We start from the raw sequence: 72089 nt of genomic DNA on the forward strand, positions 1-72089 counted from the left end.
CACCAACTATTGAAAATCGACTGAACAGCCAGGTTGGTCATCTATTGCGTCATTCATCCTGGTGCATCTCACTGATCGAAAGAAAAGTGGAAGGGAGACCAAAATGAGGTCGACCAAGAAACAGAATTCCTAGGCGACATCAAAAGAAGGTGCCACTACCAGCTAATTAATACTGGCTCAAGAGCGAAAGTCATGTTGAGAAGATCATGCTGTCCACCAACCTTCGAGTTGAGGAGACAAAGAAGAAGGAAGTCTTAAAAAAGTCATATCATTTCAGTTCAGTGAGGATATTTTGCTTGATTTGTGATAATAAACCAAACCAAAACCTGCGGCACAAGAGCCTTACAAGCGACCGCTGCTCAGCCTGTAGCCCTGCAGATTACGAGTTGTAGTGTCGTCGGCACGACCAATCCTCTCGTCTGTTCTCTTGGCGTTCTAGACCGGTGCCCCCATCTCACCACCACATAGTTCCTCAATAGTAATCATATAGACCTCAGGCTAGCCCTCAGATATAGATAAAAATCCCTGACTGGCCGCCGGAAATCGAACTCGTGGTCTTCGGGTAAGAGACAGGCATGCTACTCCTCACCACATAATACTTTTTTATGCCACTAACTATATTTTTTACGGTTTTTGGAGAAGCCGAATTGCAGGAATGTTGTTCTGCAGCACTTCCTTCAAGCAAGGCCAAATTTACCGGCACGGGGGTAAGATAAAATACCATCGGACTAAACCAGGATCGAATCTGTCAACTTGGGCTCAGAAAACCAGCGTCTCAACCGTCTGCGGCACTCAGCGCGGCGTTAGCCTGTTGTACCAGTACTTAAAAATACGGGTGGGAACAGGTGATCGACTGTCCGGTGAGGTATTGTTGACAATATCTGACGACGGGTTTAGTGAAAAACCCGTTAAATAATCAAATCAATTTCATTTGCAAGACCAGTTAACGTGATTTTTCCTTACGGGTGTTAAGTTATTTACTGCGAAGTAACTGCCTGGTACCTAAGGACAGCTCGGAGCATGCGCGAACCACACCACTCAGTATCACTCCATATCTGTTGGCGCTTGCCCTTATGTCAGCAAATTAACAATGGTCAAATATTGCAGGGGGAAGATACTGACGAATGAGGAAACCTCAACTTCTGGAACCCAGACTTGTATTCATTTGTGGTCGCACTACAAATATGTCGAAGGAAGAAGAAAAGCAAGGTACCAAGGAATAACAATAAGAGATAGAATTTACAATGAGTCAGAAATATCAGCAACAACATACAGGATGACCCAAAAGTCGGTTAACATTTGATGAGGCAATACTTCACGGAATATTTGCGGAAGAATGGTGACAATTGGCACACATAATTGGCATGACATGGGGTTTTATTGATACCAAAATAAAGTACACGAAATGAACCAACGGATGGCGCTTCATACTATACACCAGAAATAATTAGCATAACAACCGAGGTTTGGCAAAGACGATGTTCTTTATAACACGTGCCCATCATGTCGGCCATCATTCACCACCAACAACAGTAGCCGAGGGACAATGTTTTGAACAGCACTCTACAAAGGTATGGGGAGAAAAGGCCGTCGGATGTTGGCTTTTAGCATCCCTAATAAGGTCGGACGATCGTGGTAGACTTGCCACATCAGATAACCCCATAACCAATAATCACACGGATTGAGGTCGGGGAACCGTGGAGGCCAAGCAAAATACGCCGCGATTGCAGCCCTATTGGAGATGGCTGAAAAATAACGTAGCAGTTACTTTGTTCCAGTTACATGTCTGTCACTGTTACAAATGTGACGAGGATAAAAATAACAGGTTACCGCGTAACGACCGCAGAATAACGTACTAGTGAAAACACTAACTGGGAAGTGGGAACTGTCACTAGTAGCAGCAGCTTACAGACACAGAATGTGACCTTCAGAGTTCAGGTAGTACACACTTCTTCCAAGTGAAAGCACTTCCGTAGGAGATTCCTTTAAGTTACTGCTGTCATCTGGGAACAGACTAAAGTGTAAACTCTTATGACACAGTCAACAGCTCAGGAGTAATCGTTGACTCTGACATCGCGCAGGGATATCTACATTATAATATTATTGTAAGTTTCACCCGTATAATTTTTCTTGAACCATAAATAAATTAGTATGCTAGCAGTTAGCAGCTAACTTTCCATAATTTATTGATATTATAGAGAACATAACATTACTTCATTTTACTTAATCGATCCTCTTGTATCGGTTTGAATCGAGGTTTGGCAGACAGATCGTCATATTTTCTTGTCTTCTATCCTTGATCGAGGTACTGTCAAATTCACTCCTCTAGATTTCAGAAAAAACGCCATGTTGTCTTCTCATTTCATCTCTTGTCTGCCTCTCGTTAACTTTATAGCAAATAGGAGTGCGTGTTTTGCTGCACCGACTTTCAACAGCTTCGTGATGCGTGCGCGCATGTGCGAGTGAACGAATGGTACTTTGCAAGCTTGAGACAAGCTTGAAGCCGTGACCAGGTTGTGACCAATAAAAGATGAGTAACGTTGTACGTTATTTTTAACTGTTACTTTTCACAGTTGCTTTATTGTAGCAGTGACAGATGTAGCAGTTACACAAAATAACACCTCTAAACCGTACCTGTCGCCCTTTCTCACAACAGCTTCTTTTATACCGTACACGGGTCTCATGCGGCTTCACTGACGTGTTGTTGTCCAGCGCCACATGTTCGTCATTTTTGTATGGTACATTTTTGTCAATAAAACCTCGTGTCATGCCAATCATGTGTATCAATTATTACTTCTCCACCTCCAAAATACCGTGAAGTATTGCCTCGATAACTGATAGGGAACTCTTGGGTCATCCTGTACATAGCAGAATGATCATTAGAAAGAAATGGGGAGGTCATATCGCAAGGATGCAAGACGGCAGAAGGTCATACAAAGCCGACATGTGGTACTTAGGCTTTGGTAAACGTTACAGAGGCAGACTAAAATGAAGATGGGCAGACTTCTACATAACACAAGTAGGTCCGGAGTGGACAAGAATAGCAAGGAACAGAAGTACTTAGAAAACTAAGGGAAGTCGACTTCAAAAAAGGATGGAACATTTACAGACAACATCAGGTGATCATACTAATTCAGACAGAAAAAACATAAATTGTTATAGAATTAACTGCCACAAACAAGGCCTATATAAAAACTTTACCAACTCAATGTTGAAAACATCCTAGAGATATGAGCTAAGAATTTTAGGTAAATAAAGTATAATAAAAATACGCGAATATATTCTTTATTAATTCATAAAAATTGCAATCATCTTAATTATCTTTATCCGGTCGTTTAGATTGGCTGTTTGCCATTTTCTACATCTACGAGCGCTAATGTGAGTCAAGGCAGAGTTTCACTTACGCCCTTACAACTACATTCGCTGTGAATATTTTTTAAAAGATCAAAATTTGCCTGAGGATATTGAACAAAGGAACACATTGTAGAAATAATTATGCAAGTGAGTTAATTTTGCTAAGTTTTGAATCAAAAAGAAAACAAGTAAAGAAATAAGCAATTTGATCCAGTTTTCCCGGAACTGCATTTAGGTCGGAAGTGATTTTCGAATATTTTTTCAGTATTATTGAGCTCTCCAAGAATCAAAATTTGAAACCTTTCCGGGCACTATAGCTTTTCAAGTTTCGGCACAATTGAGGAAATGGCTTAATTTTACGTTTACTTTGTCTGTTAAGAAATGCCTGCAACATTAAAACATGCTTACGTTTACGAATAAGACAAATCATCATTAAACTGTGATAATGAGGTATGAAGTTACAGGAAATGTGTTAATGCATATATTTCCAAGTGACATTCAGAGAAATTTCTCGTGTAAGAAAGACTCATTTGTTGCATCCACCTCTGACAGCTTAGAGCACGGAAACGCACGCTTTCATCTCGTCATACAATACCAAGACAGAGATAACTGGAAGCCTTCAATTCCTGAATACGAACAATTTAAACAAAGACAAATTACATAGCACTTGCGTGACATGTGATTAATTTCATGAGCAGCACATTCCGGTAGTAGTACAGGCGTGTTCTTTGAACCAGGCTGTATTTAGCGATAGAGCAGCCAATATTTACACTCTGTGTACAATGGGGAACGTCAGTGTGCAGACAGCGAGCCGTTACTCACCAAACACAAGGAGCGTAAAGCAGCTTGTGGAGCAAGGGAGAGAAGATCCTTTGGTCCAATGTAAACCTAGCCATTGAGTAAAGACAAGGGAGCGGAACACGTGGTGGGAGGGCGATAAGACTGCGAGGAGTCGGTGATGAGACGAACTGGCAATGTCTCGCAGGAGACCTGTTATGGGCTCTACACCCCCCAGCTATCTCGCCAGCAAAGCTGTTTCGGAGTACACGCACACAAGCTATACCATTGTTTCGCATGTGAACCTGATAACAACTGACCACCAGAATTTGTCACAATGAAGGGATTACGACTGTAAAGTTTGAGGACACAAAGGGAAAGTACTCCTACATGCACACCCTTTACAAGTTTCCTCTTCAGTTAGTTCAGCTTGTGCTCGAACAGGGGGGAACTCGCAACAGACATTTTTTTTTCGCTATTTGCTTTACGTCGCACCGACACAGATAGATCTCATAGCGACAATGGTATAGGAAAGGCCTAGGAAGTGGAAGGAAGCGGCCGTGGGCTTAATTAGGGTACAGCCCCGGCATTTGCCTGGTGTGAAAATGGAAAAGAACGGAAAACCATCTTCAGGGCTGCCGACAGTGGGGCTCGAACCCACTATCTCCCGATTACTGGATACTGGCCGCACTTAAGCGACTGCAGCTATCGAGCTCGGTAAGTTAACATTATTATTATTATTATTATTATTATTATTATTATTATTATTATTATTATTATTATTATTATTATTATTATTATTATTATTATTGATGTTGTTTCTTCTTCTTTCGAATGAGGCCTGCTAAGGACCATGTGCAAATTTCAATTCAGTTCTTCATACTTTGTTGTTTTTTTCTTCCGTTACTTCCAATATTCTTTCATCCTTTCACTATGCTGTTTCATTCTGTCCTCCGACCACTTCGCGCCAGGTTTCTTGTTCAATCTTCCTTGGAAACCTTCCATACTTACCACCCTCTTTCTAAGAATCTCTCTGTCCACTGTTCCTTCTTCTCTTATCTTATATTATTTCTTTCTTTACTTCTTGAATCCAGCTAGTTGTTGTCTTTTTGTTCCGAAGGTACTTGAAAATCCTTTTTGTTAATCTGGAACCATACATTCTGCAAATATGTCCAAAAATTATTATTGTTTTTGTTATTATTGTTTATTATAATTATTATTATGCTTTATTATTATCATTATTTCTTTCGTTTTCACCCTCTTCGGGGCACGTTGAATCAATCATTTCCCTGCGTGTTGTTCTTTTCTTAGTGCCCAGTATTTCTTCATTCTTTCTGGTCTCCGTTTCCTCTCGTCTTCCGAGATAATAGGTTCAGCTAGATTTGTCTTACAAACTTACATTTTCGTCTTTAGTTATTACTTTAGCTGTTCGATCGAACAGTGAATTTTCTGTAATTTTTTAGTCTACTAGGTCTTTTTCAGTTCCTTAAAACCTGTTCCATTTTGTTTTGTGGTTACTGAAGAAGTCAAAGATTTGTTTGGTTAATCTATTAGAGTTCATTCTGAGAACATGACGGTAAAAATTCATCTTTTGTCGAATAGTATATGACAGTTTTTTTTTCAATTCTCTTGTAGAATGTTTCATTCTTTATATTATCTCATTATCCTGAAGTTTTGGTCTTATGATCTTTCTTAAAACTTTCTTTTACCTCGAGTTTCTCCATATGCCGTTTGAAATTCGTGTTTAGTTTTTCTGCTGTGTACAGCGCTTCCAGTTTAATCACTGTCTTACAATGTTTAATTTTGAACCCCTGTATGTATGTTCGCCGGCCCCGTGGTGTAGGGGTAGCGTGCCTGCCTCTTACCCGGAGGGCCCAGGTTCGATTCCCGGCCAGATCAGGGATTTTCACCTGAATCTGAGGGCTGGTTCAAGGTCCACTCAGCCTAAGTGATTAGAATGAGGAGCTATCTGACAGTGAGATAGCGGCCCCGGTCTAGAAAGCCAAGAATAACTGCCGAGAGGATTCGTCGTGCTGACCACACGACACCTCGTAATCTGCAGGCCTTCAGGCTGATGCAGCGGTCGCTTGGTAGACCAAGGCCCTTAAAGGGCTGTAGTGTCATGGCTGGGTATGTATGTTCAGTCCTCAGCCCCAAGGCTGGTTGGGTCGTCAACAGCTCCACCATCAGCTTTTATAGATGGCCTAGGCATCGTTGAAGAGGCGTACCAGGGAAATGAGGAGTAAGGTAGTTTCCCGTTGCCTTCCTCAACGAGCCAGGAGTTGCGATTACATATCAGTCTGCCAAGCCAACTGAAATGCATGCACCAACTTCACTCTATGAGCAACACTTTCACACCATTCATAGCAGGGACTGGCTGCATAAGGAATGGCATTACTAGCATCGCTCATACCTCAGTCACTTTCATCTTGTCAAAGCCAAGGATGAGACAGAGACAGATCAATGAAAGTAAGAAAATTACTGTAGCCCATACCAGAAGACATAGTGCACTGTAAACACTAGGTCCAGCCATCAAAGGCACCTGAACCCCTATGAAAGGTATGAAAGTTATTTCTTGTTGTATGTACTTTTTGTTAGTTGGAAGGCGAGTTCACTTTTCTTGGATTCCATTGCTTTGCATTTCACAGCATTCCAACTGATCCATTCTCCGAGATATTTGAATTCTTTTACTATTTCAATATTTTATTCTTCTTCCTCTTTTCTTCTTCTTCTTCTTATTACGGTTTCGCGGCGCACGAAAAGGTTTATGGCCTAGCTACCGGCGGGAGTAACAGGCGTATTGACATGATAGCTTTTCAATCAGCTAGCAAGCAAGGACTAATCTTAGATCCCACAATACGCTTAGAGTCGCACGTTGGCCAGGCCGAAGAGGTGGACGCCGACAAGAAGTCGATTTACCAGCCAACCGTGAATCATTATAAAGACAGATATCACCTAGAAAATATCTCTGAAATGGACTCATGATCGGAGCTCGAGGCAAAATCCCTAAATTTCTTGTACAGCTATGCGATACTCTCGGTCTCAACCGGACACGACTTCACAACATCACTGTCACTGCAATACGAAGTTCAGTAACCATTCTCCGCAATCATCTATATAACATTTCAAGAACCATACATCGTGCCAAATTCCAAATTCATTCCTGAGCCTTGTGATGCTTATTTCCATCTGGCACACCAACTTACCAGGGCGGACATCGGTGGGCAAGGGAACCAATTCTGGAAGTAACGTGACAGTGTCAACACCAGCCAACATTGCCCGGGTCGAACAGGCCATCCAAGGAAACAAATGCACTACGTTTACGGAAATGGAGGCAGCCACGGTAATTAGCCGAAACACCCTGCAGCGGATCGTGTACGGTCACTTACAGTTGGTGAAGGTGTCATCCACGTGGGTGCCTAGATTCTTGTCTGCTTACGAAAATCAGAGGCGTGTGAACGTGTGCTGAGAACTTCTGCAACACCATGATCAAGATCCAGCCGATTTCATTGCTAGGCTTGTGACAGGTGATGAGACATGGCTCCATTACCATGAGTCCTGTTTTCCAACCTTCCACCCAAATGCAAACTGTTCACCGTGACGGCGCATGTTCTCCACAGACTGCCACCAAGCGCCGGTGAATTTCTGCAGTGCTCACGCCTAGTCGTATAGCGCTGTTTCTTACGGTTGCTTTCCATTTTGTGTGCCCCTACGCTGACAGTGTTGTTATGAAATGGTTATGACGAGTGCATTCGTTGTCTCCTGTTCGTGTGCTTCTACGAAACGTTGAAACAAGACACTAGTTACACGTCACCACCTTCAAAAGTAAAATGTGGACCATGCCCGGATATACAAAAAATAAAGTGTAAAACTGTAGTACGCCCCTCGTACTTGCAACGCCATTCTTTATGCTGCCAGTTCCTGTTATGAATGATGTGAATGTGCATTTCAGTGAACTTGGAAGAGTGACCTTCAGGCTCGATAAAGAAAGCAACGGGAAACACCACACTCCTTACCTCCCTTCTGTCAGCCTTATCTCTGTCACCATTTCTACTCGATCTCCCTTGATGAACTCTTCTTATTTGTGTACCCCGAGGGTATTAGTCATGCGAAGAGTAGAAAGTCTACCGTTTTCACGCCCTTTCTATTTTTCTATTTCTTTCGCCGACTCCTTCATTCTCCGGAATGTCAATCCATTTCCCTTCTGACTAGAGTTAAGAATACTTCCCGTTTAAATAATATTGGTGGGAGAAATATAAATAACCTTAGATATGCTGATGACACCGCTCTGACGGCAAAAAGTTAAGAACTAAAGTATCTCCTAAGAATGTGCAAAAGCTCGACTACGTTTGAATGTCAAGAAAAAAAAGATCATGGCAACTAAACCTATCACCTCTTGTCATAGAAATCGTGAAACAATGGAGGTTGTTCCTAGTTTCATCTACATAGGCTCCAAATTAACTGCTGACGGTGATTTCAGTCATGAAATTAACAGACGCTTTTCCTTGGGCGGAAGGCAATGGCCAAACTTGACAACTTTTCAAGAGTAGAGATGTAACTTTAAGAACGAAAATTCGTATAGTGAAAGCTATGGTCTTCCCAGAAACAATGTACGGAAGCGAGACTTGGACAGTAAGAAAGGATGAACGTCGAAGAATAAACGCATTTGAACTACGGTGTTGGAGAGAACTCCTTAAAGTTCCGTGGACTGCGAAGAGATCTAATATGTCTATATTACAAGAAATCAACCCAGGCTGTTCACTGGAAGGTCAAATATTCAGACAAAAGCTAAAGCATTGCGGATGTATTCTGAGAAACCATGAATCACTAAAAAAGACCTTAATGCTGGAGAAGACTGATAGTAACAGAAGAAGAGAGCGACAACGGATGAGGTGGATTGATGGCATCAAGGAAGCCACGACTCTCAATTAACGAGGTCTGCGGAAAATAGTACACGGCAGAAAGAAATGGTGCACATTGGTCTATGGGGTCACAGAGAGTCGGAAGCGACTTAACAACTAACAACAACAACCGGCATTACTACGCAGAGAGTGTAAATACTGAAGATTTAAATTATGTTGTTTAGATCCAGATCATCACAATCCTTTCACAATCCTTCAATATGCAGCACGGCAAGGCCTACCGCCAATTCTGTTCAACTGTACCCTAGAGAAAATTATATGTATTTGAAATGAAAAATTAAAATAAAATAATATTTCACCAAACGTTTGGGGAGAAGAAACAAAGGCGTTGAAATTAATTGCCTAGCATTTGCAGACGATTTTGCTATACTTTCAGAGAGCCTGACAGATGAAACAACACAAATCCATCTCTTGGAAGAAATAGCCAACAAAACAGAATTTAGAATCCCTGTAACCAAAACAAACCCCACGGCACTTAACGCCCTTGAAAGGGCTTTGGCTTGCCAAGCGACCGCTGCTCAGCCCGAAGGCCTACAGATTACGAGGGGCCGTGTGGTCAGCTGTGCATGACGTGGGAGGGTAAGCAAATGGAACATTGTTTTACAGCAAGGTACCTGGGTGTTACCTTATATCCGAATTTAACATACAAGAAACACTGTGTTAACTCTGGACATAAAGTCTCAGCCCGAAATAACATCCTCCGTAAACTTGGCTCAAGCAAATGCGGAGCCCATCCAACTGTGTTAGGAACCTCAGCTCTTGCTCTGAGTTTCTCTGCGGCTGAGTATGCATGTCCTGACTGGTTCAGCTCAGCCCATACGAAGAGGATGGATACAGCCGTTAATGAAACATGCAGAATAGTTACTGGGTGTCTGAAACCTACTCCCACTGACAAACTTTACTGCTTATCTGGTATTGCTACTGCAGACATTCGGCGAAAGGGTCGAAGGTGGATCTCACAAACATCCACCACGCATTTGGTTATCGAACTCCACCGAGAATACTGAAGTCCAGGAAAAGTTTCTTCAGTGTCTCCAAGGCTCTGAATAAACCAACAAGAACAGCACGTTGTGATATGTGGCGAGCAAAAATGGAGCATCCTTCTGACAGGGTGGTGTCTTCTGAAATTCCAACCCCTCGTCATCATTTGGAATGGACAAACGGAATCGTTTGAGGAGTGGAGTAGGAAAAACCATGGATAACCTAAAAAATTGGGTTATTTGAAAGATAAGTCAGACTTCTGCGATTGTGGGGAACAACAAACCACCTAACACCTTTATGACTGTCAGTCATGCCCTGTTCGTTGTACACTTCAAGACTTGACTCAAGCCCCTGTAGAGGGAATTGCTCTTGCCCATTTCTGGACAGACCTTGTGTGAAACATGTTTGTGACATAAGATGAACTTTGTTTTTATATAATACCTTATTTATATTTTAAGTTTTTTCAACACTCTGACTCTAAATAAATAAATAATTTGCTTTATATATAAGCAATTCACAATGATCTTGTTTCTCAGCTTTCCTCTGAAAGGGCTGGTGTATATTCAAAAGATCTCCAGATGATACATTGTTTAGCACAAATAGCCACATTGATTTACTTTATTCATTGCGTTTCCCCTACTTTTCATAAGGGCTGCTTAGTTGACTGTGCAACGTTGAGTGAAGGCCTTCATCCATTCGAATCTTCACGCGAGTATTATTAAGATCCAGGGAAGAATAAACGACTAAGAGGGATAAATGATATAGACCAACTAAATGGATGTAATTGGTTCTGGACTAGGTGGAGAGACAGATTAGTTAATATCTGTAACTCCTTTAGGTTCTACAAGGAGGACAGTAGGGAAGAGTGCCCGGTTATCGGATGGTTCCCAAATACGGGATAATAAGGTTCTTCTTCCAACACCTGCTACACTTTATTAGTAAAGGCAGGGACCGCTTTGTTTTCTTTTGTCTTCTAGCCAGAAAGAGTTCCTTCGCAACGAGTGATGTATTTCGTAGTGATGTGGCAGTCTTTATGAGAACACAGTTGAAAATATTTTTCTGCACTCAGTACGTTTGCATATATAAGCTGAATGTGACTATTCGTGGTTTCTTGTTGCGTTCAGTTGTAATGCTTACTTTTAAAATATGTATACGTAAGACATTTCTCGCTTATAAGTAAATACATTTGACTTTATCAGTCATTAATAATATTAAAGCGTAGTTTCCCATTAACGAATAGTCAGCGGTTTCTTGAGTTTTTGGTATCCAATATTAGGCTTTAGTCATTTCTTTCACTGAGACGTCATTGTCGGAAAGCGAAAGCAATGGGATCAACGAAAACTGATGGAGGCAATAAATGCAGTTAGAGAGAAGAATAAGATTTCTTAGAACCTATCAAACATTTTTAATGTTCCAAAACGAACTTTTGAAAATTAGACAAAAATATATCGGAACACATTATGTGATAAGAATTTCATTTTCGTCCGTGTGATGACGTGTCAATATCAACAAGGATGACAAGGTCCACCTATTCAATACTGTTTAATATGTTAATATTACAGTCGATCCTCGATATATCGAATTCCATTACTCGAACTTTCAGTATAGAGATACTTCGGTTACACGAATTTCTCGATTTCTCGAAGCAAACATTTCCTACCTTAAAGCAAAACATTCCCTTCAACTCGAATTATGTGCAACATAAACTGTGCAATACGGCATTTGTGGTTTGTGAGGAACAGGAAAGGGTTACAGTGATGATGGGAGGTAATACGACGGGAACTGAAAAAGAAACTCCTAGTGATCGGAAAATCGGCCAAGCCTCATTTTTTTCCGGTGTGAATTCATTAGAGGTCACGTACGAAAGCAACCCCGGAAGTCGTGGATGACAAGCTCCATTTACGAATCTCAGAAGAAGAGAAGTTTCAAAGTGAAAGGAGGAAAGGTTAACAATAACAAACAGACGAGACTAACGGAATTTTTCCATAGGTGTTAATGGAGGTATGTTTCTTGTTTCGTTACTGTATGTACTGTATCCTGTGTTCTAAAAAGTTACTATAATAAGGGTTGTAATGAAATTGATGCCCTAAAATAGAGCTTGTGTATATTTTAAAATACTATTGAAATAATCTATTCAGTGTAAGCCCGTGGATACATACTGTACAATTCAATTATGTGCTACACATGCTCAAAAAATGGCATTCTCTATATATCGAAATTTCGATATCTCGAAATAAAATTTAGCTTCCGATGTGATTCGAGATATCGAGGTTGCACTGTATTTATTACATCGGGATGTTTAGGTCATCTTCAGCCTTAAATCGTGTCTTTATTGGAATCGCACGTTGAAGAAAATATATGAGTACGAGTGTTAGGGCATAAGTCATTACAACTGTTTTTTATTGGCACGGATGTGATATCTACCAGGTAAATGGATAATATAAGATGGGAGTGGCGAGCGAAAAATGCTGGGGAATGTATCAAAAATGCCGAATAAATTTACCAGTTGTAGAATACAAAGCAAGGAAACTATCAGCCAGGAAATCCTTGTGCTACATAATGTTCAATCTCAGAGAGTACAGTAACCTTTACTATAAACGCTCAGAGTAGTTCTCTAGATTGCCCACTACTCGTTGCCTATGATGGGGTAGATGTCGGATAAAAGTCGTCTCGCCATATGCGAGTTTTGCAATCTCATGTTTTACAGCGTTGTCAGTGTCCTCTGTTGTCCCAAACCGTCTCCCACGCACTGGTTCTTTCACTTTGGGAATGAGATCAAAATCGCACCGAGACAAGTCCGGTAAGCATGGAGGATGTTATTCATTATGTACGGAGCCTGATTGACTACTAGAGTCCCATCGCGCTGTGCGTGGTACCTGTTCAACATACCGCCATTTCGTTCTGTACCCATGTACTATAAGTGTTGGGCTCTTCCCTTTCGGCCCCACGGGTAGGGCCGGGCATGTCATCCCTGGGAGAACGGCTCCTTTAATCAGCAGGAGAGGGGATGACACGGCCGAACAGTAGTTGTAGTAGTGGCGCCTTGCACGTGAACTGCTTTCTCGCCCGTATAGAGGGCCAACAAGTTAATTTTAGAATTATAGGGTTAATTTAGATGTAGGGTGCCCTAACACGTGGACTGGTTATACGCCCACGTTAGTGGAAGCTTACTAGATTTAGTTTAGGGCTGGTGCCTTGCATGGAGACTGGTATCCCGCCCGTGTGGGTGGCCACCAAGTTAGTTGTAAAATTATAGGGTTGTAGGGTTGGCCATTATATGTGGACTGGTCATCCGCCCTTGTAAGGGGCTGCTTAGTAGATTTAGTTGGTGTGCTTTTAGTTTATAATTGTTCAATTTCGTTGGTTTGAATGGTCCTTTCTGCTTTATGTAATCTGGCATTGTGAACATGTATCTGGGCGAAAAGCTGTAATGTTCAATAAATGACTATACTATACTACACTACACTATTCTATACTATGAGTGTCATGCTTTCCAGAACATATGACCACTGTAGGGTTGCACCGTGAAAATGTGAGAAGAAAAGTTTCTATGACTTAAACACTAATCGTCATATTTTAGACAATTGATCGGATACTGTACCGTCATAGAGAGTACATATTTTGGGCTGCGGTCATCGGATTTAAGAGTGCTTGCTTAGGTTGGATAAAAGTGAAAAACGCAGATAAGTGTCAAATTCTTTCAAAAGTTACTATAGCCGTGTTCTGGTGTTGATAAAATTGAATTGGAAACTTTTGCTTATGAAGTTCATCAATAACTTTAAATTCGAAAGAATATTATTTTGTGACACTTCAGCTTGTTAAAAAAATACATCACATACACACTGTTACGATATAAACTATTTTTGGAATTGCCAGTTTAGAACATATTCTCCTATTCGATATCAGGAACCCCTTTATAGAACATAATTTAAACTTATTATCTCCAGACAAGACCGTTTATTTAATTTAGAAATGACTGCAAATGTTTATTAAAACATTTAATAGGCTAATTATGTAATATAAAATGTATCTTTTTCGTGTGCAAAAATAAAATAATGGCCTAAAATTAGGTTGTAAAACAGTAATCAATATTCGAACACTTTCCGTATTTCAACTTTTGTCTACAGTGGCTGGGTATAACAATATATCTTGTGTAGATTGGGCAGCTCTGTGTAACGTGTAACCAAATTACACAGCAGGCCAGGCGCAATACTAAATCTCTTCACATGGTAACTGACGAACTATGCTACTAATGATATTGTAACACAGTACTTCATTAGAGAAACGTAAGTCATTAACAGATTACACACGCGCTGGAAAATTTCTCCACATTGTTTAGCTGTATGTGACTTTCAAATTATCCAATGGATCTCTACCAAATTGGTCTGTTAATCTGTGTAATTATTTGCTTCCATCGAATCGTCAGTTCTTTTACCTGCTGATTTGATAATTGAGAGCTGTTCGCAGGTAGTAGTGGAACTCGTTTATGATATCAAGCATTGACCTCATTAGTTCGTCGTTCTACAGGTTATGTAAATTCTCAATCTCGATCGCCCTTTTTGTCTAAAAAATAATCAGAATATTATTGACGGAGGTTAAATGTAAGGAAATTCTACGTTCGTGGTAGCTCTGAAAAATAAAAATTGTACTCTCAAACTGAAAAAGCTGTTTTATTTCGAACATTTTTTTCAATTTTTATAAGAAAGATAACACATGTTTACTGTTCAGTACGTAAAAACCTTAGACAATACTTTCACTCAAGAGGCATGTTGTAATGAATTAGATGCCTGGTCATCTCTGAAGTGCTATTATGAAGTATGTCACACATACAGCGATGCTGCAGAGTAGAAGAAGCAACACAACTGTATTAAAAGATGGCAAGAATTGAGAACAAGTGCATAAGGTGTTTATTACCCACGATTCTGGTATATTTTACTAAATGAAATCAAAATATCTTATCATCATCATCAACCATAATGAAGACTCTGTACAAAGTCTTGAAGGAATGTTTGGCTCAGTCGTCCTCGGCCTTTCCTGCCCGTGATTTTCCCTTCTGTAAGATTGGTAAGAAAGGTATTTTATCACAGGATGTGGCTAGTAAATTTAGCTCTTCTTTTCTGTATTGTTAGCATCAGTTCTTTCTTCCCTTGCATTTCTTTCAGAATGCTTATGTTTGTTCTCTTTTCAATACATCAAAACAAGGTGTAGAAAATAAAATGTAATGATCTTGCATTGGCGATTTAACAGGATTCTTTAAGAAAGAAGTGAGTTATCTAGCGAAGAAATCTACACATAGTTCTATGTTCAAACAAACTGTGCTGCACATGAGTGAAAGCAGGGTGTATGTAGAACATCCTAGTCAATGAGTTTGAAGTAACATATATAAAAGTAGTGAGAGAAACTGGTGGTTCCAGCTGGAATCAATGGCATGAAGATATTTTGAATGAGAAGATAAATAAACGTTTGGGTGAAATGTCTGAATGAAGCTGCACATTAGAAGAGACATGTGATGCAAATGGGCATGAACAGGTTATTTATAGTCGTAACAATGAAACATGCGTCTTGACTGTTGTTACAGGGAGGTCCGTTTACTGTCTGTCTGGGCGAGAAGAAGGGAGTAGGCGGTATGGTTGCCATGGAAACATGGGCAGATCCATTGCGGTTGCTATGGAGATGAGCCTGCTGGCCGGTACGTGCTGCTTGGAGTTGCCATAACTCTCACTTGTGAGTTGCGTAAAAGAGAACACAGCGGTCTGAACAAATGAGAGGGAAGCGAAGGGAAGGAGAAAGGAATGCACGGGTGTATCAAATCCGTGCATGCTCCTTCCTCCCCCGCCCCCCCCCCCCCCAATCTGTCAAAACGCTTCTTTTAACATTACGGGTGCAGGAGAATAGTGGACTCGGGGATAGACCAAGGCAGCGATGGTTAGACTCAATTTAATGACAACAAATGTGGAATTAAACAGAGCTAGTTGGAAATGGAAGATTATGGAGGCGCTTATTTAACTCATCGAAGCAGGCAGTCTGTACGCTGAAGGGCACAACATTTCGCAACTAAGGTGCATGTATCTGTACGTTGAAACGTAAGGTAATTCAATGTGTCGAGAAGCTGGTGGAAAATAATTACATGACTAGCAATCATTGAAACCGTTTCAGATAATAGGTAAATTCCACATCAACTGATGTGTGGCATATTTCTAATATCCAGTATTTCTACTCCAAACATAACACCAATAATCGCAAGTCATAAAACCAAATTCACCCACGAATGGATCACGCGAGATTGATGACTATGATATACCATGGGAAGATATATAATAACTACTAAAAATTTGGCCCAGAAATAGTCCAGAAACAGAAAATGAGTTCTTGGCTATAATAGGTACTCCAAATCCGGTTATATATTCTTTATTTGACGTGTGACAATTTTTAATGGTCTCCGGATACATTTCGAAAGCTGTCAATTTTTTTTTATACGAGTAACCATACAATCTAATTAAAATCTTTTCTAGAAATAATTGATGGAGGATGCAATTCTTTCTCTCCATTCTTGCCTCTCCCCAATTATGTTGGGCACGAACGTTGCATGGATTTAGCCTATTTTGCAACCGGATTCCCTTCCTGACACCAATTCAGTATTTCATCCACATGCATTACAGTAGTTGAATATTATCGTTTGCCGTTAGCAATCCAGACCAGTAAGATGTAATTCCTTAAATGTTGTACCAAACCTGATAAAGGATACGTTCCATATGCATTTTAATTTTATATTTCTTCTGCTTTCCTCACAACTTTAGTAATGTGGAAATAGCACCTTTTTGAACAAACACTCCTGAATTCTTAGGATACTCTTTAATATTAGTTGGTGACTTTCACAAATATGTTATGCTGAAGTATGAATAGAACAAATTTGCATTACTCAACGTTACATACTAAAAAAAGGTTATGTTTGTACTGAAGCCACAAATTACACCAAAATAGTTTCTAAACCTTCTCTGATCAAAATAACTAAGTTTCAAAACAACGAACCAAACAATTCTTGCATCTGGAATATTTTGAGAAATGGACCTAATTGTTTATAACAAACAACATAGTTAATGAATATTGAATTTTCACGACCGCATTGTAATCGAAAGAGACTTTCAACGTATTAGGTCGTGTTACGTACATGTAGTACAACATAGTTTCCAAAATATTGGCTATATTTAGGCAAAATTTTAAAATTTTCTTAAATCGAGTCTTATTGAACAAATCCTACGTTTTTTAACAAGGAGCAAAATTATAAAAAATGCACATTTCTTGGTGGTCTCTCCTTAATTTTTGTTAGTGTCATCAGTCAGTAAGTCAGGAGGTAATTATGTAGGACATCTACTTTTACTCTTCCAGCGTTTGATGTTTGGATCAGTAATGTATTCCCCACTGTCGGCAGCCCTGAAGATGGTTTTCCGTGGTTTCCCATTTTCACACCAGGCAAATGCTGGGGCTGTACCTTAATTAAGGCCACGGCCACTTCCTTCATATTCCTAGGTCTTTCCCGCCTCATCGTCGCCATAAGACATATCTGTGTCGGTGCGACGTAAATCAAATAGCAAAACAAGTAATGTATTAAAATGTATTAAAATTGAATGAAAAAACTTTAACAAAGGCTCTTTTCCAAGTCAAGGAAACGTTAGAAACAATGTTGCTGTATTTATGTTAGTTTCTTTATTTCAGAGTGATATGTAGGAGTTATAATATGCAGCATTGTTATCCATGAAACTATCAGAAGTAAAGTCTTTTTCATCAAAGAAGGGTGAGAGTTCTATTCTTGTTAACAATCAATAACAATAACAAAAGACAAAAGCGCATAGCGCAAGAGCCCCGAAGGGCCTTGGCCTGTCAAGTGACCGTTGATCAGCCCGAAGGCCTGTAGATAACGAGGTGTCGTGTGGTTAGTAAGAGTCATCTCGGCCGTTATTCTTGGCTTTCTAGACCGGAGACGCTATCTCACGGTCAGATAGCTCTGCGAGGCCGGCAAATAATCAATAGGCGGTTGCAAATATGTTAGGTACTAATATCACTGTTAGTGGTAAATACAGCCATTCGTGGTATATTTAAAAGCGTCTGTGTACATTAATGCACTTATTATTCACGTCGAAGGAAAGACAAGCGTAACATCGACCTCTAAAAGCTGAATCAACACCAAAAAGATTATAACAAAATGATTACTGTACTTTCAAGGAGAGCACGTTTCGCTTGGATGTCACGTACACTTAACAGTGGTGGTGATCTTTCATTTAAGAGGAAGGGCAAATGGACAACCATTCTCCCTAAACCCCAATTAGAGGAAACATGTAAGAGGTCTAACCCTTTGAAAGGTGACGGTATCGGCAAATGAAATACAAAGTACACGAAGGCCATGAAAATAAAAGACTACCTAGGTCTCAAAAACCTCATTTGGACGGGGAAGGAAGAGAACAATTGTTGACCAATGGAGGTCGGATAGGATTAATGGACGAGGGGAGACTGGCATAAGTAATGTGAAGAAATGTCGGCCTCAAGTACCGGCCTCGTGGTTTCCACTCCATGCTCCGAAGTCGTTTAGTTGTACTTTACCACAAGCAGGGAACGCAGTGGGTGTATTCTACCCCCCATCACAATATAGTATATCCTACTGCCAAGAAAATAGCACAATGGTAATTCACATCAAAATATTCTTCAAATGAGATCAGGCATTGGTTACCTAATAAACGAGCCCCCTTCCCCTCCCCCACTCATATACGCCCACTCTTTCCGGGCTGAGCGATTCAGAGATGGTGGAAGAGCCCAATATGGTGGGATCGATTTTGTGGCAGTCGCATGGTATTTGAAGGTACTCAGATATGCCAGCGTCATGTCGGAAGACTTATGGGAACGTATAAGAACTTCTGCAGTTTAAAATTACGGTACCTCGATGGCTTTGAAAACCGTATGTAGTTAGTGGACCCAAAAACAACACATTTGCTTTACGTCTGACCGATACAGATAGGTGTTATGGCTGTGATGCGATAGGAAACGGCTAGGAGTGGGAAGGAATCGGCCGTGGCCTTAATTAAGGTACAGCCCCAGCATTTTCCTGGTGTGAAAATGAGAAACCAGAGAAAACCATCTTCAGGATCCAAAAACAATAACATGATTATTACCATTATCCACTGCAGGAACACACCAAAGGAGGAAGAGAAGCGAGAGAGACTGAAATTTCCTAGAGCGAAAAATTATGTTATTACTCTCTCATCTGTCATTATTTCTCTTATTTCCTTCAAACTCTATAATATTCTAATAGCTATAGAAAAAGTACAATCAATAATTGATTACGTTCAAATTGTGCTGTTAACATCAGATTCATGTTAGAAATTGATATTATGAATAAACCTCGTCCCTAATTATGCGTGATTACGTATGATCTCTCTACCTTTTGCAACTTTCCTTATTCATTTACCGATTCAATCTGTACGGAAAATAAATAAAACCCGATAAATTCTTGGTAGAAATAAGTGTAAATATTTTAATAATGTATATTTTAAATGTCTTTTTTTCTAAATTTCGTAATATTTTTCGAATTAATCTTAGCTCAGCAAACAATGACATCTGTTCTCGACAGAAGTGCTCAAGGAGAAGAGCCGTCACTGAGATGTCTCTATATCTCGTCTGTCAGCTTACCGCGAGTGAGCCGTGTATGTGTGTGTGTGTCTGTGTGCTGATTACGCTGACGTGTTTGCTCTGCCTGGCTGCTGTCGTCATTTGTTAAAACATGCCACACCACGTCGTCATGACAACCGCTTCGCACCATGGAATCTAGAAACCACTACCCCTCACTCACAGTTTCCTCTCTACAGGTGTACATACTCGTAGTACAACGAAATAGGTAATAGATAACATATATCGTGTGTATTTGATTCTGGGTTGATCTTTCACAAAAGTGGATTCAGTAAACAAATGAAGAATCGGCGTATAATCATACCATTTCATAGATAGGGTCCATACTTTCCTATCTTCATGCCTTTTCTTCTTTAACACGACATTTAAATCAGTGCTTTTATTTTTCAAATTTTTCATATTTTGTTCATGTTAAAAAGGTATGGTTTTCGAGTTGTAATTCCCCTTAAAACAATAGTCGCCACCGCCATTCTCATCATTTGGTAGTTAGTATTCGGTATAAAATAAACCCTTTATAGTTTTACAGCCCTATTGAGTCTTGGCCTACCAAGTGGCCGCTGCTCAACCCGAAGGCATGCAGATTACAAATGCCTCAGGGGCTCTCAACTTGGAAGCTGAAGGGTTAAATAAAGAGGAGGTAAGTCATTACTTCCAAAATTTGGAAAATATTTTGGAAGAAAATGACATGTTTGATAAACCTGAGCGCATATACAATATGGACGAGACCGGCTTTCCTCTCAACAACAGACCTCCTAAAATAGTCAGTCGGAAGGGCAAACGCGAGGTTGTTTCATTAACAAATGTGGAAAGAGGAGAAAATGTGACAGTGGTTGCGTGTATGAGTGCATCAGGTTCGTACATTCCACCAATGGTCATTTTTAAGGGAGTTAGGAAGCGCCCTGAATTCCATGATGGATTACCTCCTGGTTCCATCATGGAGATGAGCGATTCGGGGTACATTAACGAAGAACTTTTCATGACCTGGCTTCGACACTTCAAGAAATATAAAATGACAGGAAAGGTTCTAATCATTCTCGACAATCACGGGAGCCATACGAGCCTGCAAGCTATAGAATACTGTCGGGAGAACGAGATAGAACTTTTGGGATTGCCCCCACACAGTACACATGCTCTACAGCCGTTAGACAGAACATTCTTTAAGTCCCTGAAGGCTCATTACCACAGAAATGTAACCGAGTGGATTCATCGTAACCCCAATGAGAATCTTACTAAATCAAGATTCTGCCCTATTTTCTCTACTGCCTGGTATCAATCGGCGTCAGCTGGATCTGCTATCAAAGGTTTTCAGTGTACAGGAATAATGCCATTTTCTAAGGACACTGTTCCAGAAGAAAAGTTTGCTCCTGCTGCGTTATTTCAGTCCCCTATTACCTTATCTGTTGCAGCTACTTTCAGCAGTGCGAGCAGTTAATTTGAAACTCCAGCTTCTTCATCCCCTAGCATTCCAACTACTGCCAGCAGTATGAGCACTTCGGAAACGGGACTAGTCACAACATCAAACGAAGTAAATGAAGACAAGATCGACACCATAACGCCAGCATCAAACAAGAACTCACCCCAAGATGCTGTCAGAGTAATTCTGCCAACGCCAGAGAAGAAAGTGTCATTACGTAAACGGAAAACGCAGACATCAGTGCGACTGACTTCAGACGAAAATCTGGAAAAAATCAGAAGCAAGAGACGTCTTTTTCAACAGGCACAGAAGAAAAGTAACGATAAGGGTAAACACGGGTCTGCCAGTGTAGACGAAGCAGAAGATTGCCAGCAAACGACGATGAGTGTGGATTTTGTTTGATGAACTATTACTGTGTACAATCAATGAAAAAAGGTGACTGGATTCGTTGCCAGAAATGTAATGTTTGGTATCATGAAATATGTGTTGGTGCAATAGGAAAAAAACACTTCGTATGTGGAGGATGCCAGTGATCGAAGTTGTACCAGTAGGTGATCATAATTGTACCCGGCGAGGTACATTTTCGATCAATTACATTAAACTATGTTTTTTAATCTTGTATCTAAACTAACCACTGTAATATAGTAATACATATAGGAATACATTCACTACATTTCAGAGTATTTGTAACACTATTTAAATTCACTCTAGCTTATGTATCTTTTCCGTGGCAGCGAAATTTGCCTTTAGTGATCGAAATTGTACCACCTTACCCTATCGAAAAAGAAAGGAAAGTCCACGAAGGACGTGAAAATGACGGGCATTTCATTGTAGGCAAACTTAATACGTTCGGGCTCAGATTAGAACAAGGAAGGTTGAAAGTGACACCCCTGACACAGATCAGTAGAAAAAAATACTGAGCTAGGTGACCCATGGTGCCCATCCCACGCTCGCAAGTAGGAAGTCTCTCTTTGCCGACTCTTACGACAGACAGGAAATACCTTGGTCGTGTTCTACTGCACCCATCCAAAAGGTAATTTCTTTGTGTCTTGCACTAAAATGTTCTACAGTCCACTCAGCAATGATGGGAAGAACGTTATTTTTGCCCATCCTCTCCGGTAAACTTTTACCACATTCCCACATTAGTAGGTATGTTCAGTCTATGGAAGAAATTGTACTATTACTTTGTTGGTTGCTTTAGGAACCGAATTACTTACTTCCCTAGTAAAGTAATTAAAGAAGAAACTACTTTTCCCTTTGGGAAAATCAAACGATCATAAATATTTCTTCACTAAAGGCCATCTAACAACGGCTGCTAATTTCAGATGGCAACCAGCCATAAGATATGTTTATGTCAAAAGTTGGTTTAACTCAAATATAACAGGCCATGGAATATCCCGCCTCGTGGCCGTGATCGTTAAGGCGCTGAAACCTAAACGGTCTGGCACCGAGGTTAGCCGGTTCGAGTCCAGTTGGTCCAAAAAAATTCACCATCAGAATGTTGGCCGACATGGTAGGGGAGGTGATGATATAATATTTCTAATCATTAGATTGCGTGCCAAAAGCCTGGATTAAATTCCAAATTTCTCCGCAGTGCCCATATGGAGTGAGGGCATAAGACGCTGTTGATGGTGGTTCGTCCGTCGGATGGAGACGTTAAGCCTTGAGCAGACCCCTTGGTGTTATTCGGCATGAGCAGGCTATGTGCCAGCGCCGGGTTTCACCCTCTCCCTACTATCATACATCACGTAATTCATTTCATCTCATTAATTCCTCTGATGAGGTTGACGTCAGGGAGGGCATCCGGTCATAAAAACTCGCCATGACAGATTCATCTCACCTCATACCCGACCCCGTAGAAAAACGGGACAAGGGTTGGACAAACAAACAAACAAACAAACAAACAAACAAACGAACGAACATAACATGCCATGGAATAACACTTAGATTTAATATACTAGATTTACCGAGCTCGATAGCTGCAGTCGCTTACGTGCGGCCAGTATCCAGTATTCGGGAGATCGTGGGTTCGAACCCCACTGTCGGCAGCCCTGAATATGGTTTTCCGTGGTTTCCCATTTTCACACCAGGCAAATACTGGGGCTGTACCTTAATTAAGGCCACGGCCGCTTCCTTCCCACTCCTAGCCCCTTCCTGCCTCATCGTTGTCGGTGCGACGTACAGCAAATAACAAAAAAAAAAAAAAAAAGTACTAGATCGGCAGAAATGGAGGGAACTTGTTAAGGCAGCACGTGGTCTTCTGGGATAATGAAGATGTTGTTCATTATGATGATGATAATTATGATCGTGATGGTGATGGTGACTGATTTAATTATTTATTTATTTATTTATTTCGTATCTTTTCCTTCTTTTCTTTCTGAAACCGTTAGACTCCAGGGTAGGAATTTTCCCGCGAACTCTGCGAGGGATCCCACCTCTACCACCTCAAGGGCAGTGTCCTGGAGCGTGACACTTTGTGTCGGGGATATAACTGTGGAGAAGAACCAGTACATTGCCCAGGAACCGTCACCTGCTATGCTGAACATGGACCTTGTGGGAGAATGGGGAGAATGGAAGGGATAGACAAGGAAGATGGAAGGAAGTGGTCTTGGCTTTAAGTTAGGTACCATCCCGGTATTTACCTGGAGGAGAAGTGGGAAACCGTGAAAAACCACATCGAGGATGGCTAAGGTGGGAATCGAACTCACCTCTACTCAGCTGGCCTCCCGAGGCTGAGTGTACCCCGTTCCAGCCCTCATACCACTTTTCAAATTTTGTGGCAAAGCCGGGAATCGAACACGGACCTCCTGGGGTGGCAGCTGATCGCGCTATCGTATGTTAAGCAGTAACATAATTTACACTCCATCAATTTGCGTGATGGACACCTAAGCTAAAGTAAGAGCTTCCTGTACGCCTCATGCTAGCGCATCTTGAAGAGCACTGAATCACAATTCAAGGGTTGCTGCTAAGGACACTCCCGATGTCCACTTGACCAGTCATCACTAACCACTACACATGCATTGCAATGGTGCTGCAATCAATTCTCAAACTATAGTGTTGTTTAGAGTGAAAGTGACTTTTGAAGAAACACGTAGTATTGCAGCCCCAGGACATTATCTGGGAAAATGAACCAGACCAATGTCAGTCAGTCAGTCAGTCACTTCGAGGTGCAGGTTTCTCTGCACCTTATTGACTTGCTGCTCTCTGGATAGCTCTTATTGGCGTTATTAGTAAGTTATATTATACCCTGTAACTGTTTCATTTTACTGCATATAAATGAACTGTAAATTTACTCGTAACGATATATATATATATATATATACGTGTTGATTCGTTACCTACTTTTGCAATGTCAAGCTATGTCAAACATACACAATCCATACTTACAGCTCTCTCGACATCATAGTTGGATGCACACTGACCTGAAAAAGAAAAGAATGTATACAGTAATTAAAAAAAAAGAACAATAAGATATCGATATGTACATGAAAGAAAGGAGCGAAAAATAGATCTAACTCATAGAACTGAAAATTCGACAATAGGTTGACCATTCTATCTGAGACGGCTACTGAGAGTTAATTGTTAGTCTAACGATACAATAGACAAATAAAAGTACAGTCTGTATCAGAGTAAATACAAATATGTTATTCTGTATGAAATAATAAAATTATTACCTGTCACAAGTTTTATTAAATTATTTTCAATCCTACAGGTTTCACAGATTTTGTTCCCTGTCATCTTTCACGCTAGCAACACTCTCCAATATCATTTCATTTCATCTTTCAGCCGTTAATCATTGCCCCAGAGGAGTGTGACAAGCTTCAGCAACCGGAACAGTCCCTATTCAGTTCCTGACCCCATTGAAACTGGAAATAGGCTGTGCATTTTTAATAATAATAATAATAATAATAATAATAATAATAATAATAATAATAATAATAATAATAAATACACAAGATGGAAAGAGCATATGGTATAACCAGGAATATCTACAACAAAAAGTGTTCATTTTTATTTTTTTGCTAGGGGCTTTACGTCGCACCGACACAGATAGGACTTATGGCGACGATGGGATAGGAAAGGCCTAGGAGTTGGAAGGAAGCGGCCGTGGCGTTAATTAAGGTACAGCCCCAGCATTTGCCTGGTGTGAAAATGGGGACCACGGAAAACCATCTTCAGTGCTGCCGATAGTGGGATTCGAACCTACTATCTCCCGGATGCAAGCTAACAGCAAGTGTTTATTTAAAATCCTCAAAATACAACACTACAACACAGTAGCCATACGGGAATACCTATACCCGAGTGAATGTCTTTTACTGAATTACAAATTCAAATTAGAAGTATTGAAAAGAAAAATGATGCGGGAAATACTCGGTACGCGAAGAGCTGCAATACTCTGGACATCAAGAAGTAATGATGAAATACAGCGGGACACAGAAAACATAACAGATGAAATGAGGAAGAGGCGATTGATAATTTTTGGACGTTTATGCAGAATGGATGACAACAGGTTAACCAAACAGATCTTCAAATAACTCTGGAACAAGAAGTCAACAACAACCTGGATTCATGAAGTCGAGAAAGATTTGGAAAGAAACAATATACGAGAATAAGGAGCAACAGAGAGAGCGAGAGAAATTTTCAGAAATAAAGTGTTAAAGTTGGAAAGATTCCAAGGTCGAGAGGGAAAGAAAATAGTCTCAAAATGGTCCAAGGAGAGGAAAAGGAGGCATAGTGAGCAGATGAAGGAGAATTGGAGGAAGAAGAAGGAAAAACAGAGGATGAAGCATTGAAATTGTCACGTGGTCCCTAATATTATTATTATTATTATTATTATTATTATTATTATTATTATTATTATTATTATTATTATTATTATTATTATTATTACTATTATTATTATTATTATTATTATTATTATTATTATTATTATTATTATTATTATTATTCTCGTCTGCTTAAGTCCTACACACCAGAAGACGAGAACCTACTGGCTGGTGAACCTGTCATATATACCCTGAGCATCAATAAGTGAATGTTTATGAAGTACTAGCAAAATACCCGTGCTTCGCTACGGTATTATACTGAAATTTATAATTGAATGCTTATTGTTTTAGATATATAATCCTCCGAAATTCGCGATCTGACTCGTTTTCTGCGAGAATCCACCAAAATTCCCGATCTGACTCGTTTTCTATTATTTTACGGCACGTTTCCTCCCATTTTTCAATCTTCCTTTTCAGCAATCGATTTCGTACTTCCCGGGTTAGGCTCAGGTATTCCTCCCGGTCAGTTGGGTCCGTAAATCTGTGCCATCTTTTCCTATAATCATTTTTAATATGGATAAAATCCTTCAGGAGATCCAGCGTGGTGTCATATTGGGTGCCTTGGCGGGACTGAACCCGCGGCCAGGCTGCATTCTTAGTCATTACCCGTCCAGGAGCCGTTTCCAGCGCGGTCCGCACATTTGACGACGATCCGGAACATTATTATTATTATTATTATTATTATTATTATTATTATTATTATTATTATTATTATTTGTTGCTGGAATGGCTGATGACAGGGAAAACCGGAGTATCCGGAGAAAAACCTGTCTCGCCTCCGTTTTGTCCTGCACGAATGACACATTGAGCGAACGGGATTTGAACCACGGAACCCAGCTGTGAGAGGCCGGCACGCTTGCGTCTGAGCAACGGAGGATCCTTATAAGTACATTAATAACAGTGAAATCAATTGGTCTCACCTCCTTCTACACCCCACAGCCGTTACGTTTATTTACCGCCACCTCCCCACCCCCCCCACGAAAAATTAAAAGAAGGCTTGTTTCTTTATGTTTAAGGGAGATTCCAAACACCAATGTTCACGTCTATTACCTTCAGCTTTGAGATATAAGTATCCCCATAAAAATAATTTACTTTTTGCACTTCATTTCACACTATTCCCCCCCCTCCCCAAGTGAATTTTCCCGCAAAAAATACTTGTTTCTTTAATAGTAAAGGATCTTCTAAATACCAATTATCACGACTCAAAATTCTTCAGTTTTTGATTTATGTGTCCTCATTAAAGGAATTCAACTCCATTACACTCCCGCCCTCCAAGATGGTCCCCCCCCCCCAAACGCGTTTTTCTTTGTTTTTAAAGGAGATCCAAATACGAATTATCACGTCTGTAACAACTTTAGTTTTTATTAGATGTATGTATTCTCATACAATTACGTCAATTAATTTTTCAATTCTTTCACCCCGCCCCCTTCATTGGATTTTCCGACAATACGTGTTTCTTTACTTTTAAAGCAGATTCCAAATATCAAATTTCAAGTCTGTAACACCTTCATATTTGAGATATCAGTAGCCTAATTAAAAGAATTCAACACCATTTTCAGTCACTTTTACCCCCCCCCCGCTTCACCCAAGTGGTATTTCCGAAAACTAAAAATACACGTTTCTTTATGTTTAATAGAGATAAAAAATACAATTTTTCACTTCTGTAACATGTTAAGTTTTTTGAGATATACTGTAAAAATTCTCATTTTAAAATTTCACCCCTTTTGAGTTCCCCTTAAGTGGAGTTTCCCAAAACAAATCACCTATGTTTCTTTACATTTACAGGAGATTCCAAACACCCACTTTTTACGTCTGTAACATTTTACGTTTCCAAGATATTCTGTAGATATAGTCTTTCAAAAAATTCACCCCATTTTGTCACTCCTGTTTAACCGCCATTAATTGGATTTTCAAAAAACTAAAAAATACGTGTTTCTTTATTTTTAAAGGAGATCCCGTATACAAATTTTCAGTTCTGTAATATATTTCGTTTCTGAGGTATATGTATCCTTATTAAAGGCATTCAACCCATTTTTCACCCTTTTAAACCCCTCCTATTGGGATTTAAGGAAACAAAAAAAGACGTGTTCCTTTATATTTAGAGGAGAATCTAAGTACCAATTTTACATCTGTAAATTTTAAAGTTTTAAGATGTAGACACACTCATTTTAAAAATTCACCCCCCTTTTCACCCCCCAATATTTGGATTTTCCAAAAACGAAAAAATACGTGTTTCTTTACTTTTAAAGTAGATCCCAAATACAAATTTTCAGGTCTGTAATATCTTCAGGTTCTGAAATATAAGTAGCCTCATTAAAGACATTCAACCCATTACTCACCCTTTTTCACCCTTCCTATTGGGATTTTCCGAAAACAAAAGAATACGTGTTTCTTTATTTTTAAAGGTGATTCTAAATACCAATTTTTACGTCTATAAACTATAAAGTTTTGAGATATAGATACACTCATTTTAAAAAATCACCCCCTTTTCACCCCCCATTAATTGGATTTTCCAAAACACAAAAAATACGTTTTTCTTTATTTTTAAAAGAGATCCCAAACACCAATTTTCAGATCTTTAATATCTTCAGGTTCTGAGATATAAGTAGCCTCATTAAAGGATTCAACCGCTTTTTCACCCCTTTTCACTCCTCCTATTGCGATTTTCCGAAAACAAAAAAATACGTGTTTCTTTATTTTTAATGAAGATTCTAAATACCAATTTTTACATCTGCAAACTTTAAAAGTTTGGAGATAGATTCACTATAGATTCACTCATTTTAAAAATTCACCCCCTTTTCACCCCCCGATTAATTGGATTTTCCAAAAACAAAAAATACGTGTTTCTTTATTTTTAAAGGACATTCTAAATACCAATGTTTACATCTATAAACTTTAAAAGTTTTGAGGTATAGATACACTCATATTAAAAAATCATCCCCCTTTTACCCCCACCATTAATTGGATTTTCTAAAAACAAAAAAAATACGCGTTTCTTTATTTTTAAAGGAGATCCCAAATACCAATTTTCAGGTCTGTAATATCTTCAGTTTCTAAGATATAAGTATTCTCTTTAAAGGCATTCTACCCCTTTTTCACCCCTTTTCTCCCCTCTTATTGGGATTTTCCGAAAACAAAAAAATACGTGTTCCTTTATTATTAATGAAGATTCTAAATACCAATTTTTACATCTCTAAACTTTAAAACTTTTGAGATATAGATGCACTCAATTTAAAAATTCACCCCCCTTTTCACCCTCGTAATAATTGGATTTTCCGAAAACAAAAAAATATGTGTTTCTTTATTTTTGAAAGAGATCAAAAGTACCAATTTTGAAGTCTGTAATATCTTCAGTTTCTGAGATATAGGTACCGGTATCCTGTTTAAAGGCATTCAACCCCTTTTTCACCCTTTTTCACCCCTCCTATTGGGATTTTCTGAAAACAAAAAAATACGTGTTTCCTTATTTTTAAAGAAGATTCTAAATACCAATTTTTACATCTGTAAACTTTTAAAGTTTTGAGATATAGAGCAACTCATTTTAAAATTTCACCCCCGTTTTCACCCCCTTATCGAAGGAATATCCAAAAATCCTCTCTTAGCGAGCACCTACGTCATAATATGAATATATCCCCAAAATTTCTTCTCTTTATGTCCAGTAGTTTAAGCTCGGCGATGATGAATCAGTCAGTCAGTCAGGACAAGCTACTTTATATATATAGAGATTATTGGATTAAAATAACATATAACGACTACATCGATTAGCAAATATAACAAATATAGTATTAAGACAGAATATGTAAGATTAATTACCTGTTGTTCCTTGTCAAGGCCAAGCACAACAATAGCTAGTGTTCCATGATATCTGAATGATGCAGTGACCCCATTCAAATGGTATGCCTCACTTGAAGTGTGTTGTGCACTATAAAATGTCGAAGTTATATAAAGAGCAATGATCCCATTTATATTCTGTGTTGCATTCGAGTCATTGTTTTACTAAGGTAGTTACAGCTTTTTAACAAGTTTGTTTTAATACTCGGAGTGAAACTGCTGGGCTTATCATTTCTCACAGGGTTCGTGCGCTTATATTTGTAGCAGAAGTTGTTACGAAGTAAAACTTTGCCAGAATTTAATAACGCTCGTTGTCTTCAGTTCTACCAACAGCACTCTCGAGTGACCTGCTTGTTTACCGCTGGGAATTGTCTTCAGTTGTTAAATGAATAATGGATGCGGCGTCTTTAACTAATACTATCCTGTGTACAGTATACTCAAATATCCGTTGTGAAACAGCGCATCAAGTCAACGAATATTGAAGGGATTAGGAAGGGATGCCTGAAAATCTTTCACTTGAAATGTTCCTTAAGTAATAAATGTACACATAGAGCGTCAGAAAAATGAAGTCCCGAACATTATTAATCCATTTCCTGTACCCTCCAGGGTTGGGTTTTTCCTCGTCTCAGAGAGGGATCCCAGCTCTACCTCCTGAAGGGCAGTGTCCTGAAGCGTGAGACTTTCGGTTGGGGTATACAACTGGGGAGGAGCGCCAGTACCTCGTTCAGGCGTCCTCATCTGTTTCGCTGAAAAGGGGCCTAGTGGGGGGGGGGTAGATTGGAAGGGATAGACAAGGAGGCGTGAAGGAAGTGGCCGTGGCCTTAAGTTAGGTACCATCCAGGGATTTGTCTGGAGGGGAAGTGGGAAACAAGAGAAAACCACTTCGACGATTGCTTGTAAGGTTAATACTTTATGTTTAATCTCCTTCAAACATGTCCTTAAATTGTTAGCAGAGGTATACATATCTTTGTCTGTGTACCTCTGTATCATGCTGCTCTCATTGTGGCTCTTTTCCTCCTTCCCCCTCCACTCGCTCCCTATTACTAGCGATAACGGCGGGGCCTTGACTAGTGTTGTGGAAGCCATTTTTTTGCTTTTTGTTTCTTGTCCTTGTACGGGACGGACGTGCCATGTGAGGGTTTATATTAATCCAGGGTTTTCCCTGGTTTTTCCCCCTTTTGGGGGGTAATTTTGGTAGGTTCTGACCATTTTTAACTATTCTTATTTTGTTTACGTAAATTCAACTTGTGTTATATTATTCTGTTCTGATTCTCCTTCGGACCCGTCATTCTCGCTAGTCCATAACTGACCCCTTTCCAAAAACTCATTTTCTTCTGGTTCTCGGTTTTATTTTTCAGTGGTCAGCTATGCTAATTTAACCTTCCCTTTATGAAAGGTATCAAAGTTGTTCTATTGAATGAATGTAATTCTGTATAGGGTTATACCCATTTCAAACTTGGCAAGCTAAATATGCCTAACAGATCTGTAAGTTTTAACCTTTAACACCAACCATCCTGGGTGGTAAATTGTTATTTCTTAACGGAGCTGAGAAAAATGAATTCCAATCCGTTCAACGGTGTTTGGTTACTCGTTGACCGTCTGATTTTAATTTTTGTTCGCGGTTGTCTTGGTGACATTTATTGTCATTGAGATTGATTGACATTGTTCGATTGAATGAGATGACTGATGTTTTTGCTGGAGACTGACACGGCTACGTTTACTGTTGGTTCTTGTGAACTTGACTTGGAATTTTGGGGAATTATTATTATTATTATTATTATTATTATTATTATTATTATTATTATTATTATTATTATTATTATTATTATTATTATTGATTTCTTTATTTCTCCCCGGTAACTGATTTCTTATGGTGAGATCCGTGCGATCTCTATGGTTGATTTGGTACGTGAAGTGTTGAATTTGGGAGTAACTTCTCCGTTCCCTGTAAGGCTCTGGTTGAGTCGGTGTGGAATTTATTTGTAATTACTCCTCTGCGCTTGTGATGCCCTTCTGATTATGGGCATATGATCTAACCTATGAAATATTATATCGAGCGGTTATTCCTGCTCACGCCGATAAGCTCCTGAAGTATTGGTAAATGTATTAGCGTGTTTCTCCTTTTCTGGTCTCCACTGGCCCTGTGGTGTCACACATTGAATTTATTCTTAAAACTGTATTCTGCTATTTCTCGAGTTAACCAATTTGTATTGTGCCTGTGCTGTACTTCTGGTTTGTGAGGTTTCACATGTTTCGCGTTTTTGGGCCTTCCCTGTTTTCTGTGTCCTGTTAATTTATGCAGGTATTTCCAGATTAACATCGTGGTAAGGATAGAATTCATTACTCTCCTTGTGATTGTGAATTCATGTAAATTATTATTAGCTCCACCCTTTGAAACTTTAATTTTGCAAACCTCTTGGTTAATCTTCGTTTAGTTCAACCTGGTGTAGTATTTCATGTTGTGTTTTAATTAAATTTCTATATTCCTAAAACCTCGGCTTATCCTTTCGTGTTTATGAAAGTGCACTAATTGCTAAATTACTATGGTACTGTAATACTATTGGTCACGGTTGCAAAGATCCAAAAGCACCTTCTACACACCATCCTCGAGGTAAGTTGATGTTTTGGTTTTTAAAAAAAACTTGCATTTACTTATTGCTTTAACTGTTTCTATGTGGTGACTCTGTGTGATAAATTACTTGGACCTTCTGGGTGCATTATCTTCGGTAATCGCTGTGCACCGGGGTACTTACTGCCATTGAACTGTCACGTGACTATCGCCTACTACGTCACTGTGTCTCGAGACTTACCAGTTACCTTGGTACAAAAGGATTATTAACTAGTGAGTCGCTCTGAGCTTCTAGTGTTATGTTTGGTGACCTAGCTCCTTATTGTGCTAAAAGTATTTTCATATTGTTGTACCAAACTCGTTCTAGTTAATGTACTGACCTAACCCGTCCATCACTGCGTGTCTATAGTCAGCCTTAGTGTAGCAGTACTACGGATACTGTCTGAGTTTCTAATTGGTCCTCACCGTATACTTGTAATCAACCTAACTGTAACTGAGTATATCTCTTGGTATTTTAACTAATTATCGTGACATCTCTAAGTGTAACCCAAACCTAACCTTTAAATAATTGCATCGTCACTGTTCTTATTAACGCACGTTACAGCACGTCACAGTGTCATTGTATTTAAGTGTAGCACGTCACATGCTGAGGAGGGAATCGAACACCATCTACTCAGTTGACCTCCCGAGGCTGAATGCATCCCGTTCCAGCATTCGCACCACTTTTCAAATTTCGTAGCAGAGCCGGGAATCGAATCCGACCCCTTGGCGGTGGCAGCTAATCACACTAACCACTACACAACAAAGTCGGACGTTTAGAATTTACACCCGAAATATCATGCTGATTTAGAAATGCCATCCGGCTTTCATTGCCCGGCTAACATCGAAAAGCAGACCGTCCGGTGATCAAAGTCATTAAAGCGTCAAGTCTCCATCGTCTGACACAGTGGTAAGCTAGTTCGAGACACATTGGTGGAAAACAAATTCTACTGGAATTTCTTTGTCCTTCTTTTTTTTACAAATGGCTTTACGTTGCACCGGCACATATAGATCGTATGGCGACGATGGGATAGGAAAGGGCTGGGAATGGACTTAATGTACAGCCCCAGCATTTGCCTGACATGAGAATGCGAAACCACGGAAAACCATCTTCAGGCCTGTCGAAACAGGTTCGAACCTAGTATCCTCCGAATGCAACTCATAGCTGCGCGACACTAACCGTACGGCCAACTCGCTCGATCAGAGATCTTGAATACGGCAACAACAATCTAGATCGACAGAAGTATGCCATCTTCTGATTATCTCCTCTTCCTTAGGCTACCATCATCATCATTATTTTCATCAACATCGTCGTCGTTGTTGCCGTCGCCGCCTGCCCAGAAGACGCGCAGTTCGCCCATGGCCATGAAATAAAAATACCTACACCAGGCGAGCCGAACATGTCCTCGGACATTGCTGTCATTAATAGCAAATAAATAAATAAATAAATAAATAAATAAATAAATAAATAAATAAATAAATAAATAAATAAATAGGAGTTTCTTTAGCAATCATTTAGTATTACTTGAGTCACTACAAGGACCAATGTTTTCGCGTAGAATAGTCTATAAACAGCGGGTTGCATAAAACTACATTATAAGGGGGAGTTGGTTTAAATGGAATATATCTTATTTTGTTGTGTTTACACGATAAATCAAAGCTGTTCTCCTGAACGAAATAGGATGACATCTTGTTAAATATATCTAGCTCACGTCCATCTGTGTTGTACGTTGCTAGAAACGAAATATCTCCCTTTCACTTTGATCTTTAAAGTGGATGTATGACAGAAGAACGACAAAAGATGGTATTTTAGTTAGAGTGAATGGCAAGGCGGCCGTAACAGAGTGCCACTGCACGTCCATCCCTTCCCTGGATCCCACCAATGACAAGCCTTGCGGCCATAAAGCAGATTTATTGCCTTTAATAACCGACAGACCAGCAGTATTTGAACAGTGCCATAAGCTTTTAAGAGCCTCAGGGGCGAACTTGACAAGAGAATTCACAAAGAAAGCACATTCTAAATGTATAAACGACGTATACACCGACAAAAGAGAACGCACAGAATGAAAGTTATTAAATCACAGTCCAACGTTGTGTAGAGAGATTCCGGCTTAGTTTCATATTTATTCAACAAGAAAAAATACTGAAAAATGAACGTATTTCAACGATTATGTTTCTGAAAGCTGCTGTATCATATTTTTACCTGTCATTGACCGGTCAGTAGTGTACAAGATTGTGGCTGTATTATCGGCCAGTGGATATAACTATCAGGAACATCAAATTTACACTGCGCAGTTACTTTTCTTTTTCGACATCGTTTAGTATACAGGCTCAATTTCTAATTGTGTATTTCGAATTATACTTGTTTATTGCTCTTTATTACCTACGTCATTTTGAAAATAACATCGTTATCCCATGTTTATACCATTTTTCGCTACATTAACAGATCATAATTTGGAGATCTATAATAATAATAATAATAATAATAATAATAATAATTGTACCGGTTGGTACACCAATACGCCGCACATTTGAATTTTCCACCTTAAAGTACTCCTCTACAGGTGAAACTCTGGACTTTAAAACTGAATTAATTCAACCGTTTACCTGAAGATGTCACTGAGTTAAATTCGAACTGTTTTTGTTTACTAATTATCAAGAAGTGTGGACATTCTCTCTCAGATGTCTCTACCAAAAACTATGATCATGCACCCTGGTGCGAAGTGATGGAACTTTTCTTGAAGATATTATCCACTCATAAGTTTTTCTATAACTAAATTTCGTTCTTTTATTTGTGGGTTGGCAATATAAATCTTTTCTTTCCGCCAGTTTTGAAGTTAGCCAATCAATAATTTCTGTCATTAATTTTCAGCCAATGGTATCTTTCTTCCCCAATTTTTGATGTGTACTAGTTATCCAATAAACGACTGTGGGTGTGTCTTTATCATTCATGAAAGGTCTCGAATCTTCCACGGGGGAATAAAAGCTGCTGATTTTCTGGTCTCTCGGCCACTCGTACAACATCTAGCTTAGTGTATGGAAGAATAGCAGGAGGCTGGAAGCGCCTCTTTCATCAGTCAGCCGCCCTTCAAAAGGTAATGGTCGTTTAACATGTTTATTTTCTTGCTAGCTCAGCAGTTTAATCCTCGGGGAAGGTCCGAAACCGCTTTGATGTAACCTATACCATTTCGATGTAAAATTTTCATGTTACTTTAACTGTAAATCGGAGATAGAGAGCGCATTACCCTCTCGATCTCCCCTGCATTTTGATTTGAGGTGACTACGTTTTCATAACCGATTTTCTTCTCTTTCCTAATGTATTAAAATTTTCTTATACGTGTCACATCCCTAGTGTGGGAATAGCCCCTGTTGAATCGGCCTAGAGCCACTTAGGTTTTAACAAGTTTCATGTAGGAGTGCAAGTTCTCGCCTCCATTCCTTTTGTATTTAGGGCCATTTAAATTAACCTATTATTTGTATTTAAGTCTCAGTAGAATGGGTAGAAGGTACCCCTGTTCATTTGTAAGTGTGCCTTGAGAGGCAGGTAATGCGAATGTTGTTGTGGCCTTTAATAGGCTTGAAAGATTGAGAGTGGTCAGCTCTTTATGGTGTTTTAAAAGGTGCCTCTAGGAGGCTTGATATTACTAGATGGGAGCAAGTGCTCCATGTAATGAGGGGTTTTCTGCCCTTTGGTAATTTTTGGTTGTGAGCTGAGAGCTCAGAGATTGTGAAAGGTGGGGCTTGAAGCCCGGATCATTAATTTGCCTCTAAATCTTTGCTTTTCTGGTCTTGTACCTGATTATTGGATAGCTGTTGACTTGTACTCGTTAAGGTTTCAAATTCTATGTAAAAATTTGTTAAATTTTGTTGTCTCTTGAAAATATAACCTTTATTTCAATTTTAATTTATCTTTCGGCCTTGTAGTTAGACCCATTCCAGCCCGCACCTTCTTTCACCTCTGCTGATCCACCAAAACATGGTAATAATAATAATAATAATAATAATAATAATAATAATAATAATAATAATAATAATAATAATAATGGTTTAACGTCCGATTAAGTACATTTTCTTTTCACCGGACTGAGTTGGTCAGACGGTTAAGGCGTTGGTTTTCTGAGCCCTAGTCGGCAGGTTCGATCGTGGCTCAGCACTAATGGTATTTGAAGATGCCCAAATACGTCATAGTGGATTTCTTCTTAACGTGAGTTTTGTCATTGGTCAGTTTGAAAACAGATTAGTGTTGCAGGTAACTACTGTAAGGGCTTTAGATATTGTGACGGTATTCGTTCTCGATTATGTCCACATTATATCTGCTCTCATAACATTTATTACTTTATATAGCAATAAATTGATATATTTCTTCATCTTTTATATTTTATTGACATTAGTTTTCGTAGCTTTATAATTTCTATTTATTTAAAGTCAGTGTTAACTAAGTTTTAAAATTCTTTCTGAATTCACAGGGACAACGAATGTGATTTTTTGTGGTAAGTTGAAGAAGTTAAAGTCTAGTAATATGGCTTCCGATATTTTGACCTTTCATTAAAGAGGAGCTAAACACTGAATTTGAATAAATGTATTATCTGTAAGGTAATTTATCATTATAAAGGCATTTAAATTTTGAATTTGAAGAATGCCATCGGACTGCACTTCAAAAAAATGCTTTCCTTCTTATTCTTCTCCTTCTTATTCGCCGTCTTCTTCTCCTCCTCCTTCTTCTTCTTCTTCTTCTTCTTCTTCTTGTGTTGGAAACCATCCTCGCTGTGCTGTTTTTATCACCTGCGGCTCGGATTATCTCTGTAGACGTTTTGCAGGTCCTAGTTCTGATATTTTGTAATTAGGATTCTTCACTCACCAACACTTCTCTTTCCCGGTGATTTTCCGTGAGGAACAGACTGTAGGAGATGGTATCTACTTTTATTCCTCACGATATGTCCAAGGTATTGAATCTTTCATGATTTAACGGTGGTCAATACCTCCGTGCCTTTCTTCAATTTCTGGAGAATCTGAGCATTTGTGACATGATCTGTTCACGGCACCCTCAATATCCATCTGTACAACCGCATAGCAAAAGCCTCTAGTCGTTTACTTAATGACTCTATCAGAGCACATGATTCAGCACCGTAGAAGAAGGTAGAGAACACATGGTATCCCAGAAGTCTGACCTTCGCTGTCATTGCTAACACATGAGTTTTAAACAGACCACTCATCTTAAAGAGAATTGCCCTGGCTCTTCCATTTCTAGACCTCACCTCATCAGAAGGTCATTTATGTTAATAATGTTAATTGCTTTGTCCCACTAACTACTCTTACGGTCTTCGGAGACGCCGAGGTGCGGGAATTTAGTTCCGCAGGAGTTCTTTTACGTGCCAGTAAATCTACCGACACGAGGCTGTCGTATTTGAGCACCTTCAAATACCACCGGACTGAGCCAGGATCGAACCTGCCGAGTTGGTGTTAGAAGGCCAGCGCCTCAAACGTCTGAGCCACTCAGCCCGGCGTCAATTATGTTGGTGCCAATATATATAAACTATGTATCTCGTCAGTGAGACTCTGGCCTATCTTAATGTGACAAGAAGGCGTTCCGCTTTTACAAAAAGAAAACATCGTTTTTTGTTTTCTGAGGATTTACATATTGACCGCATTCATGTGTAACTCTACCAATAAGATGTTGTTCGCTTCCTTGACCGTTTCGTCACCGTATTGCATATATTTACCAAGATGCCATTTAAGAGCACTCCCATCTGAACAACCGCGAGAGCTTCCTTGACTACTCGCAAGAATTACCGTTTCGTCACCATATTGCATATTATTTACCAAGATGCCATTTAAGAGCACTCCCATCTGCACAACCGCGAGAGCTTCCTTGACTACTCGCAAGAATTACCGTTTCGTCACCATATTGCATTTATTTACCAAGATGCCATTTAAGAGCACTCCCATCTGCACAACCGCGAGAGCTTCCTTGACTACTCGCAAGAATTACCGTTTCGTCACCATATTGCATATTATTTACCAAGATGCCATTTAAGAGCATTCCCATCTGCACAACCGAGAGAGCTTCCTTGACTACTCGCAAGAATTACCGTTTCGTCACCATATTGCATATTATTTACCAAGATGCCATTTAAGAGCACTCCCATCTCCACAACCGCGAGAGCTTCCTTTACTACTCGCAAGAATTACCGTTTCGTCACCATATTGCATTTATTTACCAAGATGCCATTTAAGAGCACTCCCATCTGCACAACCGCGAGAGCTTCCTTGACTACTCGCAAGAATTACCGTTTCGTCACAATATTGCATATTATTTACCAAGATGCCATTTAAGAGCACTCCCATCTGCACAACCGCGAGAACTTCCTTGACTACTCGCAAGAATTACCGTTTCGTCACCATATTGCATATTATTTACCAAGATGCCATTTAAGAGCACTCCCATCTGCACAACCGCGAGAGCTTCCTTGACTACTCGCAAGAATTACCGTTTCGTCACCATATTTCATATTATTTACCAAGTTGCCATTTAAGAGCACTCCCATCTGCACAACCGCGAGAGCTTCCTTGACTACTCGCAAGAATTACCATTTCGTCACCATATTGCATATTATTTACCAAGATGCCATTTAAGAGCACTCCCATCTGCACAACCGCGAGAGCTTCCTTGACTACTCGCAAGAATTACCGTTTCGTCACCGTATTGCATATTATTTACCAAGATGCCATTTAAGAGCATTCCCATCTGCACAACCGCGAGAGCTTCCTTGAAGATGTACTTTGAATAGATATTAAAAACCAGTGGGGGACAATATGAAGCCCTGTCTTATACCCCGTGTTCTCTCCGCCCAACCTCGCAGAAGCAGACTGGTTCCAATACAAACTTACAGTTAGATCTTTATCATCCAAACCAATGTTTTTTTTTTTTTAATTTCAACCGTGTTCTGATATTTTACTCCGTAGAAAGCCTTCTGGTAATCAATGAAGTAGGCATAATTGTCGCAATATCCCTACACCTTTGAAACAGCACCTGAATGCTAAACAACTGTCGTTTAGAATTACTTGTCATCGTCTTGATTATTACACATCTTCAAGGTACTTAGAAACCTCCCCTCCTAATGATAATTCTGTCATTATATTATTCAGTTTAATTACATTCAATAAAATATGAATTTATTGTGATATGTTGCTGAACAGTGGATAGTCTTGTTGAATGCTCCAAGTGAGAAGAAATAAATATCTGAATTCACAATTTTTGCTGCGTAAAATATGAATTTACCTTGGGTGGAACAGTACCATTACAGGCTTGGGTGGGATAAACTACTCCTCAAAATAGGATTCATTAATGATCGGATATGAACTCAGAGCATTAATTTTAATTGTGAATTCAGATTACTGGGTGTGTGCTTTTGAATATTTATTCGGTTTATTTCCAAGTCAATCTTCCTGATGCTTGATTTCAATGAATCACAACACAGCGTGTAATTTTCTTTTTCATTATTCACCCTTCTGCAAGTTTGTGTGCCTAAGTTTTAATAGTTTTGTAGGTAAACTTATTTTTCTTTCGGTATCTACTGCGGAATTCATTCTATTGTATCAACTCAACTTTTAACAGTGGAATATGGTCAGTGAATGAAATTTAATTTTGTAATTTGATAAAATAGTGTTATCGACCTTAAATAAGCTGAATGTCCAAGAAATGTGTGCTTCGTTTTGTAAATAAAAAAATACTGTCGCAAATATATATATATCGACTTTCAAGAGACAAATTCATTTCTCGTAATTTTTAAGAGAGAAATGCCAGGCTGTTACCTAACTCCATTTGTAAGTTTCACTGGTACAATTGTCCGACCCTTTGGCTAAACGGTCGGCGTACTGGCCTTCGGTTGAGAGGGGCTCGGGTTCGATTCCCAGCCGGGTCGGGGATTTTGACCTAAATTTATTAACTCCAGTGGCACGGGGGCTGGGTGTGTGTGTTGTCTTCATCCTCATTTCATCCTCAACACAACGCGCAGATCGTCTACGGGAGAGAAATAGAAAGACCTTCACCTGGCGACCCGAATCCGTCCTGGGATATCCCGGCACTAAAAGCCATACGACATTTCATTTTTTACTGGTACAATTAATATTGTGAAGTATTCCTTATTCTTGTTCTTTTTCGTCTTATTATTATTATTATTCTTTCTTTGTTATGCCCGTTTACAGAGCGCGTTGGAACTTGTTAGCTTGATGATGGTTTTCCTTTCACTCCTCCCAAAATCTCTTCATGAACTCGCTATGTTGTTTCTTGCGTTCTTCCGTCCATTGCTTCTCTGTGGTTCTTTAAACCTTTTCCGTGAACGTGTGCTTTGTAATCAGATTCCCAAAAGCCTTGCAATCCCTGATGATATCTTCTGTGATATTAATTTATTTTAAGTCCTGCTTTATTCCCTCTAACCAGCTTATTTTGACCTTCTTTGCAGTTTTTTTTGCATATCTAGTGTCGTACATTATTATTATTATTATTATTATTATTATTATTATTATTATTATTATTATTATTAGTGTTTTGACCATCTGAGGGCCACGTTAATTCGTATCAGCTTCGTTATTTCTGGTCGTTCTCCTTGTCTAATATTCTTTCATTCCCGTAAGTTGCAACTTTCTTCGCTCTTCTGTCCATGACCATTTTGTTCTCGGCGTAGTTCTGTCCTGAAAACCTGTTCAAGCCGGAATGTTTAATTTAAAATTCACTCTGTTGTGTATATGCTGTTCTTGTATTCCCATTTCTTCTAGATAACATTGTACGCCCTGGATCCAGCATAATTTAGTTCCCTTGTTCACAAGGAATTGTTATTTGCTGTGTTAACCTCCCCTGGTCCATTCTCAGGACGTATTCGAAGAACACGCCCCTTCTTTTCTGTATGACGCCTGAGATTTTCTCTATCTTGGTGCACAGTTCTTGGTTCGGTCGTCTTCTAAACTTGACCGTCCTCTGTTCTTCGAGGTCACAACATTTTTCTGACAATATTTCGCTCAACAATGAAGCATTCTATTGTATGAAAAGTACAAATTAAATATTAGTACCTTATGTTTACAACAAGGAGTTTAGACCCTGTCAAGATAGTAGCGGTGAGGTTAGCCGCATTCACTTGTTTAAATTCCGCGCCAACGTGGTTAGGACCTGTCAAGATGACAGCTGTCAAAAGCACGTGCATTTTTTAATTCCGCGCCCTCTACGTAGTTAAGTTGGCAGCAGTGAGGTTAGGGTCTGTCAAGATGGCAGCAGTGAGGTTAACGACGTTCACGTGTCCGAAATGTGGGGTTAGGTTCCGCATCTTGACAGCTGTCAAGAAGCACGTGACTTTGTTTACAATGTAACATCACGGTCACGTGGTCATTACGTCATGGGGTCAATGACCTTGGCCGGGGTCAGTGACATCGAGTGCTGACTCAGAAGAAAAATTCTGACGCCATGTTTCTGAACCCGTATAGCGCATACTACTCACGATATCTACACATTACCATTATATCTCACTTCCTTCCAGATGAAATGAAACTCTTCCGCTAGTCTTTAACCTTTCAAAATGTTTTCTTTTCTCCTTCCTACCTTAATATGTGCCTCTTATCATTCTAAGGGTAAGTATACTGGGAGAACAAGCTGAACAGACTGGAGGGTTGCCGAGACGTACAAGTTGTCGACTTCAATTTTCCATATCCTGGTAGGTCAAGTCGTCGTTAATATGACAGAAGGCTAGTCCCTCTTTAAAAATACTAACATACAGATCACATATTTTGTGTAAAATATAATCTGAGAACTTTGTAGGAAGTATCACTTGAGCGAAAATGTTTTACACAGTACAAGTTTTCAAACATTGTTAATAATTTTTCGTCTAAGTTCCTTGCCATTTTCAGTTCCATCACGTTGTAAGAAAAGAATTTCACTGAGCAGGTGATCACATTAACTGAAACAAATTGCCCTTACAATGACAGGAAATATTTTAACTGAAAATAAAATAACGCTATCACTCACACCGCAGGTGCTCAGAACTATTCGTTATATGGTGACAAATAGCCAGTAAAGTGAACCTCAAATAGTTTCAACTTACAATCAGCAAGCTCCTCTCTGTCTTGTTTATTTCCTACCTCTTTTTGTCAATACCTACTCTCTTGCAACCCCTACGTTATTAGGTTCCTGAAGCTTTAAGAGTGATATATTATCCATTTGTTTTAGACGTTAAATTCATTGTTCAATAACAGGGAATTATTATAACTTGGAAGTGATAATCATGACGGATTTGCTCCTTCAAAACGCCAACCAACATTAATAATACGCCATCAACATGATCACCATTACGAAAAGAAGTGACGAAAGAAAATATTTAGGTCATCTCTAATTCTATCCCTCCATCTCAGCTCGTGCCTTAAACTTGATCTCTTCCGTGTCACCATTTTATCTCATACTCCCTTCACGATGTATATTTAATACTTATCTTACAACATATACGGTCCACCCCAGTTTCATGAACACTGATTACCATGTCGTCTGCACAAACCTGATACAGGTGATCCTCCGACCTTCTGTAATTATTGCACTTATCCCGTCCACCTCAACAAATTCCAATGCATTATTTAGTATGTCTTGAATATAAATGGCAAGCATACTGTATTTTGTGAGAGACAACCTTGTCCTAGCTGTAGTTTGTGAGAGACGACCTTCTCCTAACTTACTTTGTGTGAGACGACCTTGCCCTAACTGTACTTTGTGAGAGACAAGTTTATCCTAACTTCAATTTGTAAGAGACAACCTTGTCCTAGGTGTAGTTTCTGAGAGACAACCTCGCCCTAACTGTAGTTTGTGAGAGATAAGTTTATCCTAACTTTACTTTGTTAGAGACAACCTTCCCCTAATGTAGTTTGTGAGAGACAAGTTTATCCTAACTTTAATTTGTAAGAGACAACCTTGTCCTAACTGTAGTTTGTGAGAAACAACCTTGTCCTAACCGTAGTTTGTGAGAGACAAGTTTATCCTAACTTTAATTTGTAAGAGTCAACCTTGTCCTAACTGTAGTTTGTAAAGACAACCTTGTCCTACTATTAGTTTGTGAGAGACAACCTTGTCCTAACTGTAGTTTGTAAGAGAACCTTGTCCTATGTGTAGTTTGTGAGAGACAACCTTGTCCTACCTGTACTTTGTGAGAGACAATCTTTTCCTAACATTCGTTTGTGAGAGACAATCTTGTCCTAACTGTAGTCCGTGGGAGACAACCTTGTCCTACCTGTACTTTGTGAGAGACAATCTTTTCCTAACATTCGTTTGTGAGAGACAACCTTGTCCTAACTGTAGTTTGTAAGAGAACCTTGTCCTATGTGTAGTTTGTGAGAGACAACCTTGTCCTACCGGTGCTTTGTGAGAGACAATCTTTTCCTAACATTCGTTTGTGTGAGACAACCTTGTCCTAACTGTATTTTGTGAGAGACAAGCTTGTCCTAACAGTTTGTGAGAGACAACCTTGTCCTAACTGTAGTCCGTGGGAGACAACCTTGTCCTAACTGTAGTTCGTGAGAGACAAGTTTAACCTGACTGTCGTTTCTGAGAGACAACCTTTCTCTAACTGTATTTTGTGAGATATAACCTTGTCCTAACATTGGTCTGTGGGAGGCAACCTTGTTCTAGCTGTATTTTGTGAAAGACGACCTTGTTTTAACAGTAGTTTGTAAGAAACAACCTTGTCCTAACTGTAGTTTGTGAAAGACAACGTTGTTTAAACTGTAGTTTGTGAGAGACAACCTTGTCCTAGCTGTAGTTTGTGAGAGACAGCTTCGTCTTAACTGTGGTTTGTGAGAGACAACCATTTCCTAACTTCTGTTTCTAAGAGACAACCTTGTCTTAAGTGTAGTTTGTAGGAGACAACCTTATCCTAACTGAAATTTGTAAGAGGTAACCTTGTCCTAATTGTAGTTTGTAAGAGACAACCTTGTCCCAACTGTAGTTTGTAAGAGACAACTTTGTCCTAACTGCAGTTTGTGAGATACAACCTTGTCCTAACTGTAGTTTGTGAGAGACAACCTTGTTTTAACTGTAGTTTGTGAGAGACAACCTTGTTTAACTGTAGTTTGTAAGAGACAACCTTTTCCTAAGTGTAGTTTGTGAGAGACAACATTGTTTTAATTGTATTTTGTAAGTGAAAAGCTTGTCCTAACTGTAGTTTGTGAGAGAGAACCTTGTTTTAATTGTTGTTTGTGAGAGACAACCTTGTCCTAACTGTAGTTTGTGAGAGATAAGTTTAACCTAATTGTAATTAACCTTACTAAAATCCCCTAAATACCCACATAACCATACTAAAAGATTGTTAACATTTATTTACAATCTCGTTAATGCAATTACCCTGATGACGATATTTATTCGTTAACACCCCTCATCAATACAGTAATTAAATCTGGGAAGATTTCTCCTCTCGATGAAGCTTACAACCTGACTTTTCACAAACCTGCCGAGGTCTCCTTGCAGTCGCTCAAAATCCTCTAACTTACTTCCTTATACACTATAACATCAAACGCGAAAAGACTCAATTGTGATTCCAGCACTTCACTCATATTATATCAGTGTTATTGTTGTATGGCTGGATTATAAAATTGCATGCAGAATACTATTTGACCTACAGGTTAATTGAAGGTAACATTCAATTATGCTAAAACAGATGATCACAAATATGAACTTAAATACTGAAGCGTTTTCGCGATTTAACTACATAATATAAAATGTTATGCATTACACAAACGCATTAAAATAAATTACTGCTGCATCGCATATTTTGGAAAGAAATCAGTGATATTTGTTTGTTCTTTCTTTATAAAATTCTGACCTTCAACATTACAAATAAATTAACCGTTCCCTTATAACATACTAGCTGTTAGCCGCGGCTTTGCTTGCGAGGACATCGTATAATGATAAAAATTAATCGTTCCTCGGTACTGCACTAAGACATTATCTGAAAAACCCTAAAGTACAAAACCTCACCAAAACATTGCGTTTCACTTACCCCAGAAACTTTCTGTAAACTTCCTCTTTGGTATTGCATTTTGGGGCTAAGATAACCAGGCTACTGGCAGAGCTAACTCTGGAACATGCGACATGGAAATCTACATGTGAGAAGCACTTCTATCTCAAGTCGTAAACAAAAAATGTGCTTCTTTATTTCTAAAGAAGATTTCAAATACCTATTTCAACGTCTGTAACATTTTCAGTTTTTGGAATATGTGTATCCCAATTAAGGGATTCAAGCATATTTTCAGTCCTTTTTACCCTCACTCCATTAAGTAAATTTTCCGAAAACGAAAAATACATGTTCCTTTATTTTTAAAGGAAATTTCAAATGCCAATTTCTACCTCTGTAACTTAAGTGTTAATATTCACCCATTTACTCACTTCTTTTCATACCTTTAAGTGGATTTTCCAAAAACAAAATATTCGTTTTTCTTTATTTTTAAAGGAAATTCCATGTATCATTTTCACGTCTATACCATCTTCAGTTTTTGAGATATAAGCATCCTCATAAAAATTATTCAACCCTTCTTTCACTTATTTTCACCCCCATAAAGATAATTTTTCGAAAACAAAAATACGTGTTTCTTTATTTTCAACGGAGATTCCAAATACAAATTTTCACGTCTTTAAACGGTTAAGTTTTTGAGATATAGATATACTCATTTTAAGAATTCACTCACTTTTCACCCCCCTTACCTACGTAATATTCTAAAACACTTCTTTATTGAGCACCTACACCGCAATATAAATATTTTTTCCAAAATTTCACTTCTTTATGTCCAGTAATTTTGGCTCGGCGATGATTAATCACTCAGTCAGTCATTTGGGACATGTTACTTTATATATATATATATATTGAAGGGGACTTGCATCACACTATACGTGTTCTATTTTTCATAGAGATTCTATTAATTACTAACGCAGATCACGAAAATCCATATTTGGCTTTGCAACTGCTATGTAGTCCATTCCATTACTAAAATCCTTAAGAGCTGCTAATTTTGTTTTCAGACTTATTGACAGTATTATCGTTTAACCTTCCTTGTACGGAGATTCATTAACCAAACTATCTAACTACTCCTATTGACTCTCTGTCACTTCGAAAAGTAAACGATACCACCCCAGCAGTCTCTTCCAATACTTTACCACACAGCGACTGAATATGCTTGACAAATGTTTAAAAAGACATGATATCCGAGTTCTAATTCCAAATCCTTGGTTCCGTGTCAGATAACCCTGGTCTTTGATTCCAATCTACTCTAGGTATCTTTGTTTTTATGAGAGGGGAATATATGCTGAGGTTTTCTTACTCCCTCTAAATCGATAACGGTTCCCAGCCAGGATAAACCTTCACGGCCTTCCAATTTCCCCCGTGGTGTAGGGGTAGCGTGCCTGCCTCTTACATGGCGGCCCCGGGTTCGATTCCCGGCCAGGTCAGGGATTTTTACCCAGACCTGAGGGCTGGTTCGAGGTCCACTCAGCCTACGTGATTAGAATTGAGGAGGTATCTGACGGTGAGATAGCGGCCCCGGTCTCGAAAGCCAAGAATAACGACCGAGAGGATTCGTCGTGCTGACCACACGATACCTCGTAACCTGCAGGCCTCCGGGCTGAGCCAGCGGTCGCTTGGTAGGCCAAGGCCTTTCAACGGCTGTAGTGCCATGGGGTTTGTTTCGGTTTTGCCTTCCATTTTCTACCGTGTTATAAACTTTAGGGGCTGGTACTGATTATCTTTCTACCTTTTAGTATATCTTCTAAGGACTGAAATGTTAAGAGAAACGGAAATTAGAGGGATAATTTGGTGGCTGAGGGGAGTACATAAAAATAAAGCCATAAGAAAGAAAATAAAGAAAATCGATGCATTTTATGCAACAAAGGTATGGAAGTGGCTCGCCTACTAAAAGACAGTAAGGAAACAAGAAGGATCAGAGAGAAATATGTAGACGTGAAGGAGATAGATAAAATAGGAAATGAACCTGAACTTTACACTACTACTAAGTTACTAAACGGAGAATGAAAGGCACCAGGGAGATTGTGAAAACTGTATAATATTATAAAAGGTATATGGGAAAAGAAATTAAACAGCAGATTCATGTAGCGTGTAGTAACAACACGCTTATGGAGATATACTAGACTCTATGACATTGTCAAGGTCTAGGTAGTATCTCAAGTGCTAAGTTTATGTATTGGTGTACTGTTAGGGCTATAACAGCATTTAATTCCATTCTATACTCGATTAAAGCTTGTAAGAATTTCAATAAATTAAAAAGAAATAATCAGAAATATTCATGGACAAAATTTAATGTTCTTGTAATTATTTTTAAATTATCTTCTTATCGGGTTTTATTTCGAGCTATATGGTTCTGTTTATATACACTTTTAAACATACAATTGTATTGTTGAAAAATATTGTATTTTAGATTAAATTAGTATACATTTTTATCACCTCTGTTTTATAAATAATTCGTTTTTTCTCTAATATTGTAACTTTACCAGCTTTTAATGTACTATCCCAATACAGGCAAGAGCTCGTGGGATTTTGAAGCAATAAACCAAATAAATAAATTAATTAATTAATAAATAAATAATAAATGCAGTAGTAATTTACAGCATAATACTTTTTTCTTAATATTGTATGTTACAAAACGAACTAACTACATGTATTATATTATGATTTGAATAAAAGAGTACTCTCGTCCCATTTTGTGATCATCCGATTCTGGGAGAGAAGTGTATTCTAAAAATCCATTGATTCACTGATCCATTCATTCATTCATTCATTCATTCATTCATTCATTCATTCATTCATTCATTCACACTGGCTATCTTTATCACACCTTCGTTGGATTTTTGAGCTGCCCCTGGAATACGAGGCATTCTCCTGTGAATTCACATTTCAAATTCTTCTATTCTGCTGTTCAGCGTCCAGTTTTACACCCGTATAATATAATTATCCAAGCGAGCACTTAAGCATTCCTTGTCTCAGCTTAAAATTAAGACATAACAGATGTATTCACGACGAGACATATCGTCTACAATGGACGGATAAGTAGTAAAACATACTGTTATCATTCGTATACTTGTCTTAGTCTCCTTCTTTGCTTTTGCAATATGAAAGTGACGGGGTGAAACATTCGGACAAATATTCGTTTGTAGGCAGGACGTTTAAGATTATTCATAAACGTTGCTTATAAACTGCGGAGCATCATTTCTGATTATTATTTAAATCCCCGATTATTGTCGCTTTAAGTTAAACATGTTATCGTCCATGTTTCACTTCCATACATTGCCACGATCCAAACGAAAATATTCAAAAACATTTTTCTAATTCCTATATCAATGTTCGAAGTGAGCAAATTTATTTTCTTAAGAAAGACCTTCCTTGCTTGTGCTAGTCTGCATTTTATGTCCTCCTTCCTTCTGTCATCGTTAGTCATTTTACTACCCAAGTAATAATATTCATCTACTTCCTTTAAGACTTCATTTCCTTATCTAATACTTCCTGCATCACCTGACTTCGTCGAACTGCACTCCATTACATTTTTCTTGGACTTATTTATTTTCATCTTGTAATCCTCACCCAAGACACCATCCATGCCATTCAGCAACTTCTCCAGATTTTCTGCAGTCTCAGATAAAATAACAATATCATCCCAACTCTCAGGGTTTTGATTTTTCTCCTTGGATTGTGATTCCTCTTTGATTTCCTTCACTGCCTGTTCTATATAAACACTGAAAAAGATGGAGGACAAACTGCAGCCTTGCCTCACTCCTTTGTGGATTGCTGCTTCTTTTTCACAGCCCTCGATTCTTATCACTGCAGAGTGATTTTTATGTAGATTGTAGATAATTAATACTTCTTTATCGGTACCTGATCCAAATCATCTTCAGAATCTCAAATAGCTTGGTCAAATCAAAATTATCAAATGCTCTTTCTATATCTACGAACATCATATAAATGTGGGCTTGCCCTTCTCCATTCGAACCTCTAAGATCAGATATAAAGTCAGGATTGCTTCACATATTCCTACATTTCTTCTGAAGCCAAATTTATATTCTCCCAACTCAGTTTCAACTTATCTTTCCATTCTTCTGTAAATAGTATGTGTTAGAATTTCGCAGGCATGAGATACTAAACTAATAGTGCGGTAGTTTTTACACTTGTCAACAGCGGATTTCTTGGGAATAGGTATAACAACATTCTGCCGAAAATCGCATAGCACTTCTCCTGTCTCATACATCTTACACACTAAATGGAATAACCTCACCGTGTTTCGTTCTCCTAAAGCAGTCAGTAACTGAGAGGGAATGCCATCAATTCCAGGTGCTTTCAATTCCAGGTGCTTTGCTCCTATTTAGGTCTCTCAAAGCTCTGTCTAATTATGACCTCTAAATTGGGTCACCCACTTCGTCAGCATCAACAGCCTCTTCATGTTCCAGGACACTATCATCTACGTCCTTACATTGATACAACTATTCGATGTGTTTCCGCCAGCTTTCTGCATTGTCTTCTTTCCCTGGAAGTGGTTTTCCAACTGAGCTCTTAATATTCACACACCTGTTTTTTTTTTTCTCCAAACTTTCCTTGATGTTCCTGTATGCAGCATCTACCTTTCCCAGGACCATACAACTTTGCGATTATGCGATAAAATAAGTATGCAACTACAAAACTTTTAGTGGTAAAAAAATATTGTTATGTCAATGTGTCTTTTTATAGCCCATCGGAGGTTGAAAAAAACAGCCTCAGATATTTTTTGTTTAATTTCTTTATCTGAATCCAGTGAAATTCTGTTACAATGGAATTTGTACTCTCTCTACCGTGTACTAGGGCCTGCCTGGCCGAGGCGGTAAAGGCGTGCTCGGTTCGCCCGGAAGGACGTGGGTTCGAATCCCCGTCAGGAAATCGTAAAATTTAAGAAACGAGATTTCCACTTCCGGAGGTGCATATGGGCCTGAGGTTCACTCAGCCTACACCAAAAATGAGTACCAGGTTAATTCCTGGGGGCAAGGGCGGCCGGGCGTAGAGCTAACCACTCTACCCCATCACGTGCCGAGGTTAACAACGGTGGAAGCCTTTACCTTCCACTCCTCCAAGGGCCTGTACGGAGGGGACTTTGCTTTGCTACCGTGTACTAAATCGTACATACTATTTTAAAATTATACGAAGCAAGAAAAAATTACATGTACAGCGGTGGTATGAAAATACGTGTTAAAATAAGGTTTATGTGGTGTAGAATATCAAGATTTAAAAGGCTGTGTGAGTGGGCGTAACGAAGCAGTGAAATGGCGAGCCAGGACAATACGTGTGATGAGACAAGAGAGTGGATTATGAGGCGGTTATTACACGGGTGCCATCCAGCTAATGACTCTTAATGAGAGACGAGCTGCCGCGGACGAACCTTGCTCACAATGACCGAGCAGGGAATAGAACCCACAGCACTTTGAATAATACATGAATAGCGGTGTCTCAACTGTCTGTTCCCACGACACGAGAGAGGGAATAGTTCTGCCGGGACTCACGGCAGGTGTCCCTCAAGCTCCAGATATGAACTCACGATAATTATTCCATAGCCCATAATATCAACTTCGATGAAAGCCTGATTCTCATCCTTCACGCAGAAAAATTTCTCAGCGACGTTGACAAAGTCATAAAGAGCTCTGTTTAACAGATTATAATGCCCAAGATGTTGTAATCTATACGCCAAACCCTAGAACCGCCGCCAATATTAAATACTCTACCGGCAACAAATGTGTGCGGTATTTTCTTACGAAGTGGATTCTTATTTTCACCCAATTGTTAACAATGTTCCATGGCACTATTGCATATCGTTGAAAAGCTAATGAACCGCGGATTCAGATGGTAACATTCAATTTTCAGTGAGGCTTGATACAGAAACGGAATTGAGACTTTAAAATGAAGGAATTATCATTTCATGAGCAATATCGAAATTTTAACAACCTGAAATGCAACATGAAACATGAAACACAAAACCTAAAACTTACAAAATGATGTACATATATGTAGATAATGCAGGATCTCTCTTATAAGCCCAGCGGCCGCCCTGGTTTAAGCAGTATACAATCTTATATTAAATCTTACCTTATAAAAGGGACTTCATAAACACCATTAGGATTTTCTGCACACCAATAGTGAGAGTTATGACTGTTCACACGACCATTAAAATGAAACCAGGCCTCATCCAAAAGAACACAAAATGTGGGTCGAATAAACGAACATTCATTGAGGCAAGATACCACTCATAATATCTCACTCTTGTGGCTGGATTATCAGGTTTTAAACATTGGGCCCGTGTAAACCTGTACGGTTTGATGTTTAAGAGCTTGGTAGCTCTGTGTGCAGAAGAAACTGAAACCCATATTTGTGCTAGTTTTGTGAGTGATTTATACGGTGACCGTTGAAGATTCGCACTAATGTCATCTAGCTTTTCCTCTGTTAAAACTGTTCGTGTGACCGCATGTATTTATAGAGCACTGAGCGAGTAGTTTCAAATATATTTACAATTACGTGAATCTGTGCTCATGAAGGTGGCCCTTCATCAGGAAACTTCTGAAAAAAATTCATCGCGATCCCGTCGAGCCCACTCGTACTTAAAATGACCTTTACGGTGTTGCAATGATAACTGTCTCACCATGTTACAGCTGAGATTCAGACTGGCGACTGATGTTTGCCAGGTCGAACATACCGCAACTGCCGTAGCGCAGAATACACGGGTTTATGTGAGAGATCCTGCAATACGCGTGAAAGATTTAAGTGTATTCAATAATATTTGTTTGATTCATAATAAAAAATATATTTACTCGGGGGTGTAAATCTCGACCATGTGTTGAGCAATGTTATCGTTACTTTCACTATCTGTATCAGAATATATTTCTCTAATATGTCCTTGTTCGCTATCTTCATCGCTCGAAAAATCAACTTCTATATCTTCAAAATCAGAACCACCACTTTCGTCCAGCTGAACACGCAGTTTTTCAGCTGATGGACATCACGTGGGCACACGAACTTATGTTATTACAGCAGATATGCCACATACAAGCTAACTAAAACGAAAATACTGTAGATGAAAATTACAACGACAAATGTACACATTTAACTCCCTAATACATATAATTACAGCCTCAAAATAACAGAGGAAGCGATAACAAACATAGCGGTATTACACGATATGTTTTGGTTCATATATACGTAGTAGCGAGTCACTAACTTGTTTCCCATGAAAGTTGTACAAGGAGATTGTTTCTATGGATGAAAAGGAATAAGAAGCATCTGTAAACTTCTAGAATCACAAGACAAGACATGTTACGCCTTCTGTTAGCGGAATAGTCCTACTAAATGAAGAAATCAAAATGTATTGAAAAATCGACTCTGCCGCTACAGAAATTGGAAAACCGTCGATTCAACAAAGGTGGCCGATTCTAGGGTTATAGAGATTATCAACTTACTAAAGATACCCCAGATGCTGTGATCTATGCACCACGTAGCCTTAGAGGACTTGGAACCCTTGAAGGGCAATCGGAAGTTTTCATTCAATAAATATATATATTGTACCGGAAACGCCGCTACGAGAGAAGTCCGAAGTATGTTTATTGAACTTCGCGCGAGGTGGAAGGTATGCAACCCGCCGAACTCAATGACGTACGCAGCGAGTAACGTGACCTCCTTCTGCACGCTATACGTAACCATATATGGTAATGTTCTAGCTTACCCGCAAAAGTCTATTTTGCGCTAAACTATCGCTATTTCGACACTGCCGTCATAAAAACCATTACTATGGACGCAATCTGTCAAGATTTCGGGGAAATCCACCGAATACTTTAGGAGATATAAGGGTAGATAATACCCGGGTTCTAGACACTTCCACGCGAACGGGTATAAATGGAGGACCACCCGACCTATGAATTCAGTATCTGCCGCTCCACCGTCTCTGCGACACGAGTAACGGGATGAGCATTGTGTGTGCCGAACTTATAGTTGAAAAGTCTTCGAAATCCAAGTGTTGGAACTTCGTTATTTTCTCAGGGTGTCGTGTTGGGACTTTGTCATATTCTTCGAGTGTCACATTGGACTTTGTTATTTTCTTAAAGTGACATAGGAACTTTGTCATATTCTTCGAGTGTCACATTGGACTTTGTTATTTTCTTAAAGTGACATAGGAACTTTGTCATATTCTTCGAGTGTCACATTGGAATTTGTTATTTCCTTAAAGTGACATAGGAACTTTGTCATATTCTTCGAGTGTCACATTGGACTTTGTTATTTTCTTATTGTGCCACGTAGGGACTTTGTCATTTTCTTGAAGTGCCGCGTTGGGACTTGGTTATCCGACGATGATTGAAAGAACTTAGAATTGTCATGAGTGTTGTGTACCACGTTGGAACTTATGTTTCGAACTTATTCGAACTTGTATTTTCGTGAACATAGAAATTTTCCGAACGTGTAGGTTGAACTTGTGTCCTAACAATATAAACTTTCGTGTGAACGATATGACTATTTTTTCCAAGTGCCCCTCGAATTTACGTTCTGTGAAGAATTTTGAAACTTAGGGACGTTCAAACATTACGTTTAATTGTAAAAATATTCAATACATTCCAAGTGCTGCATCGGGACTTGTGTTCAGAATATTATCCTCATTAAAGACTGTGATTACTCAGAATACGCATGTCACGTTCCCAGAAAGCATAGAACTTTCCAGCATTTTGAGTGAATCCATAATTTATGAAATTAGACTTTTTTTTCAAATATCATTATTCGCTTTGCCTACTGACGGAACGGTTTCAGAGTATTATTTCATTTATTCAGTTCATTGCAAATGTGCCAATGTGTTCTAAATATTCAGAAACTATGCGTAAAGAACTGTGGTGACTGTAATCCTACAGAACATTCTGATTTACTGTAAGCTTTTCAAAATCATCCTGTTCTCCGAGTGATTATTGCAGGACGTTTTGGATTCAAAGTTAAGAGTGTAGTGACAATCATTGAAAGGTTGTATCTGTTTAAAAAGTACCATGAATGTGTGGAGTGCCGTGCAGAAAACTCGCATATGAATCACATCTCAAATCGAACTCTGAACGTGTTCATCCAGAACTTCGGGACATTCCAGAACTTCGAGACATTCCAGAACTTCAAGAAAGTCCAGAACTTCGGGCATTCTAGAACTTCTCATCCAAGCAGGCGTGGTCCCCGCCCAGGCCGTATCCGGCGCCATCTCAGGACTCGGAGTTGCTAACCAGCCACAACACTTCCATGCTGCTGTACGAAGGTGATATCAACTTGCTTTCAATAATCAATAAATTCAGAGTATTAAAAAAAGTCTTTAAGATTGATAACTATACCCCTCTCTGTACCAACTCCAATGATAAAGCCACTCCCTAGATAGAATCCATGCTCATTAATTTAATATCAAGCGCCTCGAAGATATAAACACTTTTCCGGGTACTATATATATATATATGCAAAAGGTAGTTGACTGCAGAGGACCAATACATAGACGTTACATAGGGCTTCAAACCGAAATTAGTCACTGTCTCCAGAGCTCACCGCTCACTGAACAGCAAACTGAACATCTTGGGAACTCCGGTGTTAAATCTATCCGAAAATTGTTTCCTGAAGATTCTTTCATGAACTAGACCTTACTGCCATCTACAGGTAAAGGAGTAGAGCTATTTTCTGATTGGAAGAAAGATAACTGCGTAAGCAATAAGAAATGACCGTCATTTGGGCAATGGACGGATGGAATGAAATTGAATTGCAATCTCATCCCCGTTCGAACTCGCTCTGGAAGAAGCTTTAAAATACATCCCGTTGCAAAAGATGTGACGAGTTCGAAGTCCTTCCTCATGAATTGGGGTTCTATTCAAAGGGAGAGCTAATGAGAATCAACCGCCACAATGTTGTGTGTTCTATGATCGCTGGAAGCCTTCGTAGACAACAAGATATCGAAGTCAATGAAGAAGTTTGATGTATCTCCGAGGACGAATCAACGCGTCGAGCTGACATCATAGAAATGTAATGAACTAAAGGAGCAGCTATGATGATGGGAGAACGACCGCTTCTTTGCCTTCAGGCATGCAACTCAAATTTGAAAACATCCTAGGTACATGAGCTACGAACATTAGGTGAATCAAATATAATAAAGTATGAGAATATATTCTTCATTTACTCCTAAAATTACAATATATTCTTAATCATCGTTATCCGGTCGATTAGATTAGTAGTTCCACTTACGTGCGGCCAGTATCCAGTATTCGGGAGATAGTCGGTTTAAGACCCAGTGTCGGCAGCCCTAAAGAGGGTTTTCCGTGGTTTCCCATTTTCACACCATGAAAATGGTGGGGCTTTTCCTTAATTAAGACCACGGTCGCTTACTTTGCACCCTTAGCCCATTGCTTTTCCATCGTCCCCGTAAGACCTATCTGTGTCTGTGCGACGTAAAGCACTTTGTCAAGAAAGAAAAATAACAGTTTGCCTTTTTCTACCACTACGAGCGCTAATGTTGAGTGAATGCAGCGTTTCACTTAAGCCTTTATAACTACATTCGGTGTGGACATTTTACTAAAACATATGTGACGACAACCATGCTGTCAGGACCTCAAAAGAAAATACAAAAGTAGGAAGTGGTTGGTCTGATGAGAGGTACCAGAGGGACTACACCTAAAGAAACTCTGGACTTCTTAAGGAAGATGAAAACCCGTGAATCTACCTTCCAGGCTATAGCAGAGTCGGTGCTAAAACACTCGTTATTAATTATCAGACGTCCGATTCGTTGGCCGAATGGTCAGTGTACTGGCCTTCGGTTCAGAGGGTCCCAGGTTCAATTCCTGTCCGGGTCGAGGATTTGTAACATTCATGGTTCGGCAGCAGGGTGTTTGTGCTGTCCACAACATCCCTGCAACTCACACACCACACATTAAACTATCTTCCATCACAATAACACGCAGTTACCTACATATGACAGATGCCGCCCACCCTAATCGGAGGGTCTGCCTTCCAAGGGTTGCACTCGTCTACGAATAGCCATACAAACTTTTTTATTATATCAACTCATCCACATTTCTGTTAGTCTTCTTTCAGTTTTTAATTTTATTTTTTCAGTTTGTAATACTCTACGTTATAGTAATTTAGATCTGGTAGCTTATCAATATCGTGGCTTGGCGCGTATCGGAAAATGCTCGGGATTGCACGGGTAGATCAATGGGACGTGCTATGCGATGTTCTAACCATTGTTAAATGCACGAAGACACTATATTTCGATACCATTATCCGAAATGACAATTATACACAACTGATCATCAAATCGAAGATGAAAGGTAAACATGGACTAAGATGGAGAAGGCTTTCGTAGTCAAGAAACAACCGGTGATAAATTGACATCAAAGAAATGAGTACGCTGAGACGCAGAGCAGGAAACAGAGAATAGTACTCTAATATGGTTCCGTAACTAAATGGTTAACATGCTGCCCTTTGGTCCAAAGAGTCAAGGGTTCGATTCCCGATAGGGGTTGGTACCTTAATCTTCATTGGTTAATTCATCTGGCTCGGAGACTGGGTGTGAGATTTCATCCCAGGCAGATCACGTATGGTTGTCGGATGGTAAGGCCTGCATCAGGTCTCTCCGGGGGTCATATTGCTATCCATCTAGATAGTCCTGGGTTCGATCCCCAACTGGAACGGGAATTTAAGGGACGTCTTAACAATTTCTTAGGCTCAGAAATATAGTGCTTTTGCTCGTCTTGATATAAGTTCATTACACTCTCCCCTATTTGAACCGTAGTAAAAATAATTTGGAGTGTCATGAATATCGACAAAATTAGAAATTAAGGGTGGCACTGGTACCAAAGTCTGTTTCAAGGAAAGTAATTGTATTTTTTTCATGATGTGTACATACCTGAAGAATCATTACACATGGTATATGCGTGAGGAGAACACTAAGTACTGAATGAGTTGGCCGTTTGGTTAGCGGCGCGTAGCTGTGAACTTGCATTCATGAGATAGTGGGTTCGAACCCCACAGTCGGCATCACTGAATGTCGTCCTCCGTGGTTTCCAATTTTCACAGCAGGTCATAGTCCCTTCATTCCCACTCCTAGCGCTTTCCTACCATCGTCGCCATAAAATCTATCTGTGTCGGTGCGACGTAAAGCCAATATCTATTTTTTAAAGCACGAAGCCCACAGAAAAACATACATCAATAGGTCCACCATGTCACATTCTCATCACACACCAAGGGGATAGGCTATATGATGAACAGTATTACTAGCATCACTCTACCGGGCAAGTTGGCCGTGCGGCTAGGGTTGCGCAGCTGTGGGCCTGCATCCGGGAGATAGTGGGATCGAGCCTCACTGTTGGCAGCCCTGAAAATGGTTTTCTGTGGTTTCCCATTTTCATACCAAGAAAATGCTGAGGCTGTACCTTAATTAGGGCCATAGCTGCTTCCTTCCCATTCCTAGGCCTTTCCTATCCCATCGTCGCCATAAGATCAGTGTGTGACGGTGCGATGTAAAACAAATTGTTAAAATAAAGAACATCACTCGATTCTCCATCACCTTCGTATCGTCAAACGTAAAAGTCAGTGAGACAGTATAATAACAATTACAAGAAGCTCAAATACGTTAGCTTCGTGTAGGTACATTTCCCGGTAAGTAAAATAAATCCTGCAGGACTAAATTCCGATACCCCAGCGTCTGCTAAATCCGCGAAAGTCGTTAAAGGGAGTAAAACCAATTACATTATTATTGATACGCTCTGCGGGGTTGTATGGCACGAGAGGCAGTGGATCTTGTATAAAAGGCCAAGTAATATGGCTGAGGACATAGTCGCGTTAACTGCGTGGCAATCCTATGTCTGGCCGGGAACAGCAATGTTCTTGGCAGGAAAGTGCTGTATGTGCCATGGGATACATTTTAAAGCCTGTAGCCCAGTATTTTTATGGAATTTCTACCAAAAAATACGTGATACAGATATCTTAATCAAGACAACTGGAATGTAATATTGGCCCGTGTATTATACCTACGTTACGGAAAGTAGCGATGAATATTCGCAGTATATAAAATTTAATTGTTTATTTTTCAAATTTAGCAAATGGTTTATCCATGTGAGGAGCTTGAAGTAGAGTGCGATGTTTGTGATCTAGGTAGTAGCTTCGATAGCTCCTCGGCGTATACCACCCGCCGTACCATTCTTCAGCCAGAATGCGTGCTTAGTGCGTAAGAAGCAATTCTGAATACATTACTGTACTGCACCTGCAGGTAGTAGGCACGCCTAAGTTGTATGAAATCGTCCTACGTACAAGAAGCGGATGTATCCACGCTGAAAAATATTGTAATGCACGTCAGCAAAGCCCGAAGTCGGTCATCATTAAACACTACCTGAACTACAAACATCAACTTCATTTTTTAAATGTTTAAATTTTGATATCATATGTATTCGGAGCCCTCCTAATATCCAGAATAATAATATTTGTAACTGTCTCCCGAATAGCATGTGTACTTCAATATCCTTTAAGTATAATTAGTGATAATTTCATGATAATATTAGCGACTGTGCAGTCAACTGATCTTTCTTTAGTCGTGAGATCTGATGTGGAGCTTGCGTGCCTCAGTGTAGTCTACCCATTTAGAGCCTGCCATCTTCACCGTCGTTAGAGGTTGCTTTATCGTCCCGGCAAGAATTACATCCTCCCCCTCCCGCCCTCATCGTGTGCGCGCAATGACAGAGCCAATCGGTGCCATAACGAGCTGACGACATTCAGCTGTCATTTTCACTGTGCACTACTGTACTATGCGATTATTCTCATCTGTTCTGAAGACTTCAGCTTGCTCGTGTGTTTGCTCCTTCGTTCTGAAAGTACAGATGCAAGAGGTACAAGTAAAGCTGTCATTCTCGTGAATATCTGTCTGGCACTGCCTGTTCCCTCAGTTTGCGTAGTCATATACAGCATTAGAGAGTCCTCATTGCACGAAGAATTCGTCGGAACCGTACCTGGGACAGAGAAAAAATTAAATACACAGCCTATTTCCAGTCATTCGAGCGGGTCAGGAATGGAATGAATGAAGCCCCATCTAGCGGCGAGGATACGAATTGTGCCGGCTGCCGAAGCCTGTCGCACTCCTCTGGGGCAAGGATTAATAAATGGCAGATGAAATCAAATGATATTGGAGAGTGTTGCTAGAATGAAATATGACAGGGGAAAACCGGATTACCCGAAGAAAAACCAGTCCCACCACCGCTTTGTCCAGCACAAATCGCGCATGGAGTGACCGAGATTTGAACCATGGAACCCAGCTGTGAGAGGCCGGCGCGCTGCTGCCTGAGCCACGGAGGCTTATCGAGCCGCAGCTGATCAAATCTACTGTCCCGGGGATAGAAAATGATTTGGAACTCATTGATGTGGATATTGATGATGAAGAGGCTCTGGTGCACCCATGAAACTTCTATGACTCTGCATGGTACAATTTTTAACATGGATATGTTTTTGGCCTGAGGCTCTATTTGGATTTACCGCCGTCAGTTTAGTGTGGACACAAAACCGGCAGTGTAGTATTTAGCCGACCAGTGTTCATCTCCTTCCAGACGTTATTACTGCAGGCCAGAACACTGCCTTCTACATACAGTAGATACAAGGCGCCGTGTTTTAAACGAGTTTCCATTGTCCTTGACTGGCGCTTCGTCAATGTCACAGCAAAGCCCCCTTACACACGGTAACGTCACCGGAAGTGGCAGAATTTTTCTCTAAGTACGTATCCCTCGAATATTTATTTATGGCCATAAAACTGTGTGCTAAATCAGCGACCATTTTGTTGGATGTAGATATTTATAGGTGGAGCTATCTTGTGACGTGGCATGGGAATGTTTTGTGATGCTTCAGTTGCCACATTGTTGGACGTAGATCATGATAGGTGGAGCTACCTTGTGACATGACACGGAAATGTTGTGTGCTGGATCGGCTTCCATATTGTTGGACGTAGATCATGATAGGTGGGGCTATCTTGTGACATACATGGGAATGCTGTGTGCTTGATCAGCTGCCATACTGCTGAACGTAGATCATGATAGGTGGGGCTATCTTGTGACATGACACGGAAATGTTGTGTGCTGGATCGGCTTCCATATTGTTGGACGTAGATCATGATAGGTGGGGCTATCTTGTGATATACATGGGAATGCTGTGTGCTTGATCAGCTGCCATTTTGTTGAACGTAGATCTTGATAGGTGGCGCTATCTTGTAACATGGCATAGGAATGTTGTGTGCTGGATCGGCTTCCATATTGTTGGACGTAGATCTTGATAGGTGAGGCTATCTTGTGACAATGCATGGGAATGTTGTGTGCTGGACCAGCTGCCATATTGGTGAACGTATATCTTGATAGGTGAAGCTATCCTGTGACACGGCATGGGAAAGCTGTGTGCTGGATCAGCTGCCATATTGTTGGACGTAGATCTTGATAGGTGGCGCTATCTTGTGACATGGCATGGGAATGTTGTGTGCTGGATCAACTGCCATATTGTTGGACGTAGATCATGATAGGTGAGGTTATCTTGTAACATGGCATGGGAATGTTGTGTGCTGGATCAGCTGCCATATTGTTGGACGTAGATCATGATAGGTGGCGCTATCTTGTGACATGGCATGGGAATGTTGCGTGCTGGATCGGCTTCCATATTGTTGGACGTAGATCTTGATAGGTGAGGCTATCTTATGACATGGCATGGGAATGTTGTGTGCTGGATCAACTGCCATATTGTTGGACGTAGATCATGATAGGTGAGGCTATCTTGTGTCATGGGATGGGAATGTTGTGTGCTGGATCAGCTGCCATATTGTTGGACGTAGATCATGATAGGTGGGGCTATCTTGTGACATACATGGCAATGCTGTGTGCTGGATCAGCTGCCATATTTCTGGACGTAGATCATGATAGGTAGCGCTATCTTGTGACATGGCATGGGAATGTTGCGTGCTGGATCAGCTGCCATATTGTTGGACGTAGATCTTGATAGGTGAGGCTATCTTGTGACATGGCATGGGAATTCTGTGTGCTGGATCAGCTGCCATATTGTTGGACGTAGGTCATGATAGGTGGCACTACCTTGTGACATGGCATGGGAAAGCTGTGTGCTGGATCAGCTGCCATATTGTTGGACGTAGATCATGATAGGTGGCACTAACTTGTCACATGGTATGGGAATGTTGTGTGCTGTATCAGCTGCCATATTGTTGGACGTAGATCATGATAGGTGGCGCTATCTTGTCACATGGTATGGGAATGTTGTGTGCTGGATCAGCTGCCATATTGTTGGACGTAGATCATGATAGGTGGCGCTATCTTGTCACATGGTATGGGAATGTTGTGTGCTGGATCAGCTGCCATATTTGTTGGACGTAGATCTTCATGCTACATATTTCTTTTGATTTATCTCCCCTGTGAGTGGACGAAAGAATGCATTCATTAGCTGTACTCCCTGTATGTCGTAGGAGGCTACTAGAGGGGAACAACCAAAAAGCCCAAAAGCATATCCATGATTTTATGCTTTTCCGTGTAGCGGGGTAATTTGCATATTTCATTTCTTCTTTCACTCCGTACCCTGAAGGCCTTCCTCAGGCCAGGAGATGTGAAGCGGTTATTTGAGGTGAGTAGAAGTTGAAAGGAAAGGTATCGTCGCTTAAAAGAGGAGCTATCCCGGCATTCACCTCAGCGAGGAGAACGGAAAAACATTCTCAGGGCAGCCGTTCATTGCACCAGTCCACCGACTCCAGAATTCAGAGCTGTAGAGCCACGGTTAAGTCGTGCCTACTGTCAGCAGACATTTTGCTCGGTGAAATTTAGATTTAACATGTAGTACTGACGTCGATCACGTTTCATTCGTGAGTCACTTCCCATCATGTCACAGACATACTGTTTATACCATTGTCTCGAGGATGTGGAAATTTATTTAGAATTGAGATACATAACGTAAAAATAGAACTTCAAAAGCATACAGACCATATATATTATTTCGGAAATGCCTATCAAGCGGCACGTTTTTATGCCGAAACGTATTGCCGTTCGAATCTCTTAATATTATGGTTAAAATTCAAAACAACCAATAGACCAGAGTCCAGCGCAGGATAGACAGATATGAGGAGATGTATTAATGTATTAATATTCATTGAATGGCTTTACCACCTCGCAGGAACAGCACCACATCTTATCCGAAGATAAATAGCTGCCAATTAGGAAAGAGAGAAGGTGAAGCAGGAAAGAACCCATCTTTTGCATAGGTACCAACCACATCCTCAGCGAATGAAATAAAGAAAGATCTTCCTTAGAACATTAAAATAATTTAAAACCACCGTCGGAAAAGCTAGGTTACATCAATGGACCCTCCCACTGGTAGGAGAAGAATTTCGGAAACTTTGCCTCCTGGCTATGACGAGGAATGGCTGACTTGGAAGTCCCTGAATAAATTGAGATCTGGAGTTGGCAGATCGAGGGTTAATTAGATGGGGATACTTTGATAACAGTTATATTCAGCATGAATGTGGACAAGTCCAGACTGTACAACGATTGCTGTAATGTCAACTGTGTCCAGCGTCCTGACTCAAGAAGAATGTTATTACTCCACAGTAAATGCACTGGAAGTAGCCAGGTTCTGGCCACAAATAATATAATATTTGAACTGTGAATTATGTGTACATACATTTGACACGAGAATAAATAAATAAATAAATAAATAAATAAATAAATAAATAAATAAATAAATAAATAAATAAATAAATAAATAAATGGGAGTTATTGTTTAATTCATCAGTCCGTACAGTATATTGATGCAGATGCCCACGCCACCAAATTCTGAGCAAAGCAATTCATTCTACATCAACTTAACTTTGAACAAAATTAATAATAATCATTATGTTATTATTTTTGACGTTCCAACAACTACATTTGAAGGGTTTCGGACCCCCCCTACGTGCTGGAATTTTGTCCCGCAGGAGTTCTTTTAATTGACAGTAAATCTTCCGACACGAGGCTGATGTATTTGGGCACCTTCAAATACTACCGGCCTGAGCCCGGACGGATTGATACCTGTCAATCTGGGATCAGAAGGCCAGCTCCTGAAGTGTCTAGCCACTCAGCCTGGTTGAATAAAAATCACTTTTTGGTCGACACATCCTCCAATAAACCAACTGCATACATGGAAATGATACACAACCTTGTAGGCTTGAACGACATGAAACAAACAGGCAGGCAAATGGATTTCCTGAATATCATTCTACATTTTCTTTCATTTCTAGATATCAGCAATCTTATCTTTGTTTAAAAATGATTTCAACTGAAAAATTTCACATTTTCAATGCTAGAACTTTCGTCAAATTTCAATAGCAGGAGTATTTCCGCTCGAGATAAAGAATTTTGTTTTAATAATTTAATTTTCACCCCGCAGTATGGGACGATAGTGTTAGTTGTATAACTAACTTTAGAAATTTAATGTAACCTTTTTCTTTCTTCCTTTATTTCTTTTCCTTTCTCTTTCTCTCTTTCTTTCTCAGTCCGTTTACTCTCCAGGGTTGGTTTTTCCTCGGATTCAGCGTTGGAACCCACCTCTACCGCCTCAATGACAGTGTCCTGGAGCGTGAGACAACGGAGCGGGGTATGAAACTGTGAATGAGGGCCAGTACCTCACCTGCTATGCTGAATAGCGGCCTTGTCGGGTGATGGGAAGATTGGAAGGGATAGACAAGGAAGAGGGAAGAAAGCGGCCGTGGCCTTAAGTTAGGTACCATCCCGGCATTTGCCTGAGGGAGAAGTGGGAAACAACGGAAAACCCCTTCGAGGATGGCTAAGATGGGAATCGAACCCTCCTCTACTCAGTTCATCTCCCGAGTTTGAGTTGACTACGTTCCAGCCCTCGTGTCACTTTTCAAATTTCGTGGCAGAGCTGGGAATCGATTCTGGGCCTCCGGGGATGGCAGCTAACCACTACAACCACTTCACCACAGAGGCGGTTTTGATGTCACTAAGTGGTAAAATTGTGTTACCTGGATTCACACAAAAGAGTTTCGATTGAAAAAAAGAAAACCTTAGACATTTTTGAGGTCACGAACACATGGACGTCACACTAATTCTGATGGGTTTCAGGGACGATGAGTTGGAAAAAGAGGATGGCTAGGAAGGAAGCGGCCATAACATTAATTAAGGTACATCCCCAGCATTTTTATAATGGAAAATTGGGAAACCAAGGAAAGTAGTCTTCAGGGTTCTTTCAGAATTTGTTATGATGAAATTATCTGTAGGATAAGTTCGAAGGTAAACGTACAAACAATTTTGACTACAACTTAAATGTCCATTAACGTATTGCAACTTGCCAGACTTTTCTATGGACTCTTGAATTAAGTATGAACTCGGCTACTGTCACAACTATCCTGTTACTTTGTAGTACTGGAGGTCTTAAAAACGTCCATGCCACGGAGAAGTTTGCGCAGGGCGAGTTATTGATTCCAAAGTGTGAGAGCAACATTCGCGACGAAAACTGCAACATCTGCAAACTTTATATTTGGCAACGGCATGAAATAATGACTCAGACTGTAACAATAGCGTGGGAAGTTTCTAAACGGTCGTATGAGCAAATGAACGTACTCTATAATTACATCCTCCATTGGTGAAAATGTTCGAGTGCAAGCGGGACAAATTACTACCTACTTAATTAATATGGTAACTGATCGAGAACAGACCAAGTGGATATACGGTTTGAGTCATGTAGCTGTCAGCTTGGATTCAGGAGAGACTGGGTTCGAACCCCAATGTCGGAAGTCCTGAAGATGGTAATCCGTGTTTTCATTTTTCACACCAGGCAAATACTGGGTCTCTTAAGGTCTCCTTCTCTCGTCGAACTATTTTCTCTCATATACACAGTGTATCCGTGATGATGTTACAAATGGATCAGTTTGAGATAAGGAATGATCGAGTCAAAAGTTATGCAAAAATCTACTCATTCAAGTCCGTTCACTTGCACAAGTTTCACAAGCTGCTACATTTACAACAAATGCTCGAAATGGCGTCCCCCTGCGTCAATACAGGCATTGCATCGTCGCACAAAGTAGTGTCGTATCCGTTCAAATATCCCCGTTGTCGTATGAACAGCGTCACAGGCAGCGAGAATTCTTGCCTAGAAATCCTCTTCAGTCTCGACAGGTGCCTCATACACAAGGATTTTTCACATGTCCCCAGAAGAAGAAATCACGTGAGGTGAGATCAGGTGAACGAGTGGGCCATGAAACAGGACATCCACTTCCCATCCACTTTGCAGAAAATGTCTGATCAAGGTATTCTCGAATCCTCAGTCCAAAGTGGGGTGGGGCTCCATCATGTTGGGTGAATGGCATGTGAGATGTGTTCCAGGAACGTGGGTAGTACATTTCTGAGCATAACTGTGTACACTGCTGCTGTTGAGAATGGACGGACGTTAAACAAATTGACCCGAACGCTTCCGGACTGCGGATCCTTTTCTCAAACTGATCCATTTGTAATATAATTATGGAAACACCCTGTATTCTTCAAATTTATCTCTTCATCTTAGCTTGCGTCTGCAAATCCTCCTCTTCACTGGCACTTTCAGCTCCTGTACCCTCTTTCACTCCTAATTATTTGGTCTCCTCTAGACATGGCCGAAATGTCTCAATCTACTTTCCTGGATCTTCCTACTTCCTTCCCTAAACAATCTGTAATTTGTATACGCTCATTGATTGCTCTGTCCAAAACCAAATTTCGATGGCTTATACCAGGTATTTACGGAATCGGTGGCTTATTTTTTTGTTTTGACTACGAGATGTCCTTCCTAACATCACGTCACTTTTGAGGCAAAACTTTCAACCTCGGCCACCCGAGTGGAAAAGCCATTAGCTAATAACCACCTAAAACTAGTCCAAAAACCAACACAACAACTACAATTGTCTTCATACCACTATTACGCAAATCACTTCCCATAGCAGGCAAATTATCTACTTAATTTATTATTATTATTATTCTCCTTCTTCCTATTCCTCTCATTTTTATTAAAGGTGAAAAATTTCTTAGCAAAGTAAAAAACCAAAAACGTAAAATTAAGCAATTTCCCCAACTGTACCGAAGGGCCCCGGAAAGGTTTCAAATTGTGAGTATTAGACAGTTCTATCGAACTAAAACACACAAATTTCTAAAAAACTTCCGGTCTAAATGCAGTTCCGGAAAGAAGCCTAAAATCACTTGTTTCTTTACTCGTCTTCTTTCTAATTCAAATCCTAGCCAAATTAACTTATTTACATAATTCTAATATGTGATGTGTTCCTTGGTTCAATATCCTCACACGTTCTATGATTTTTTTAAAATATCTTTAGTGAAACTCGGCATTGATTCACATTAGCGCACGTAGTGGAAAGAGGCAAAATGCTAATGTAATAGACTGGATAACGATAACTAAGAAAAGGATTGTTACGTTTAAAATAAATGAAGAATATTTCCTCATATTTTAATATATTTTATTTACCCAAAAAGTTCGAGGTCCACTCTCAGCCTACGTGATATGAATTGAGGAGCTATCTGACGGTCAGATGGCGGCCGCGGTCTGGAAAGCCCAGAATAACGGCCGAGAGGATGCGTCATACTGACCACATGACCCCTCGTAATCCGCAGGCCCTTTGAAGGGCGTTAAGTGCGTGGGGTTTGGGTTTATATCACTGGGATGTTTTTAACAATGAGTTGCTTGCTTGGATATTTATTTATTTATTTATTTATTTATTTATTTATTTATTTATTTATTTATTTATTTATTTATTTATTTATTTATTTATTTATTTATTTATTTATTTATTTATTTATTTATTTATTTGCGAACTGACTACTTAGGATCACTCTACAATTTCAGTTTTTCTTTGTCTCAAGTTTCCTCTTCCTCCATTACTCCTTCAGAAGGGCGCTACGCTGTTTCTTCTGTTCATCTATCCAGGTTCTTCCAGTCTTTTCAGTTCTGTCGACTTGAAACCCTTCCAAAGTTTGAATCATGGTCCGAAATATTTCCCTGTCTAACATCTGAATTTTCTGAAAGTTGGAATTCCCTAGTTCCTTAATCCGGGTCTTGGTTGTCTTCTGGTTCCACAGGTAGTCGAATAACATTTTAGTTAGTTTGGTTTTGTCAATTATGTACAAATGACCGAGAAATAACCTCCTCTTTTTAGTTAGTTAGTACTGTTTTATTTTACCTGGAAAGATTAAGGCCTTCAGGCCTTCTCTTCCATCTAACCAGGCACTGAAATATACATATATTACATTGTATTACTTTAAAATAATAGATTTAACATGAATTCAATTAATAGAAATACGAGAATGATGAGTGATAAGATTAAATGAAGATGAAATAAATTAGGTATAACAAAAGGATAAATTCTTAAAACTAATATCCTACATGTAAAAAGAGGTAGTACATAAAATTTAATAACATTTGAAAAACAGATCGGGTAAGAATTTTAGACTAATCTTCTACCAGAACATCCATGGCAATAGAATGGTTGTGAGTAGCAGCATCAGGTTTACTGATGAACCTTACTGGTGCATAAAATATCTCCACGGAGCTTCCACGAACAGCGCTTAACCCTCTGATACATTCGGGAAGGAGGTTCAACTCCCGGCAGGCAATTAACGTGAATGATTTATCTCTTTTTCATGGTCTCTGAAATGTTCTCCACATTTCTGTAGACTTAGTTGTTGTTCCGAAGTTTCCAGCCAGTTTCAGTGTGGATTGCTCCCAAGATTTTTCCGCAGTATTCTTCTTTCTAGAATCTGCAGCTGCTCAAACTTGAAATTCATCGACAGACGTTCGCTGTCATACAGGTATCCTGCTTTTCTTATAGTTTTTAAATGACTTATTTTGGCATTCAGTAAGATGCATTTCTTCTTGTACATGCTTTTAGTTAATCTATATGCTCTCTCCGTGTTTGAGATACGATAGTCTATTATTATTATTATTATTATTATTATTATTATTATTATTGTTATTATTACTATTATTCGTTCCTGACGGTCTCTGTATGACCACTGGCAGCTTCATCATGGTTTAGGTCAACTTCTTCCTGTCCCCCAATCTTTCCTCCTCTCTTTCCTTACCCGTTCTTCAGCTGATATTTTCAGTATCCTCTTCTCTTGTCTTTCCACTGGCGCTTCTCTATCCTATTCCTGTACCTTTCTCTGTCATTGAGTTCTGGCATATTGGCTGATGTATATTTATTTCTCCAATTCTCTGTCCCTTCCACCTTGATCCCCTCCTCAATCCAAACAACCCACTTAGTTCTCGTCTTTCCTCTCCTATTACCTTTTGCCTCCCATACTCTTGTATTCATTCTCTCCATGTCCATCCTGATCACATATCCAGTCCCACTGTGGTGCGGTCGGTAGAATAGTACCCACGGTATCCCCTGCCTGACGTAAAGGCGACTAAAAGGGGCCCAGGGGCTCTGAACTTAGGAGCGTGGATTGGTGACCGCGGGGACCTTAGCTGTGGCCTGGCATTGCTTCCACTTACTTGTGCCAGGCTCCTCGGTTTCATGTATCATATCCGACCTCCCTTGGTCAACTCTTGCTTCTTTTAATACTCGAGGCTTAGGAAGTTTTTTCATTTTCACGCCCTCCCTGTCCGTTGTATTGTTTTGCGCGATACCTTCATTTTTTGAAGTGTCGGATCCCTTCCATTCTTTCTCTCTGGTTAGTATTATATAGAGGATGGTTACCTAGTTTTACTTCCCCTCAAAACAATAATCACCACCACCACCACTTCACATGTCAAGCAAATCTTGCTCTTTTGAGTCTTATTTGCTCTTAAATCGTTCTTGTCTTTCGGTACAGTTCGTCCCTCGATCTTCGTTCCCATATTTCACCTGCCCTCTTTTACCCCAGCATCTTTCTCAGAATGTTTCTCTCTTCGTTCTCCAGTTGTTCTGCTCCATGCCTTCCTAGTGTCGGCGTCTCTTCAGTACTTCGTTCTTCATTGTTGTCTTGTAATGCCTGAGCTTTGCGTCTGTTAATATGTTTCTTTTGCTGCACACTTCTTTGGACGCAAGGTAGACAGTCCTTACCTTTCCCATCCTGTTCCTTGGTGTTAACATGTTCTCCTAGGTACTTAACACTCGGAGACTCGCACGGCCTACAGGTGTAGCCCAGTGATTTATTTCGTTGTAGTACAGAGTATATTCGTTGCTAAGAATATTGATACTCTCTATAGCTACCTGTCAATGTTGCAATTAAATGGTGAGTGTGTTTTCAGCTTGACTAGGGGCGCCATTTAAGCACCAGACAGATTAGAAGTGGTCTGGGCTGAAATAGTAGCCCGCGCGACCATTGCTGTTTCAGTGCTGACACTGAGCGAGCAAAGGAGACGTCGCTGCATAGGCGGCCAAGCAGATGACTTTCAAATCAGTCAGTGGTAGATGAAAGTAATTATAGTTTAGCGGTGATAGTGACGATAGTGAACAGGATATGCTTACACACGAAATACACCAAACTGAATCTGAAGAAGGTACAAGCACTGAGGAAGGTACCCCGACCAAGTGTCCAGCGACAAATGACGATTCAGGTACTGGCAGCAATAATTCCAGATGATTCACTGCCAATGATCAAGTGGCTAAGGGATCATCCCCCTAGAGAGTTCTTTCAGAGTAACCACATTGAACGCTTTAGATAGGGAAGAATGGCGGAGTGTGGTTCATCGGCTAGATAGTTGAATTTTATAATAGTCAGGAATCCTCAGTCATGAAGCAAAACAACGAAAAAGAAGAAGAAGGGATCATTCACGTGTTAATGTGCGTACAAGAGCCCATAATATGATTGTGCACTTTTCTGGCCCTAAGGGAATTGCTCGTAGTGTGAAAACTGAATATTTAGAACTTTCAATAGATAGAAATATAATACAAATGATTACGACAGCGACAAATATGTATATAGGTGAACTGAGAGACAAGTTTGAACGTGATCGTGATGCGCAATTTACCGATACAGAAATACGTGTTTTGATAGAGTGCTAAAATTCCTTAAAATGTTCACAGAAACTCTAAGAAAGTTTTTTTAACCTAATATTGTTTTTTTTTTATCATGCAAACATGTTCTAATGTAGGTATTTAGGTATATATAATATTTTATGTACTATTTATATATATATATATATAAATGAATTTAAAAGCTGTAATTCTTTTTTTCTATTTCCATGGTAGATTACCCTCAATGTGAGATGCAATCAAATTTTTCTCCAAGGGTTTGTATTTTCTCTTCTCAACAAAAGGAAAACTTACATGTGGTCTTCAAATTTGTCTTAGAATATTTACATGCACTACTATGTAAGGAATTATTACCAAATAAACCTAAAGACAGCACGTACGAGTCATTCAGATTGAATTTCAGTTTGGGGTACATACGTAGCCCGCGCGAGTAACGCTGCGTCTATTCCTAGCGCGAGTGTCCGAGGGTTAAACTTCTACCTCACCCCAAGAACACACGAGACCTAATGATTTTGTTTAATCGTCTCCATTAGTGTCGGGCTAAGTGGCTCAGACGGTTGAGATGCTGGCCTTCTGACCCCAACTTGGCAGGTTCGATCCTGGCTCAGTCCGATTGTATTTGAAAGTGCTCAAACACGTTAGCCTCGTGTCGACAGACTCATTGACAGATAAAACAACTCCTGAAGGACAAAATTCCGGCACATCGGCGTCTCCGAAAACCGTCAAAAATTAGTTAGTGGGACGTAAAAACATTAACAAAAAATGTATTGATTATTGTTTATTGTTCCTTCAGGTGAAACTACAACATCTTTTGGAAAGATATGTACTCAGTCTTCAACTCCATGATGTCTCTAGTGAGAGCGAAACCCACCGCTAAAATCTGGACGGCCCAGATCTTTTACATGACTTGTTCCATATCTTTGGGACAAGCACTTGGCTCTGTCACCCACATGTGGGACCAGTTCTCTTCAGCAAGAAATAGAAAATGAAACTCTATGACATTGAAACTCGGAGTGGCTGACATTTTGCTTCACTCAGCTACTACGTACCGTCATATGCCTTGATGTGAGCTGTCACATTTAACAGTGGCGGAAAGGGAGGACAGGGAAGATAAGGGCCAGAGACCACCGCAGCAGAAAGTAATTGTCGAGTCAGCACTCCCTGGGAATTACTCCAGTTCATTTTATTCCCACGGCACCCTCCTCCTGCCACAATGTAATTGTTGTGTTATTTAACAATGCTCCTCTACTAGATGGATTCAGTTATATATCCTAAACCATTAAAGCAGAGCCTCCTATTTTGAATACAGAACCTTAAACCCTTGTAAAAAAAAAGTCTCAATTCATACTTCGCATACTAGTGTCAAGAAGGGCATCTGGTCGTGAAACATATGTGCGATCCCACCAGGGAGTGGCATAAATGGTGGAGGAAGGCGTTACGTAAAAACGTTCTGGTAAATAATAATTACAATAAGAAGAAGAGCCTGGATTTTTGGGCACCAATAAGATAGAATGCAAACTTAGTGTAAGAAGTAAGACACATATACTAACCCGGACAACAGTTCTGCTATGAGATTTGCATAAACATTAGGGTCCCGGCCTCGTAGAACCCCTGAAAGTTATGTTACTCCCCGTTACATTACATAATAGTTTGCATTC

Source organism: Anabrus simplex, chromosome 9 (assembly GCF_040414725.1).
Source record: "Anabrus simplex isolate iqAnaSimp1 chromosome 9, ASM4041472v1, whole genome shotgun sequence".
In the NCBI taxonomy this organism is placed as follows: Eukaryota; Metazoa; Arthropoda; class Insecta; order Orthoptera; family Tettigoniidae; genus Anabrus; species Anabrus simplex.